At 40.2% G+C, this 72,089-nt stretch overlaps 2 protein-coding genes across 2 annotated transcripts; one reads left to right on the top strand and one right to left on the bottom strand.

Annotated features, from left to right (window-relative positions):
• Positions 1–18,846: 18,846 nt before the first annotated feature.
• Positions 18,847–38,037, bottom strand: LOC127527001 (uncharacterized). The gene is made up of 3 exons (XM_051924311.1): positions 37,997–38,037; positions 30,424–30,460; positions 18,847–19,804 (listed from the first exon to the last, which is right to left on the bottom strand). The coding sequence occupies exons 1-3, from the start codon at positions 38,035–38,037 to the stop codon at positions 18,854–18,856; spliced, it is 1,029 nt and encodes a 342-aa protein (XP_051780271.1). The 3' UTR covers positions 18,847–18,853.
• Positions 38,038–40,697: 2,660 nt separating this feature from the next.
• LOC114649619 (uncharacterized) lies at positions 40,698–49,885 on the top strand. The gene is made up of 3 exons (XM_028799089.2): positions 40,698–40,774; positions 44,780–44,808; positions 48,746–49,885. The coding sequence occupies exons 2-3, from the start codon at positions 44,806–44,808 to the stop codon at positions 49,691–49,693; spliced, it is 951 nt and encodes a 316-aa protein (XP_028654922.1). The 5' UTR covers positions 40,698–40,774; positions 44,780–44,805; the 3' UTR covers positions 49,694–49,885.
• Positions 49,886–72,089: the final 22,204 nt, after the last annotated feature.

The following is a 72,089-nucleotide window of genomic DNA, read 5'->3' as shown; positions in this document are numbered from 1 at the left end:
CACTCAATAACCTATAATGACAAACTGATAACACCTCAGAAAAGTCTGCAAATTTCTTAAAAATCAATCCTATTTATGTAATTACTAGCTGTACCCCATGGCTTCACCCACATAGTAATGAAACAGGACAAACTTTAAAAATCAATAGACGTTGGCACTGTATCTGATCGTGTTCAGCTCTGATGGGAAAGTGTTCCCCGTGTGGGGAGATAAGCAGATGGCCATGATATCTCTGACAATCAGCAGCTACCTTCTAAAACACATGGAGCTCTGATCTCTCTCTCAAAAACATCAAACGTTACTCCTTAACAATTTTTAGATGATAATGTCTGTTGAACAAACAGATATCGCTAGCTAAGCAGAGGCAAGGTGCACTCCAACACGTGGTGAGACGTAGACCAACTCGAACAGAGGCTGGCGAGTGAATGAGGAAGGTCCCGCCACCCTGCTGTCGGCCCACAGCCACTCTCTTGGTTTCGCATAAATACATCGGTACCACAAGCAAATTATAGTACTTAGCGCGATGAGAGAAGTCACAAAATCAACCGGAAAGTTCAAGCTAATTATAGAAAACAACCAGATCTAAATCCGTTAATTAATTCTCTCGTGAAAGCGGACAGACATACAGACAGAAGGCGCTTGGACCACAAAATTTTTAAACCATTTCATAGCGAGCACCTATGGGCCAAGGGTAGTCCTCATGGTTCGGGAGATTTCGGGATGAGTGAGTCAGTGGTATTTGAGTTTTATATATATAGATTCAGACCCTTTGCCACAAATTGTGGTCAGGTACATCCTGTTTGCTTTAATTCTCCTTGAGATGTGTCTAGAACTTGATTGGAGTTCACCTGTGGAAAACTGAACTGATTGGACATGATTTAGATAGACACACATGTACCTTGTTATAGAAGGCCACACAATTCGCAATGCATGTCAAGACAAAAAAAATGAAGCCTTGAAGTCCAAGGAAATTTCTGTGGATCATGTGGACGAAAAAGGCACACTGAAAGCAGGCAGATAATATATCTTCAGTTCTCTTTATTATTCATTTGGAGTCACAGTAAGTAGAGATTCAAAGAGCGTAACTTATTGCCGCAAAGCTCAATTTGAACCCTGATCAAAAGCCAGGAGGGGTTTTTTATACTTCAGCATCTCATGATTAATAAGACAGAAAAACATCCTTATCATCATATCATAAGGGTAGTCTGTCAGTTCTGCGATCCAAATTCAAAGAGTTAGGTGCTAAGCTGAGGAGCAGAACTGACAAGGTAGTCTTCTCCAAAGTTCTGCCTGTGCCACGTGCCAGTCCAGGTAAGATTGAGGAGATTAGAAGGCTTAACGCGTGGCTCAAATCTTGGTGCAGGGTAGAAGGGTATAGGTTTATGGGGCATTGCGACTCCTTTTGGAACAGATGGGACCTGTTCCGCCGTGACGGGTTACATCTGAACTGGAGGGGCACCAATGTATTGGGGAGGCGTATGTGTAGGCTAGTCGAGGATTGTTTAAACTAGGGAATGGGGGGGCAGGGAATTTAGGACAGGCCAGGTTTAGATCTATACATGGAAGAACAAACAATGGTGTAGAATCAAGAATGCATAGTAATGTAAATTCTAAGCAAACATTTAAATGTAGAAGGAGTAATACGTTAAAAATAGCTTGCCTTAATGCTAGAAGTATCAAAAATAAGGTAAGTGAGTTGGAGTTATATGTAGCAGAGCATAGTTATGATATTATAGCAATAACGGAAACCTGGCTAAATAACAAAGATGGGGATGAGTGTAACATAGAGGGATACGCATTTTTTAGGAAGGATAGACAGAACAGAAAAGGAGGTGGGGTTGCTGTTTATGCCAAGCAGGATTTAAATGTAAGTCTTCTTCAGTTGGATGATGAGCCCCATCTTAGTGAGGACATGTGGCTTCGCCTGGAAAATATTAGGGAAAGGGGTCTTATTTTAGGAGTGTGTTATAGACCACCCAATTCAGACAGTAATTTCAACACACATCTTTTTAGTAATATCAAAAAGGCAAGTTTACAGGGAGATATTATAGTCATGGGGGACTTTAATTATCCAAATATTAACTGGGATAACCTTACAGATGGCGGAGTACAAGAGCAGGAGTTTTTAGAAGTAATCAATGACTGTTTTTTAACACAGCATGTTAAAGCACCAACACGGGGTGAAGCCTGTCTGGATTTAGTATTTTGTAATAATCAGGATAGAATTGAGGGTGTAGAGGTAATTGAACCACTAGGGTCAAGTGACCATAATGTAATACAATTCTCAGTATTTTGTAAGAGTGCAGACGCAAAGACTAGAATTGTTAAGTTGAACTTTGGTAGGGCTAATTTTGAGCAGATGCGACAAAGTCTAAGTAGGATACACGGGATAAGCTTTTAAGTGTGGAGACAGTTGAGGAGCAGTGGAACAGGTTTAAAAATGTTTTACATGTAATGCAGGACAGATACATCCCTAAATTTGGAATTAATAGGAAACGAAAAAAAACTCCACGGTGGATTAATAAAGATTTAAAAAAGAAGTTGCAAAGGAAAAAACTGCTTTATAAGGCATATAAGACTAATGACTGCAAAGTGAATTGTAGAGCGTATGAGAACATGAGGGCAACCATGAAGAAGGATATCAGGAAGGCTAAAAGACAGTTGGAGAGGAATATAGCAGATAAGGTGAAAGAAGACCCTAAGAGATTCTTTCAGTATTTTAGTAGTAAAAGAACAGTCAAGGAGGAGGTCAAGTACATCAGGAATAGTAAAGGGGAATTAAAAGATACAGACAGTGAAATAGCGGATGCCTTAAACTTACATTTTTCTGAGGTGTTCACAAGTGAGCAAGTGGATAACCTCCCAGAGGTAACAGGGACTACTAAGGAGGTACTGAGGGATTTGGAAATTGTAGAGGGAGAAGTGCTGCTCAGATTAAATAAGCTGAAATCGAACAAATCACCAGGACCAGATAATATTTATCCTCATGTTCTTAAGGAGGCTAGTGAGTACATATATAAACCCTTGACGCATATTTTTAGGAAGTCACTGCGCACTGGAGAGATTCCAAAGGACTGGAAAATGGCAAATATCATCCCATTATATAAAAAGGGTGACAGGGCAGATCCAAGCAACTATAGGCCAGTAAGCTTAACATGAATCACAGGAAAATTAATGGAAGGAATTATTAAGGATAAGATCGAGCAACACCTGGCAAGGACAGGAGTTATTCTAAGCCGTCAGCATGGGTTCAGAAAAGGGAGGTCGTGTTTTACTAACATGCTGGAATTCTATGAGGAGGCAACAAAAGGATACGATCAAAGTGGAGCTTATGATATTATTTATCTGGACTTTCTGAAAGCATTTGATAAGGTGCCACATGAGAGGTTGGGCATCAAATTAAAAGAGGTGGGAGTTCAGGGTGATGTTTGTAGATGGGTGCAGAATTGGCTCACACACAGGAAGCAGAGGGTGATGGTGCGAGGAACCTCATCAGAACTGGCTGATGTTAAGAGTGGTGTTCCACAGGGGTCAGTGCTAGGGCCGCTGCTATTTTTAATATATATAAATGATTTAGATAGTAATATAAGTAACAAGCTGGTTAAGTTTGCAGATGATACCAAGATAGGTGGATTAGCAGATAATTTGGAATCCGTTATATCATTACAGAAGGTCCTGGATAGCATACAGGCTTGGGCAGATTTGTGGCAGATGAAATTTAATGTCAGTAAATGTGAAGTATTGCACATTGGATGTAAAAATGTTAGGTTTGAATACACAATGGGCGGTCTGAAAATCGAGAGTACACCTTATGAGAAGGATTTAGGAGTCACAGTGGACTCTAAGCTATCGACTTCCCGACAGTGTTCAGAAGCCATTAAGAAGGCTAACAGAATGCTAGGATATATAGCGCAATGTGTGGAGTACAAGTCACAGGAGGTTATGCTCAACCTTTATAATGCACTGGTGAGGCCTCATCTTGAGTACTGTGTGCAGTTTTGGTCTCCAGGCTACAAAAAGGACATAGCAGCGCTAGAAAAGGTCCAGAGAAGAGCGAATAGGCTGATTCCAGGGATACAGGGGTTGAATTATAAGGAAAGATTAAAAGAGCTGAGCCTTTACAGTTTAAGCAAAAGAAGATTAAGAGGTGACATGATTGAAGTGTTTAAAATTATGAAGGGAATTAGTGCAGTGGATCGAGACTGTTATTTTAAAATGAGTTCATCAAGAACACGGGGACACAGTTGGAAACTTGTTAAGGGTAAATTTCGCACAAACATTAGGAAGTTTTTCTTTACACAAAGAACGATAGAAACTTGAAATAAGCTACCAAGTAGTGTGGTAGACAGTAAGACGTTGATGTTTTCTTGGAAGAAATAAGTGGATAGTACTGGTGAGCTTTGTTGGGCTGAATGGCCTGTTCTCGTCTAGAGTGTTCGAATCTAAGTAGAGTTAAACAATATGTCTGTTGAGCTAAGCATTATCTGTGTTCTCAAAGCTAAGCACAGGAGAGACGCCTTTGCATAAACTACATGTACTTTTCTGCAGCCTTGTGACCTTGTCCCTGAAACATTCACTCTGAGAAAGGGAAAACAAGAAACAGCTTAGATTTTATTCATGTGGACACTATTTCTCCTGAACCCTGGAATAACATATTTTTGTTAGTTCATAAGCCAAAGCGTCTCTCACTGGCAAGTTATAAATTAGTTGTTATAAAATTCTAATTAACTATACATGGTGCTGAGGAGAACATTCTTCTTCTACAATCACAAATGTGGTGAGGCATAGATCAGGGCAAAGGGATACAACTATTTCTAAAGCTTTGAGTGCTTTTTAGGAGGACAGTCATCTGGAATCATTTGGTACAACCGGGGCTCTTCCTAGAGTTGGCCGTCTAACCAAACTAAGTAACCAAGCAAGACAAGCCTTAGTCAGGGAGTTGACCGAGAACCCAAAAGCTCTGAAGCAAACAGAGCTTCAGAAGTCCTCTGCTGAGATGGGAGAACCTGTCAGAAAGAAAACCATCTCAGCAGCACTGCAATCGTTTATGGTAAAGTGGCTAGACAAGAGCTACTCTTAAATGAAGGGAATTTAAAGGACCCTGAAACCATGAGGAGAAAAGATTCTTTGGTCTGATGATAAAAATTGAACTCTAATGCTTAATACCATCCTACAACAAAGCCTGGTAGTGGTAGCATCATGATGTGGGGGTGCTTCTGAACAGCAGTGAGAGGGCAATTGGTCAAAATTGAGGGACGGATAAATGCATTCAGATGCATACAGAGATGACCTTAAAGAAAACCTGCTCCAGACCACATGTGTCATAGCAGCAGCTCACCTTTCATCACAACAATGACCTGAAGCATACAGCCAAGACAACACTGGAGTGGCTTCAAGCACAAAGCACTGAGTTAAGGACTTAAATGTTTCTATGAATAAAAGATTTCAATTTTTGAGTTTTAATAAATGTGGAAACTTTTCTGAAAACATGTATTCATTTTGCAATTATGGGTTATTGAGTGTAAATTGATTGGCGAAAATGGCATATTTAAAAATGAAGTCTACTACATCTTGAAGTGTGCAGAAAGTGGAAGGGTTTGAATGTTTTCTAAATCCACTGTAAGGTGTTTATTCCTAGATGTCAGACAGAGAGATCTATAGGCGATCACTGATCACATATACTGTACACATGTAGATTATTAAATGATAATGAATTTTTGATTTTGAACTCTAGTCTTGAGGGTAATGTTATTTGGATTGTAGAAGACTGATATTTGTGTATTGTTAACAATTTATTTGCAGGATTGTTTTCTTTTTTTGTAACAGCCATGTAATTCAGTAGTCTTAATGGCTTTGTAATATGTTTTTAAGAAGTTGTTTTTAATTCTCTTATTTATGTTAATGTTATTTTTGTTGAATATCTGCATTATTTTTTTCTTTCTGATTATATATGTAAGCTGCCTCTGTTATGTTCCATGTATTTTGTGGGTGGTCCCCCAAGAGGTGGGGCCACCTGACAATCACCGCCTGGAACTGCCCACCACCTTATACATCTGGAGGGTCTCCCACAGTTCTTGGCAGTTCATTTTGAACGTGCCTGGGAGTGGTGAGTTTACTTGTGATCTGCTGTGATTTACAGATTATTTGACCTTCTGCTCTGTTCCTTTTGGTTACACCTTTGGATTCTTTTTTGGTCACCTTCTTTTTGGCTTTAATGCTCTCTGGAGCTTGCTGTTTGTTATAGAGGATTTTGTAAAATTAATATTTTTTTTATTTGTAAAGATTCTGTTCTTGCCCTTATTTTAGCCCGGGTTTGGTGGTGTACCCCTATCTAGTGAGCATTATTGGAATTTCTTCTGAAACTTTTCATTGACTGGGACTCCTAGTCCATGACAGACATTAAACGCTAATTCTATTTTTTCTTCTTTAAATATGCAGTGAATTATCAAAAGTTGTTACTACTTATGAAGGAAATTGGTAAGTATTTTATCATTTAAATTCTGTAAAATCTTTTTTACTGAAATATTACATACAGTAAACATTCTAACTGCAGGCTTTTAAAAACAATACTTGATCATCCTTTTTCTGACGCTGAATTAAAATTTCTTCCAATGCCAGTGACTGTGATCAAACCTCACCATTTCTTCAAAAGCTGATTTAATGCTGGCCGTTTATTGACCAAATTCTGACACCGCTTTTTAGGTGCCCTGGACATCAGGTTTGTTCACCTCCAAACCCATTTTATATTGCTTGAACTTCTTAACCTGTAGTACCACGTTAAGGTTTACACAGATGACATTTAGGATGTTTTATGGGTTGTAAACAAGCAGAGCTGCCAAATCTCTATATGTAAAAGTCAATGTGTGTATTGTAACCGTTGAGGCCTTTATCGACCTCTCGAACCCTCAGGTACCACGTCAAACACCAGGTAAAAGTCCAAGAATTATTTATTTGGACACTAATAAAGTGCACAAAGCACCTACACCCCACAATACTCATATAAACAATAAACAACACAGTGATCAATCCTCCACACTCACAGACACTTCGCCACCCTTCCTCCCAGCTCAGCTCAGCGTACTAGTTTCCCAGAGTTCTTTTTATAGTCCCTGACCCGGAAGCATTTCTCTTTCCTGTCCATGTGATCATGAACACTTCCGGGTCGGATAAAAAGCTCCGGAAGCACGTTGTTTCTTCCTGTCATATGATCATGACACACTTCCGGGTTATAGGGCAAGTAAGAGTCCGGCAGCCTCTCTACAGCGACTCCTGGTGGTCCCCATGGTATCCAGCAGGGCTGTGCATATAAACTACAAAGTCCATGAGGCCCTACTGGAATTCGGGGAACGTCCATGCTGTCGGGAGAGCTCCACCTGGCGGCTTGGGGGTGAGGGCCGGAATATTTAGCCGGCCACCCACCACAGTATGTATGTATGTATGTTCCAGTATCACTTCCGAACGGCTGAAGCGATTTTCATGAAACTTGGTACACATGGTTCTCATTGGTCAACTAAAAATACTGTAGGGTGAAATCAACCCTAACCCACCCCCTTCTGGGGGTCTTGTATGCATGTTATCATCCAGTTGACATTCGGAACGATCATCAGTGGGCGAACTGGTGGTGACTGCCAGCATTCTTTATGTTTGAGCGACACCGCGGCCCTGTTGCTTTTGAAATTAAATAGATTTGGCCGGTTCCAGCACATTAGTGAGTCTTCATTGTTTGTTAATTTATTTTTATTTTTAAAGTTGTGTTTTTTTTTATTACGGTATGTAGTCGCGGATAAGTTCTCCCACGGTTAAGTCGGGACTGGATTTTACCGTATAATTTCTGGTATTTTATAATGTTGGTCGTATAAGTCGAATGCGGAAAAGTCACGCTATTGGTCCAAGAGATTATGATATGCTAATGTCCACCTGAGAGAGTAACCACGGAACACACGCCCTTTTTTGTCTATTTGGGTGCGGCAATGCGCCGTATCAGCGTGTGCTCCTAACCTCTCTCTCTATTGTGCCTAAGTGAGCACACGGTAATGAACTATTTCAGAGCAACGTTTGCACTGATTTGTGTTTTTTTTATCTCACACCCTCATACATCTTTTATCGTAAGAGCATTCCTTATCTACGATAGAGTGTTCGTTCAGAAGAAAATATGAAGTTTTAAATTAAATGTCGTTGAAATAGCAAAAGAAATTGATAACTGCGCTGCTGCAACAAAATTCAATGTATCTGAGAAACTGGTGCGAGATTGGAGGAGGCAAGAACATGTGAAAAAAAAAAATTAAGTGCCGCATTTTTGAATGGGCATATAAATCGGGGTCTGATTTTATGATCGATTTTTCAAGTTTCAAGACCCGACTTATATGTGAGTATATACGGTATAATTTTCTCAAAAAAAAAAAAAAACACCTTATTTTCCTCCCAGGCAATGCTGGGTATTTCATGGTAGTGGAGAATAAAATCCACTTAAGTGCAGTATATGGTGGGTCAAAATTGGCTTGACAAACATGGAAGAGTCCAAAATAATGTAGCAAATCTACAAAACTGTGATACTGGAAAATGTTTTGCTCTTTGAAAATTGAGTACACTTTACTAAAAGTCTTAACATTTCTGAACTGAAAGGTGACGTTTAGGATGTTTTATGGGTTGTGAGCAAATACAGGTGGAATTCAGTTGTAACAAAATTCATGGGACCATTAAAAATATTTTGTTATAACAGATATTTCATTATAATGGATATGAGGAAAATATACAGTGCATCCGGAAAGTATTCACAGCGCATCACTTTTTCCACATTTTGTTATGTTACAGCCTTATTCCAAAATGGATTAAATTCATTTTTTTCCTCAGAATTCTACACACAACACCCCATAATGACAACGTGAAAAAAGTTTACTTGAGGTTTTTTGCAAATTTATTAAAAATAAAAAAAATTGGAAAGCCAGAGTACCTGGAGGGAAACTCGTGCAAACTACAAGCAGACAACAAATCTAGTATAAGGAACTGAGCCCAGGACACTGGATCCATGAAGCAGAAGCACTAACCACTTGTTCACAATGCTGCTCATTTGAGGAAATGCTTCATAATAAACCAATTAAAGTAGTTTGGCTTTTTTATAAGCCAAAAAAAAAAAACTGTTACAGAACTTTCCTCGCAAAGTAACTGGATAAGAGAATTTCACAGCATTTGAACCTTAAAAGAGCAGTAGTGCCATAGTCCCTCATTATTCTCTCTGTGTTATTTTTTGCAGATTCTATGAGGACCATCACTCAATCAGGTAGGTGTAAAATCTGAAACGTATAACTTTCATAAACATTTCATAAATAATTAAGTCTATGAAAAATATAAAGATTGGCTCACCTAAATAAGCTTAAAGTAAATGTGTATGTTAAAAAGCAAAACCAAAATTAGACAGTTTACTAAATTTTACTTTAGCAACACTTTGTATTTTATCTGGTAAGACTTCTCTAACAAGATAACCAATTATCTACATCTATAAGGGCCCATTTTAGCACCAGACCAGAACACTTCGAAATCGCTTGAAATTGCTTTATACAATGAAAATTTAAAAACCAGACACCATCTTGAAGATAGGGAGGAATGTCTAAATCTGTGTCATTATTGCTTAACTGGTCTAAGAATATCATGTTGGTGGGTGGTGGGTGTCAACTTAGGTGTCTCATTGAAGAGTTAAGCAGGGTTAAATACAGGTCTGTGAGACAGTGGCCGACAATAAGTAACCAAACCTGTTAAAGTCTCAACAGCAGGTGCTAAGAGCAGAGATCTGGAATTGCAGAGTGACTCATAAGGGCCTTAAGGTCACCATTGCTTCAATAGCTCTCACCCCTTAGCTTGGGAAAGAGAAACGGATAACCTGGGTGTCCCTCCAGGCCCCAATCCAGACATTAGAGAACTTCAAGGATCTTCTGTAACACTAATATTGAAATCTATACATCACATAGCAAATAATTATTTTTATTTCTATTTTCTAGAAATGAATTCAATGAAAAGTTTAACAGGTAAGTTTCAATTTATCTGCCCGATGTTACTTTGAGCTTTATTATCTGTAATGATGCCTTAGGCATATAGTGTGGTAGACTAAATGGGCAATAACACTACCTAACTGTAGAACTGTAGAACATCATTTCTGAACCACTGGGTTGAGTTAAATTTGGTGGGTCACAACTTACTGTTATGATTCCCACCCCAGTCTGCTGAAGCAATCGGCAGTGATGTGTGACCATTTCTAACCCTGTCTTTTAATCATGTTCATTTTACCAAGCAACACCAACACTCTCAAATGGCAGTTTCTAGGTTGTCAGTGAACTTACAAAAGTTGATGTATGTTTGTAAAGCCATAAAGGTTGAGGAACACTGTCCTAGAAGACTTATAAAGTGGTCATTGTTGTTCTGAGGATGATAAAACAAAACTACTTTAGATATATCAAAAGTCTTCCACTGGTTTGTTCTTGAGAGTCTGCTCATCACTACTTTTTAACAAAAGTAATATTACATTAGGACATTAAGTGCTACATGATCACTGTGCGGTTTTAGAACGACCAACACTTATTTTTAATAAAACTTCTGCACTATGTTGACACCAATAAAAGACTAACCTTAACTACAACCAGTTCATGCTGTCATATAAGTACATGTATCTAGTTAGTTGCGGTAATAAGAGCATAGAAAGCACAATGTGTCGAGCGTGTGGTCATCCAGACGAGAGCGCACCTTCGCGCAGAGTACGCCAGCCGCTGAGAAAGCACGCTCTGCCTCCACTGAAGTAGGCGGCACAGTCATCAGATACTGATACAATGTTATGCAATATTTTGACACACTTCTGCTGAGTAACTTGTTGGCTAAAAGTCCTCAATGTTGGGGTGTCAGAGGGAAGATGTGCAGCATTGTTCATAATGGCACTCATTTTTTTTTTTTTTTAATTCTCTCTTTGCTTCGACCTTCAGGACGACCATAGTGCATTCCATAACTAAACTTACCCTTTTAATTAGCTTGTGGATTTGGTGGGCCCTTCCTGAAGTGATGTTACCAGCCCACCACACCCAACACACCACAGTGTAGAAAATCAGACATACAAGATGTGAAGGATATCACTACCCACACTAAAGGAATGCTAGAGCCTGCTCTGAACTTCCTTTGTTTTGCAGGTGCTAAGTTGCAGAGAGTACTTTCTGCACCAAGAAACAAAGTTCTCCACCTGACTCCTTGAATCTGCCTTATCCCCCTTATCGATACACCCCATAAGTGCAGAATCGTCTGAGAATTTCTGCAACTCACATGACCTGGTGTTATATTAATAGTCAGAGGTGTACAGAGTGAAGAGAAAAGCTGACCAGACTGTTTGTGCTCCAGTGTTGCTTACATCAGTATCAGAAACTCAGTCCTCGAGTCTCACAAAGTGTGGTGTGCCCAACAAATAGTCCATTACCCAGGATGCCATAGGTTCATCCACCTGTATATCTCTTAGTTTACCCCTTAACTGGGATGGCTGGATGGTACTGAAGGCACTTGAGAAATCAAATAACATCATCCTCACAGTGTTGACAGCTTTGTTCAGGTGAGAATAAGCCTTCTGGAGCAGACAGACAATTAGATAGATAGATAGATAGATAGATAGATAGATAGATAGATAGATAGATAGATAGATAGATAGATAGATAGATAGATAGATAGATAGATAGATAGATAGATAGATAGATAGATAGATAGATAGATAGATAGATAGATAGATAGATAGATAGATAGATAGATAGATAGATAGATAGATAGATAGATACTTTATTGCATCCTCCACTCCAATCTTTGTCCAATAGGTCCAGGTGGTCTACCACAAGAGGTCTCATATAGTCCAGGACCAGTCTCACAAAGGTCTTCATGATGTGAGATGGAAGTGTCACTGGTCTGTCGTCATTAGGTGAAGAGGTGCCTGCCTTCTTTGGAACATTAACTATGCAGGATATATTCCACAGTAATGGCATTTTCTAGAGTTTTAGGAACATACTGAACAGGTGACAGAGGACACCACAAAGTCTGTCTGCACAAACCTCAGGGACAGACTCCATCTAGTCCTGTAACTGTTCCTGTGTGTAGCTTCCTGAGTTGTCTCCTTACTTTGTCTTTAGTTATGGACAGTCCACGCTGATGGGCAGAGGTGGACTTGTCACTGGCTATTCCAGTTGAGGTGGTAGGAGTTTTTGATGGTATGGTTTAATATACAATGGAAGGTCTCCATACATCTGCTTATTTAGGAGCCTACTGTAAAAAGTTTTTTAAAGGAGTAAAGAAAAAATTTGGAATGGGTTAATTATAGTAATGTGGAATTGGTGGTCAGTATCAGCACTAAAAGAACTGACAAGGGCATTCTTAAATATTACTAGAAAACTAGACAGGGCTTATGATTATAGCAGGGTATCATGTGCACAATATGATAGCCTCTTCCATGTTTTACTTGAAAAACTTCCAAAATAGTGTGGAAACAGAAACAAGATACAAAGGGGAATGAAGACTTAAAGTGAAGTGTGCAACATGTTTATAAATTAAAAAAATATATATTGTGGTCCTAAAATTAAAGCATTTTTTTTCTTCCTAGCTACTCTGACATTAGATACTGACACTGCTCATCCTGAACTGAAGATTTCAACTGATGGAAAAGGATTGAAAGAATATAACAGACAGGAGGATATCCTTGACAATCCAGAGAGATTCGATTATTGGGCTTGTGTTGTGGCGAAAGAGTGTTTTGGGTCAGGGAGGCACTACTGGGAAATTGATGTTGCTAAAAACATTTATTGGGTTATAGGCGTGTGCCGTGACTCTGCACGAAGAAAAGGGGACTTTGTGTTATCCTCCCAATATGGCTATTGGACTCTGTCTTGGCAAAGTCAGGAGTTTTGTGCTCTTACTTGTCATGCCAGTCCCATGCAGTTACAAAAAGAACTGAAGCCGCAGAAACTTGGAGTGTATCTTGATCATGACAAAAAGCAGCTCTCCTTTTATAATGTGGATACTCAGTCTCATATTTACACTTATTCTGACATGAGGTACCACAAAAATGAAAAAGTTTTTCCATTTTTTCGAACACGGGATCGACTTACAGATCTGATTATTTTGGAAGAAAAACGAGACTAATCCGTCATATCAACTGTCTCGAAAAATGGCATTTTACTATGTAATAAAAGAGATATTACCTTCCAAAAGTATTATTCACTTTTATAAAAAGAATAGCCAAAGTAAGAAACTAACACCAGAGTTACTAACTACAGGTTGGGAGTATGCACTGGTACAGTGTGTTGTCGCACCCACCACACGACAAAACAGCTTGGGATCCCGGTTGGCAATCCTCCAGGCAGACACGCAGTCCAGTCCCACCCTCCTGAAATGACCCTCTATCTGCTGCAGCCAGGTGTTACGTGGGTGTCCCCTTGGCCTGGTCCAGCCACTCAGGTCGTCAGCAATGAGGATCCTGTGAGCTGGATCACCCTTGGGGAATCGCTCCACATGGTAGGAGTGTCATAACTGACACTCCTTCACAATGCAGGTATTGTGCTTCACTCGGGACTCCATGAGCAACACAAAGTCAAACCAATGGTACCCAAGGATTCTCCAAAGAGACACAGTTCCAAAGGAGTCCAGTCTTCGTCTCAGGTCATGTCTCACAAACATATAGCAAGACAGGAAGCACCAGGACTCTAAAGACTTGGACCTTCATCCTTTTGCATAGATATTGGGAGGACATGAATGTCCTGCCAAGGTAAGTAAACCTCTTGAAAAGGTGGACACACTGCTGATGGATGTGCCCAAGAGGTCATTAAAGGCCTGGATGTTGGTTTTTATCCAGGACACTTGCAAGCCCAGACACTCAGACTCCTCACTCAGTCTCTTGAGCACCATGATCAGAGCCTTCTTTGACTCCTCGAAGATCACAGCATCATTAGCAAAGTCAAGATCCATGAATCTTTCTTCACCAACAAATGCCTCACAGCCGCTAGACCCCACGACCTTGCCCAACACTCAGTCCATACAAGCATTGCTCCAGTTGTTGGTAGTGTGGAATGGAATTTAAAATCTATTGCTAGCTTCTGTATGAAAATCTGCATGTTCTCTGTGTGGCTAGGTATTTTTATAACAGATAAAATAAGTGTGCTTATTTAGAGTAAAGGCTGCTAGTGTGGAATGCAGTTCTTGGCTGCTTCCCGGCTTGTCTCAAGCAGTGTCTGGTTATCGTCCAATTAAGATGCCAAACATATGACAAGTTTTCTGATAAGCTTAATTAAAAATATAGAAAAGATTAGAATTTCTGCTGTCTGTTGAAATCAACAAATTGTGTAAGAGTGTTCTTATTTTTTTTTACTGTTTCTTTTGAAGATCTCTATTATAAAAATACCGCTCACCCCCCTTTTTTGGGTCTTTGCAAGCTGACAGGCTTTGTAACAGACCTTTGCTCTCCAAGAAGAAAAAGAAATAAAAAGAATTCTGCTTATTTGAAAAGAGTTTGCCTGCTGTTGTCTCGACCTTTCGTCCACAGTAGGTGAGCAAGTAATCACGGATCCTATTGAGGATGACCCTAGCAAGGACCTTACCCGGCACCTAAAGCAGTGATTACAGATTGCCTGCAATGCCAGGAGGACAACCTTACCACCAGCCTGGAGACGTTCACCCCGGATACCACAGATCCCTGCAGCCTTCCCTCCCCTCAGCTGGTTCACTACCTGTGAAATCTCTGTGAGATTGGGGAGTTCACAGCTAATTGGAGGATCAGCCTCAAGAACCGTGGACCCAAAGATATCCAACGTCCTAGTCAGAGGAACAGCTTTAAACTGCTGCTCAAAGTAGCCAGCCCAGCGGGTCACAACAGCAGTGTCATCCGTAAGGACTGTTCCATCAGCTGACCTGATTACGACTCTCCGAGGAACAGATTCAGATGTGCCGTCTTATTAATTAGAAAGTAACTGTATGTTCATCAGCTCGAAAAGAGTAAAAGAAAATACAAGATTTGAAAAGAAGAATGTTCTCATTCTGGACTACATTTCAACTTACTACTTTAAAGAAACACTTTCCATCATGTTAGAACAGAGAGAATAATCTAGAAGAGAACAGGCCATTCATCCGAACAAAACTCGTCAGTCCTATCCACTTGTTTTTTCCTAAATAACATCAAGTTGAGTCCTACTGGCCACCAAACTACTTGGCCACTTATTCCATGTGTCTGTGATTCTCTGTGTAAAGAAATACTTCCTAATATTTGTACAAAATTTACCTTTAACAAGTAAAAAGACCTCAGAAAAATGCAAGTTTAGAACATAATTTTACCAGCAATTGAGTGTTTATGCAGTTTTACAATTTGTAAGCGTGTGCCATTACATAGACTTTGTCAACTGCTAACACACAAATGAACTTCTACTATTCTTAGTGAAGCAGATGTATATGAAGGATTTTTTTTGATTGAATTATGCACGTTAAATTGGTCGTATTGACATGAGAGTATCAGAGTCGTGGAGTACTACGTGGGCTGCCTGTGCATGTCAGGGACAGATGAAGCCAGCAGCCTGTCCGGTTCTGCAGCAGCGGGTAAATGGAGAGTGTTAGTGTGTCGGTAAGGAGAAAGCCATAGAAAGAGTCCCAGAAAATATAGTTAGATATACTCACCAGAGAGAGAGAGAGTGTGTGTGTGTGCACGTGTCCATGTGTGTGTGTTGAAGTTCATCTAGTGTGTATACAAGTGCGTGAGTGTGCAAGCATTTATGCATAGGGTTGAGTGCATGGCGTAGCCAATGTTACTGCACGCTCCCCAATTGGTGGGAATGAGTCAAGTGTTGCCTGGGATTGCTTGTACCAAACTCGAGGTCATATAAAAAGGGCGCTAGGAAGACTAGAAGTTGTCTTTTGCTGATCAGCCGTGAGAAGAGAGAAGGGAGTGCAGTGTACGGGGTGTGAAGTCCCACAGTTTATGGGTGGGTCTGAATATGGGTGAGCCAGCCGCTTGTTAGGTTTGTAAGTAGTGTTTGTTCTGAAGAATAAATTATCCCTGTATGAATGAATATCGATGTGTGCAGGAGTGTGCTTTATGTTCCAGCCATTGATTGTTTCTGGCCAGCATGTGAAAGCCTAAGGCCAGGTTTCTACTTCACACGACGTGACGAATGCTCCAGCAGACACTACTGCTATGCAAGCTTTGTACTGTTCATACTAGCACGAGAAGTTTACTTAAATCTGGAAGATTCTACCAGGTGGCAGTGCGAGATATCGTCACGGTGAGAAAATGGCTTCGCTGTGTTGTGAATTGCCTGAAATATTCATTAAATTCCAAGGACACCTTGCCACAATATCTCTGAAAAGGATTTTTAATGATTAAATCCATCAATCCAGGGATGCGCCCATTCCAGCAAGTATTGGGCGCGATGCAGAAACAAAATCTCTGAGCGGGGCATCAGCTCATCACAAGGTGCACATAGTCACACACATACACAAGTGTCATTTTAGCGTCACCAAATCCACAAATCTGCATATCTTTGGAAGGAAACCAGAGCACACTGTGGAAACCCAGCAGGAAAACATGCAAACTCTAGGCAGGAAACACCAGCGACGTGACTCCCTCCGAGACAGCAGTGCTACCGCTCCACCACCGTGTCACCCCCATGTGTGTAATTATTAACAGTATTCATTATTTAACGTTAATGATTTATCTGTAAAACGTAACATACATACTTTAATGCATTTCATCATGAAAATGATATCAAGTATAAATCTAAGGATTCTAAATGTGCAGAGAGTTGGAATTTCATACATTTAATGTGTTCTGTCTGGTGATCTATTGCTGATGTCAGGTCAGAAGCACGAAGCGATTAGCAACTGGGTCGGTTTTAAGATGACGTTTACAACGGTCTACTTTAACGATAAAGTAAACTACAAGAATAAAGTGGACATTTCGAGATTTAAGCCGAATATTCACTTTAATCAGAAAATACACCTTTTCACTGTGTCCTTAAGTTTTTTCTCTGTGGCTCAAATACACCGCTGTACATTCTGATGCTGTTGTGAAGGTGCAAATAAAAAGACGTCACAGGAGATGGTATTTGAGATTTTTAAAATTTATCATGTTATTACGATGGGGAATATGCAACACTTGAATAAAACAGTACCACAAATGCATTTGTATGTTGGCATTTTGCTTCACCGCATCGAACCATTCATCAAACATCAAAGCAGGCACATCGATCCCGTAGGATCCGCATAGCGGCTTTCTATCTCACATGAAAATAGTAAACAGAGACTCTGACGTCACATTCTGACTTTTATCACACTGCTCCCCCCAACTTTTTGCTGGTACTTTAACTCGTGCACGCATCGAGTTAATTTCTGAGGACCTGATGAACACTGGCAACGCGTGTCAGCCATGATGCGTGCGTGTACACGTTCTAAGCATCAAATATAAACGAGCCATTAGGATTATCTCGGTTCTTGGTGACCACCCATAAGAAAATTTTACTGCTCAAAGGTTAATTTGGTTAAAGGTTAATCCCCTTGGGATTAATAAAGTATCTATCTATCTATCTATCTATCTATCTATCTATCTATCTATCTATCTATCTATCTATCTATCTATCTATCTATCTATCTATCTATCTATCTATCTATCTAATCTTTGATGGCTCGTGAAACTTAGAAGAGATTCTCATTTATGTTTCATTTAGGAATTAACTTTGTCACAGACAAAAAGGAGACAACTGAGGTAAAAGGAGTCAAAATTAAGAATTTGTTTTGAAAACCCCGTTATATTTTGTGAGATCTCTTTATAATCTTGCTTTAATATCTTCCAAGACTTCATGTTTTTTACTTATTATTGGACTGATGCCTTTATCCAAGGTAAATTAAAACAAGGTACAATCTATTACATTTCTTTTGCTTTATCCAATAGGAGCACAGGCAGATGAAGTGACTTTCTTGTGATCATGTGGTGTCCGTAGTGGGATTTGAACACACTGCCTCATGGTTTGAAGTCCAAAGGCCTTAACCACGTCTGAGCGGAGTGGTGGCTCTGAGGTTATGGATCTGCACTGGCAATCGGAAGGTTGCCAGTTCGAATGCCAAAAGGGACTCTGCTCTGTTGGGCCCTTGAGCAAGGCACTTAACCTGCAATTGCTGAGCGCTTTGAGTAGTGAGAAAAGCGCTATATAAATGCAAAGAAAGAATTATTATCTGCCACACTGCCTGCCTTTTCTTCCAGAATAAGTCTCATATAATTGGAGCATAGCAATATAAATGAAAGCAGCAAATAGTACAATTCAGAAGCAAGCACATAGAGTTTTGTAATCGTAGTAAAGTGTTTTATTATCATAAACAACTGTCCATACATTTCACCATACAAGGCAAATAACTTTCAAATTGCATACAAACATCAAGGCACTACTTGGAAAATTTGAGCCCATTGTGTGACTTTGCTGAGATCTCTGCAGAAACTCGATAGAAGACACTTGTGAGAACACTGGGGTGTTCCTTAGGGAAACAAATGTGAGAACATGAAATAAAAGAAAACATCTTATTTTATTTCTTTCTAATCTCATTGTTGTCCCAGAGAAACCAAAACGATATTAAGGAGATATCTTTTTTTGATTTTTCATTCCTATGGGCACTACAATCCACTAAGCATATTTACAAATTGGATGGAGGAAAAGACTTAAAAAAAAAAAAAAATTAAACATGAGCATCAGAAAGAAATCTTTTTTCCCCCTTTTTATATAACTTTTAATTTTGCTTTTAATGATTAAAAAATGAAGATTGACTTCTAAATACACAATTTATCAAACATATGAAAGTAAGCCAATCAGTGTGATTCTGCTTATATTGGTTCTTCTGATGCATTAATATTCACTTTATTGTAAAATATTCCATTCCAAGTTCCATCTTCAGTCAAGATTGTTTCAACTCCATTGCCATCAATTTTCTTAATTTTAGCTGTAAATGGAACAACAGCATTATCATCTTTGTAAACAATTAATTTAGCAACCACCTTTGATTTCGGGGGGACATTGATTGTGGTCTCATCAGCCACTGTTACCGTCTTCTCCAAAGTTGAGGATTTCTCATATGATCCATTGTAAGAAACTGTGGCGCTGAAGTTTACAATTTTGAAATCACAAGATAACGATGAACTGAAACCCCAAGCTTGGTTCCAGGTGGTCGTTTCACTGGTTTTTTGCTCCCAAGACAGTTTGAAAGTGTGGCTTTGAGCAATGCTGGTATTATTAGTGTAGCTTTGCTCTGCAACAGCAGTGGGAGTTTCGATTTGGTCTGGGTTAAAATCTTTGACTTCAACGCTGAGAATTTTAAAAGATGGCTCAACAACATCGCCGAGGCTCAGTGCAAATCTACAGCACTCATCGGGCCCTTCTTTTGCTGCCTCGATGTTCTGGTGCTTTCTGTATATTCTACTGACATACATTCCACTGTCAGCCCTAAGGAGGATCTTATTGTTATCGGTAAAGACACTAAATTTACAGTACTCATCTGGGGCAGACTTTACTGGTCTAATATAATTAATGCCACTTTCATGGTATCTACTCAGATACATTCCTCTTCGATCTTTCAAAAGGGCTTTCCCATCTGAAGTTTTGGTTACATGAAACTTACACCAGTCATCTTTGTTTGCTTTTGCAGCTTCAATGTACATCTTGTGACCTTCTGAATCGTATGAAATGCAACTCCAGTATTTTCCATTATCAGCCTGCAGGGCAACTCCCTCCTCCTTATCAATGTACATCTCTAGAGGACCAAAGGAGTTTATTATGGGCTGTAAGAAAGCAAAAGAGAACTGTTAAGTGAGTTAAATGCTACTTTTATTTTCATTAAAAATGATTGCTTAATGAGTTGGCACCCTGCCCAGGTTTGGTTCCCTGCCTTGTGCCCTGTGTTGGCTGGGATTGGCTCCAGCAGACCCCCGTGACCCTGTGTTCGGATTCAGCGGGTTGGAAAATGGATGGATGGATGGATGATTGCTTAATGATTTAAAAAAGTAGCTGAAATAAATATTTGACATCTAAGTTCTAATATTATATCCTTTTAAGAAAATGTAACTAGCAATTTAGATGCTTTGTGTGGTCCTGAGGCATACAAATCTGATCACGTCTGATATTATTATGGAGTGGCATTATTAAGAGTTAGCTTCATTTATTTTTCCTTATCAGTAATAAGATGTTAAAAGTACTAAGATTATAAATTTGTATTAAGAAAAGGTCATACCAATGTAAGCTCTCTTTGCTAACATATTTTCAGACTAGCTGTGCTACCTGCCAACGACGGGTTGAAATCGAAGCAATCATTGTAGACCTCAGTGTATTCATTCTCAACATTTGCAGTGCACCATCTCTTATAATGTGTTTTTATAATGCATTGTGGCCTGCAGAGGGCGCTCCTGCCACCCATACCTGACACAGACAGATGCAGGACACGAGTTCAGCACACACGTTTTAATTGTTTTTCTTTTTCTTGTGGGAAACGCCTTCCCCTGTTTCCCACCTGCACAGCACAGACATGCACAGTTCACAGAAGCACAATTCTCTTCTTTCTCTTTCCGTCTCTCTGTTCACCTCCACTCCTCCTCCAGCAAGCTTCGTCCACTTCCTCTTGACTCAGGCTCCTGGAGTAGTGGTGGCTGTCAACTTTTATAGGGCACCTGGAAGTGCTCCAGGTATCCGGTGATCTTCTTCTGGCAGAATTTCCGGGTGTGACAGAAGCCCAATGTAGTAGAGCTATGCAGGCTCTGCAGCACTCAAGGAACCCGACAGGTCTGTAGCAAACTCCAAGTCCCAGCCCGCCCTCTGGGAATCCGTGGCACTGGAGTAACCCAGGGCTGCCCTGTATCCTCCTGGGGGAGATAAAGCCCTGAAAGCTCTCGCCCGCCTGGCCCATCCATTATACAGGTGCCCCTTCCACAGCATGTAATAATAAAATGCTTTGCATATTTCTTTCCAACACATCAAAAACATTACCACTGCTTTTACGAATTCCACACCAAATAGAATATAACAGACATAACAACTGGACAGACACACAGATACACAGACACACACACAGACCATTGTCCTTTTATTAAGTAGAATTTTGTAAAGTGTAATTGACTACTTGTATCTTTTGACATGTTTGTTAAGATAAGATCTCATCTGAAACCACTGATTAAGCAGAACTACTTGCTCAACACAGACACACCCTAGTTGCCCAAGCACCAAATATCTAAATCAGATGGCAATCACTGCAGGACTAACCTCAGAAGTATGGTGTGGACCCTAATGGCCTGCAATGTGCTGATTTGCAGGAGACAGTAAAACAAAAATGAAAAACAACAGAGAGAAGTGTAATCAGTACAGATGCAATAATTCAAAATATGGAATCGTCATGGCCAAGTAAAAAACCAGAGTAGAGATTCAGTATCTGAGAACATGAAAAATTAATATTTTTTATAATAAAAAAATTTGGGGTTTTCTATCAAAGTCAGATATCCTGGCACTACTAAGAACGGCCTTTCCTCAGTTGCTCTGATGACATCACACAATCATGCTGCAATGTATTCTGGGAAACATTGCCAAGTAAATACAAAAGGCTCTAAAATAGCAATAAAATATAGAACAAAATGATATTGAGAACAGATGTAAACAAAATATATGCTTCTAAAATAAGCCAAATACACCATTTCTGACCAAACATTCAAATTCCGTCCTTATGAAAAGCAGTATTCCTTACATGGGTTACCTAGAGCAGGCATGTCAAACTCACTACCATTGGTGGGCCGCTTCGACTGCCATATGTGCGTCAGCGGGCCGCACTGTAACAAATACTATTATACTATTATACAAAGTTACTGTAGATTTCTTTCCAATACTGAAAACTTTAAAAAATGTAACACTTAAAGTTTAAAGAAAAGCAATTTATTTCCATACAGTCTCCATACAACAGTGTAGAATTAGAGTTTTAGCCTCTTAGCTAGGTCCTTATTATATTATATTCATTATATTATATTCATTGCTTATATAGGAGCCTTACAGTGTGAGATTTATTTCTTTTGTCCCGACACTTGGCATCTCTTGTTAGTAACCAGTTTGTCAATATCAGGCTTGAAATCTTGTGCATCTGCAATTTTTATGAGGGATGAAAGGTGCTCGACGGTAAGTCTTGAGCGATGTGGGGGTTTGGTAGCTTTCATTAATGAAAACAATTGCTCACAAAGGTAAGTGCTTCAGAACATAGACAGTACTCTCGATGCCAACTTACGGATCTGCACATACGAGGGTGGCAGGTAAGCATACAAGCCTGGCACACCAACTTCGTTGTATTTTGCCTTCAGAATAGAATCTGACTGCACTTCGATCAATTCCATTTGGATATTCTCAGGCGCATTCTCAACGTTGTAAGAGAACAGCGCAATGCCCTGTTTGTGTGAACTGAAATCACGAAAACGCTCACTGAATTCTTTGCTCAGTAATTCAAGTTGGAAAACAAATCCTCCAAAAATCAAATTTTACTTTACTAAGTTTACTTCAAAGTTTATATTGTAAAATAAGCCGATATGCAAAAAGCCACCTGACCTACAATAATTTTACAAACTCAAAATCACAAAAATATGTTAATAAACAACTGACCAACTTCTCGCGTCCACTTCAGATCTTCAGCTGTAGTCTGCACTAACTGTCATTACAATACTAGCACAAAATTACATGAAACTAGAGCAAAAAAACATGAAAATATGCGGGCTATTACTACTCGTGATGGTCAGTTCTGCCCAGTGGCCAGTCTCAGCAGCCCAGCCAGTAGTGTAGCCTTAGCAGGGGCGGCTCTAGGCTCGTGGCGGCCCTGGGCAGAGAAAGAATCGGTGGCCCCTTCGCCTGGCAATGTCAATACGGTATCTTATGCACGGCAGATGGCCACATACGTTGCGGACACTGCATAGCCACCTCGTACTCATGACACGCTTCTATATGCGCCTGTCCGTAACTTGAAAACCAAGTGGTGGCCCATGATATTCTCATTACGGCAGAACGTTATAATACTACATATAGCGTACTGCTCCAACTCTAGTGAATTTGTAAATACAGCGTACTAATTAACAAGAAACACAATGTTTTTCGGCCACATTGCTGTCAGCTGTGTCGTTATTTTCTCTTTCTGTTTTATATTCAATATATATTGGCGTGGCGGCCCCTGGGATTTGGCGGCACTGTGCAGGTGCACAGTTTGCACATGCCTAAAGCCACCCCTGCAGCAACCTAGCACTTCAGTTGTGACGCTGCGGCTCATTAACTTTGGTCAAGGCTCGTGGCTATACTAGCAGATGACGTTTCCGGTACCGTAATGCCATGGGAAAACATGCTTTTGTCAGAAGGCAGAAGTAAGAAAAGTCAATAAGTAACGCTGAAGATGCAGAATGATTCAATCACAAATGATAGTAATCATTTTGTACAAGTTCAGTGCTAACTAGGATCTGTCATGCGGGCCGCACAGATTTCTGTTGTGGGCCGCATGCGGCCCGAGGGCCGCATGTTTGACATGCCTGACCTAGAGTATAATAAGAAAATACATAATAAATTTATGAAAAGTGGAGATCATAACACCATTCCCTAAAAGAGATGACCACTTCTTAGCCTAGTGTTCTGAGGTCAGGAGATGAGCCAATCAAAGCAGGAAGAACACAACTACTAAGAGATCTCATGCCATGTGTCAACTGAGCTACAGTAACTTAACCACAAGAACTGAAAACCATCCTGAACCTTGCTGTACTTTGGGTGCTTCAGTCAACCCCGTCTGTGGAAGCTGCTAAACATTCAGGTTGTATGCTGTGAACTGTCACACTCATCTGCTTTGCTTCCACATTTGACATAGTGAGCAATGTTAATAACTATAACTATGACCAAATAAAGTTTCTAAAACTACTGCCCTGTTGGCCTTGTTGCTCTGTTCTGCCTATTTGGAGAGAGCTGACAGAAGGGATGACGCCTATAAAGCAGAGTCACAGTAACAGTTCATTGTGAGTAAAGGGTGCAAGTGTATTGCAGTTGTGGGCTGTGTCTCCTGTTAAATGGATAAGTTCAGGAATAGTGTATAGACAGCTAGAAGAAGACATATAACTTGGTGTACAGAAAAGAGAGTCTGCACAGCAGTATAGGGATTTTGTATTTTGAGAAGTGGTCACTGGAAAATCTTTCCACAATAAGATGGAAGTACTCTGGAGCCAACCCAGTACCCAGTGTCACATGTGTGCACATAGGTGACAGGTGAAAGGCCCTAGTGACTGCAGTTCTTCCGCTGCTACTGGGGTTGGAGTTGTGTCCTAATATCTTTCTCTCTTCCACCCTCTACAGACCAATTGATTGACGGCTAGGACAGTTCTTTTGTCTGTCCATCTGGACCTGCCTCTTTCTGTCAGAAGGGCCCAAAACTGTAAGCTCCTCCATTTTGGGACAGTTCTGTCTTGAACTTGTGTGTGTAGAGATGAATCCGCAATATCTGTGTGATTATTTTGAATCTCACTGCCTCCAAACATATGGGATGGCCATATTGGCACCCAAACTCTTTATTGTTGTCCTCTCTTTTTTTTTTTTTTTGGATATTATTGATTGTACTGTAATCTCAAAATATTCCATACAAATAAGTCAAGTTTTACAAAACTAGGTTTGAAACAAATCAACCCCCACCCATGAGAAAGAGAGCTAGGCCAGCAGAGTAAATCATTAAGCTAGTAAAAATAAGTAAATAGATAAATTAATAAATGAGTAAAGATAAATAGAGTAAAAGAAAAAGGGGACAGAATCTGCTTCCTCAATTTAAATGCTTATTCTAAAATGTTATTGATTAGATCCTGCCAGGTTTTGAAAAACTTTTGTACAGATCCTGTAAGTGTGAATTTGATTTTTTACCCACTGACTTAGAATAGGTGAGTTAGGATTCCTCCAGTTGAGCAAGATAAATCTACATACCAATAGTGAAGTAAAGGCCATTACAGTTTGTTTGTCCTTCTCCACTTTAAGCCCACCTGGGAGTCCACCAAACACAGCTGTTAGTGGATTAGGGGGGATTGTGACACCAAGGCTCTCTGAGAGGCATTTAAAGATTTTGGTCCAGAATGATGTTAATTTGGTGCAGGCCCAAAACATATGACCCAGCGAGGCTGGAACTTGATTGCAACGTTTGCAGGTTTGATTTTGCCCTGGAAACATTTTGAACAATTTTAAGCGAGACAGATGTGTTCGATATATAATTTTGAGTTGAATAAATGTATGCTTTGTGCATATGGAGCTCAAGTGAATTCTGTGCATGGCTGCCTTCCACTCCTTTTCTGAGAGGTTGAGTGAGAGATACTTTTCCCACTGTAATCAGATCTTTGAAAGGGAGGGACTGTAAAATGGTTTCATACAGTGCATCCGGAAAGTATTCACAGCGCATCACTTTTTCCACATTTTGTTATGTTACAGCCTTATTCCAAAATGGATTAAATTCATTTTTTTCCTCAGAATTCTACACACAACACCCCATAATGACAACGTGAAAAAGTTTACTTGAGGTTTTGGCAAATTTATTAAAAATAAAAAAATTGAGAAATCCCATGTACATAAGTATTCACAGCCTTTGCCGTGAAGCTCGAAATTGAGCTCAGGTGCATCCTGTTTCCCCTGATCATCCTTGAGATGTTTCTGCAGCTTCATTGGAGTCCACCTGTGGTAAATTCAGTTGACTGGACATGATTTGGAAAGGCACACACCTGTCTATAGAAGGTCCCATAGTTGACAGTTCATGCCAGAGCACAAACCAAGCATGAAGTCAAAGGAATTGTCTGCAGACCTCCGAGACAGGATTGTCTCGAGGCACAAATCTGGGGAAGGTTACAGAAAAATTTCTGCTGCTTTGAAGGTCCCAATGAGCACAGTGGCCTCCATCATCCGTAAGTGGAAGAAGTTTGAAATCACCAGGACTCTTCCTAGAGATGGCCGATCGGGGGAGAAGGGCCTTAGTCAGGGAGTTGACCAAGAACCCGATGGTCACTCTGTCGAGTGAACTGAGCGATCGGGGGAAAAGGGCCTTAGTCAGGGAGTTGACCAAGAACCCGATGGTCACTCTGTTAGAGCTCCAGAGGTCCTCTGTGGAGAGAGAAGAACCTTCCAGAAGGATAACCATCTCTGCAGCAATCCACCAATCAGGCCTGTATGGTAGAGTGGCCAGACGGAAGCCACTCCTTAGTAAAAGGCACATGGCAGCCCGCCCGGAGTTTGCCAAAAGGCACCTGAAGGACTCTCAGACCATGAGAAAGAAAATTCTCTGGTTTGATGAGACAAACATTGAACTCTTTGGTGTGAATGCCAGGCGTCACATTTGGAGGAAACCTGGCACCATCCCTACAGTGAAGCATGGTGGTGGCAGCATCATGCTGTGGGGATGTTTTTCATCAGCAGAGACTGGGAGACTAGTCAGGATAAAGGGAAAGATGACTGCAGCAATGTACAGAGACATCCTGGATGAAAACCTGCTCCAGAGTGCTCTTGACCTCAGACTGGGGTGACGGTTCATCTTTCAGCAGGACAACGACCCTAAGCACACAGCCAAGATATCAAAGGAGTGGCTTCAGGACAACTCTGTGAATGTCCTTGAGTGGCCCAGCCAGAGCCCAGACTTGAATCCGATTGAACATCTCTTGAGAGATCTTAAAATGGCTGTGCACCGATGCTTCCCATCCAACCTGATGGAGCTTGAGAGGTGCTGCAAAGAGGAATGGGCAAACTGGCCAAGGATAGGTGTGCCAAGCTTGTGGCATCATATTCAACAAGATTTGAGGCTGTAATTGCTGCCAAAGGTGCATCAACAAAGTATTGAGCAAAGGCTGTGAATACTTATGTACATGGGATTTCTCAGTTTTTTTATTTTTAATAAATTTGCAAAAACCTCAAGTAAACTTTTTTCACGTTGTCATTATGGGGTGTTGTGTGTAGAATTCTGAGGAAAAAAAGAATTTAATCCATTTTGGAATAAGGCTGTAACATAACAAAATGTGGAAAAAGTGATGAAGCACTGTGAATACTTTCCGGATGCACTGTATATTACAGAAATGCCATCTGAGTCCTCAAGACTGGTCAATAGTGGTAGGTGGGAGGTGAGGAAAATTGGGCAGGTTCTGTTTAACAAAGTTTCTAATTTGAAGGTAGTGAAAGAAATGTGTTGCTGGAAAGTTATATTTGGAGTGTAATTGTTCGTAGGATGCAAAGATGTTGTCTATGTACTGATCTCTAAGTGATTTAATCTGAAATGTTTTCCAGATATTAAAAACTGCGTACGTTTGCGAGGGTGGAAAAATGTGGTTCTTGTGCAGAGGTGCCACAGATAAAAGCTTCTCTATCTTAAAATGCTTCCTACATTGGTTCCATATTCTGAGTGAGTGAAGCACAATTGTGTTGTTAGTATATTGGCAATGACTTGTATTTATTGGGGTACACAGCAAAGAATATAAAGAAATACTGCAGGATTTTATTTCTGTTGTGGACCACGCCTGGGTATGTTCGTCTATTTCTGTCAATGTCCAGGTTTTTATAGCTTCTATATTTGCTTTCCAGTAATAAAACTGAAAGTTGGGTAGAGCCATGCCACCTTCTGCCTTATGTCTTTGTAGGGTTGTCCTTTGGATACATGGATGTTTTGACTTCCAAATAAATGAGGTTATGGTTGAATCTAATTTCTTAAAAGATGATTTATTGATGTATATTGGAATGTTTTGAAATAAAAAAGAAGCTTAGGAAGGACATTCATCTTAGCAATGTTAATTCTTCCAGCTAAACAAGAATTAGCATTGTTAAGATGTTGTCCTGTCTTTCTACACAGAGAAAGGGCAAAATACTGTATAATGAAAGCAACAAAAGTGAGTTAAGTATTTAAATCTCTAGCAAAAGCAGAAACATTTATAAATGTCTTATAATTGTAAAAATCATGCCTCTGTGCTTTCTTAATGTAGAATATCCATCCATCTATCCATTATCCATCCATCCATCCATTATCCAACCCGCTATATCCTATTTGCAGGGTCACAGGGGTCTGCTGGAGCCAATCCCAGCCAACACAGGGCGCAAGGCAGGGAACAAACCCCAGGCAGGGAGCCAGCCCACCACAGGGCACACACACCAACACACCAAGCACACACTAGGGACAATTTAGAATCGCCAATGCACATAACCTGCATGTCTTTGGACTGTGGGAGGAAACCGGAGCGCCCAGAGGAAACCCACGCAGACACGGGGAGAACATGCAAACTCCATGCAGGGAGGACCCAGGAAGCGAACCCAGGTCTCCTAACTGCGAGGCAGCAGTGGTACCACTATATATATATATATAGTGGTCTTTATCCACCTCTTGAACCCTCAGGTACCACTCTGAACACCAGGTGAAAGTACAATAACTATTTATTTTACTATTGTACAGTGCACAAAGCACCCTCCACTCTACACTCATAATAACAATTCTCTTGCAATAATACAATACTCCTCCTCGCCCAGACACTGAGCCCTCCTACCTCTCAGCTCAGCTCAGTGTCTGAGCTTTCCCACAGTCTTTTTATACACCCTGACCCGGAGGTGTTCCTGTCCAACAGTCCACAGTTCCTTATTCCTTCCGGGTCAGGGTAAACAGTCCTTTTCCTCAACCCGGGAGCACGTCGTTTCTTCCTGTCACGTGATGATGACGTACCCCCAGGTTATAGGGCACGTAAGAGCCCATGAGCCCCCCTACAGCAACGCCTGGTGGCCCCCAAGGTATCCAGCAGGGCTGTGTGTAGAAACTACATAGTCCATGAGGCCCTGCTGGAATTCGGGGCACGTCTACGCTGTTGGGAGAGCTCCTCCTGGCGGCCTGGGGGTGAGGGCCGGAATGGGAAACCGGCAATCCACCACAATATATATATTTTATATATATATATATATATATATAAATATATATATATAATGATCTGCTTCTCGCAACTGAAGAGGGCCCCGTGGTGAATGTTTGCCGACTGGTAGACCAACCACATGCGTTACCTGGTAGGTAACTACCCATACAATCAGAACACGGATGCTATGAATGTAATTACTCCGATCTACAGGCTGTCAAATAAACAAACTACATGCTGTGGAGCAACGTAAAGGGACTTCGTCTCTGATGGTGACGTCCGAGGTTTGATCCCTGCAAGAAGAGCAGTAGAGTGTGTACGCCTGATGAGCCCAAATAAGGACGAAACACGTGTCGCGCATTCTTTGCATTATTTGACAGTAAATTATGTAACATTCTATGATCTGCTTCTCGCAACTGAAGAGGGCCCTGTGGCTGATGTTTGCCGACTTGCAGACAAACCACATGCGTTACCTGGTAGGTAACCACCGATACAATCAGATCGGGACTCAGAGCACGGATGCTATGAATATATATATATATATATATATATATATATATATATATATATATATATATATATATATATTGTCACACACGTGCACATGGGAGGCAGCTAAAGGGCTTGAGTGACGACAGTTCTGAAACAGGCCGGGAGGTGGCAGAGTGCACTGACTCTTTTTCTTTCTTCCCTGTAGACCATTCACGGGAGATCCCATCTGCCTCTCTTGACGTCACTTCCGGGACCGAACTAATGGAAGGAGACCTTACTGGCTCCGGCCCCTGTGATGTCACGTCTGGGCTCGAACCAATGTCTAACGAATATGGGCCCGATCCTTATGACCTCACTTCCTATCTTCCCCTTTAAAAGCCTTCCCATTTTCCCTGTTTGTCAGTCTTGTTTTGGACTCAGTTGTGTGCACATCAGTGCTATCAGTGAATAAGAAAACGACTTTGCAGCCAGGATACCAGAATATACGGGTGGCTACCCCAAACCTTTTTCTGTGTATGTCTCAGTTTCGTGACAATATATATACATATATATACCACAAATGAGCATTTACAGTAAGTGTGCTGGATACATGGGTGTATATTGGTTTATGAGGTACATATCACTAGACTATTAGTTAAAATAAAACTTATCTTTCTTTTTTGTAATTGCACCATAAATCAGGGATGAACTTTGCCCAGTCAGAGTGTCAAAAGGAATATTCACAGCACATTTGTGGACCCTGCAGCCATATGTGATAAACAAGTTACAGTTTTTTTTTTCTTCACCAAAGCCATATAAGTCTTTACGGCTATTGTTCTAAAGTTGTTGGTGTGACAGTTAAGGGGATATAGAAACAGTTCCCTTAGACAATGTACTTGATACATACATACATAAATATTCACATTGCATTGATGATGCCATCTTTTATATTTTTTTCTTCATCCTTACCAGAAATATATGAAACTGCAGTTGACAACAGAGTAAAATTCAGTGCAAAGTATATTTTAGTGTCTCATAAAAAAACTTACCATTTTTGATTTTTGGAGTTGAGGAGAAATCTCTAACCTACAAGAGAAAAATAAAAAAAAATGTTTAAAAAACTTGAAGTTCCTGTTTATTTTAATGAAGCTGGGATGCTCTGATCAGGTGTTTAAAGCTGATACTGATCACCAATTTCATGTTACTAGATTTGCTGATTCTGTTACAGATACAAATTTTTTTAATCTTTATCTCTTTTAAATATTTTTGCACTAGGTTTATGCATAACTATATACACAGAAGCTGTATGTTCAATATTAAAGTGTTAACTTTGGTGTTTTTATAATTTAAACTGTAGACCACAGGTGTTAACTGTTTTATTACCAAAATGAAATTGTGTAGGCATATTGTTCAGTGACCATAAAAATACTAAAATACATTTTCCCTACAATTCATACTTTAACTAATAAAATATTTACAAAAATATTTATACATAAGACATCTAGCATAAAAGAAAATAAAATGCTTAAAAATATGCTGCAAAAGAGCCTGGACATTTCCTCAAAGTATAACAATGATATTCATTGTATAGAACTGATTTCAAACATTTCTGCACACACACGCACACACGCGCACACACACACACGCACACACACATTAAGAAACTAATAAAGTCATGATGGTGCAACAGATTCTTCTGTGGTGGAATATTGTGGTGGTCAGATATTTACATGATGCTTTGCCAGGAAACCATCTCTTTCACAGAAACTGACAAAAAAAAAACTTATAACCTAAATTACATGTTTAATTTTGAAGTGTTGGTTTAATGTGAGTTTAGAGTATCCAACAGGGGGTGCATGCTCCCTGGGAAGAGGTTCATTAGAGATTGCAGCCTTTACTAGCCCATATAGGAGTGAGCTGAGTGGACCAAGTGGAGGTAATTACCTGCCAGGCCAGGGGGTGGCTGGGTGCACTAAACCTACCTCTGTTATCTCTTCAGGCCAAATATGGGAAAACCTGGCTGATTCAACGTCACTTTCAGTTCCGGCCCCCAGACTGACATCACTTCCGCCTTTCGGCTTATAAAGCTGCCATCTTTCCTCCACCAGTCAGTTTAGTTGAGAACTCAAAACACTGCTCATGAGAGCTGTATTAAAAACCCTTTTGCAGCCAGGGACAATATATGGGTGGCTGCCCCAAACCTTTTTGGTGTGTGTCAAGGCTATTCATTTCACAATATATGTCTGTGTGTCTACCCAGTTCCATGTCTCTGTCATTCCAAAAGATGACACATCAGAAACATATTTTGTATAAAATGCATTGCCTTTGTCATTCCAACAGATGGCAGGCACATCACAAACATAAACATAGCTTTTATGAACCCCATACGAAATGGCGTATAACAGACACATATGCATCGCATGGTGCACTGCTAACATTAACATTTTTGGTCTAAATTGATTACTTAGATTGCATCCCATCTTAGTCGGGTACCACAACTACTATAGTAGCATTATGTAACAGTAAACAGTCCAATTACCATTTTGCCATCTCTTCCCATTTGTGTGTGCATATCAGATCTGTGCATTTCTCATCTCCAAATACACAAGTGAATCTGTCTTCAACTGGAGCATTACACAAAATGGCAAAAATCGTAATCTTTCAATATCCCATATTCCACCTACAAACTGTTATCTGTTGTATCAATGGGTCACAAAGCTGTGCACCTCATCAGCTATAACAGAAGTTGGAAACGTTAATACGGATTAAGTTGGTAGCTCATGAATATTGGACAAAATCTGAGACCAGGCCAATCCTTTGGCATTTCATGTTAGATTTTCTAATTCACTCAGTAAAAGTGTTGGTAGCACACCCAGCAGTAGAGAGCAGCTAACACATAGAGCAAATCCTTAATCCTGTGCACTCAAGCAATGAACATTAGTCATGCAAATATGACAAAAAATTAAAACCAGACTGAAAAACTCACAAGCCTGTCACTTTAGGCTTAATGTATAACCTAAAACAAATTTAGTGCAGATTTTAATTAGTAGTTGGCAACATTGCATCTTTTGTTCAAATAAAACTTTTTGTCATAAATACTTAGAATTATATACTTAAAGTAATAATTAAGTACTCACTAAGAAAGAGTCCAGTAGCTTTCTTTGTGTGAGATTCTTCCCCTGTGCTCCGCTCCTTAAATATTCAGCCCAGTGTGTTTATTGGGCAATTTTACTTCCTTTTCCCTGACTTTGGCTTATCTTTTGCTGAGATTATCATTTCTTGCACTTTATTTTTCACTTTTAGTCAATAAATAAACTGGTATGAGGTAATATTATGACTTTTGACTGTTTCATTGGTCAATGCTTTTGAATATGGTTTAGGTATTAACATATTAGGTCAGTTAGGTTAGATTAGGTAGACTTTATTACCCTGGAGAGAAATTTATTTGCTGCAGGAAGTACAAAAACAGAAGACATTGTTACAGAGATCCAATAGAGAAACAAAGACACAACATTTGACAACCGATGTTATTGCATAAACACAAACTCAAGATCATTACAGAGAAGTATAATTACTTTCAACAGTACACACAATTATAAGGCAGAATTTGAGATTGAGCAGCATCCCTACAAGTAATAGAATTCAAAATGCTTATAGCTCTAGGAATAAAAGAGTTCTTAAACCTGTTGATCTTTACCTTTGGAAACCTAAATCTGCAGCCTGATGGCAACAGCTGGAATTTCAAAAAAAGAGGATGGCACCTGACAGAACTGAGTTGGTTTTCTTTCTGTCCCGTTTGCAATACATTTCAGTGATAGAGGTCTGCTGTGAACCTATAATTTTACTACTAATTTTTGTAATGTTGTTAAGATGATTTATATTCATATTGTTGAGGTTGCCAAACCAACAGAAAAAAGCAAATGAAACAATGGATTCAATAAAGGACTTATATAAAAGTGTCATTATGGTTTTGTTCACTTTAAACCAGATGAGTTTCCTAAGAAAGAAAAGTCGTAATTTCCATTTGTTACAGATTTCACTTATTTTATTTATTTATTTATTTATTTATTTATTTATTTATTTATTTATAAAGCACTTTAAAAACAACATCAAGGCAGATCAAAATGCTGTAAAATAAAATCCAACATATCAGACACACAATAACCAAAGGATAAAAGAACCACATAAACACATAAGAGCAAAAGAAATTCCTAATAAAAAGTACAGAGATAGTCAACATATCATACTGGGTTAAAGGCCAGTAAGTGTGTTTTTAAATAAGATTTAAAGACAGCAAGTGAAGGAGCAACAGCAAATCGTTCCAGAGTTTTGGAGCTGCAACTGAAAAGCCGATCACCTTGGAGTTTGCATCGTGTCTTAGGAACACGTAAAAGCATCTGGTCTGCTGATCTGAGAGAGCGTGACGGTACATAAGGGTGCAGCAGTTCCAACAAATAAAATGGGGCACAACCATTAAAGGATTTAAAAACAAATACAAGGATCTTAAAATGGATTTGAAAACGAACTGCAAGCCAGTGAAGGGAAGCCAAAATCGGGGTAATGTGCCCATGCTTGCTTGTACCAGTTACAAATTGAGCAGCAGCATTTTGCACCAGCTGTAGGCGAACAATGGAAGCTTGGCTAATTCCAAAAAGAAGCTGTTTTGTCTTGGTAGAGTAATATATTGCTCCACTTTCCCCTTTTGTATTATTAATATGTAGCCTTTGTCAGAATGCCTCAAATCTCCCAGACTTACCACTGTTTATAAGGAATTATAGTATATTAATTCCCCCCACCTTCCCATCTACATCTGTAACCTCAGGCAATTAGGTGTAGTAAAGACAAGCAGGAGTTAAGTTACAATTTAAACAATGCATTATTGATAATATTCATAAATAATAACAATATGCAAAGTACATTTGAATATTGGCAACCATACAACCTCATAAATGGTGATGTGTAGTTTCCGTCGACCCCCTAGTCATTTACTTTACTTACTAAAATTAATACATTTGTACAGTACTCGATATTAAATATTTCACTAGATATCAAACTTTTCATTTTAATCCCTTGTAATTAATGATTGAAAAAGATAAAAGGACTACAGAATATAGCATTATCTTGTGCAACATCCATCCATCCATCCATTTTCCAACCCGCTGAATCCAAACACAGGGTCACGGGGGTCTGCTGGAGCCAATCCCAGCCAACACAGGGCACAAGGCAGGGAACCAATCCTGGGCAGGGTGCCAACCCACCGCAGGACACACACAAACACACCCACACACCAAGCACACACTAGGGCCAATTTAGAATCACCAATCCACCTAACCTGCATGTCTTTGGACTGTGGGAGGAAACCGGAGCGCCCGGAGGAAACCCACGCAGACACGGGGAGAACATGCAAACTCCACGCAGGGAGGACCCGGGAAGCGAACCCGGGTCTCCTAACTGCGAGGCAGCAGCGCTACCACTGCGTCTTGTGCAACATTTAATATTAAAACCTGCACTAACGAAAATTAAATCAAAAAAATAAGAGCAGAGTTTTTTTACATTTTTGACATTTATTAAATAAATATCCATCCATCCATCCATTTTCCAACCCGCTGAATCCGAACACAGGGTCACGGGGGTCTGCTGGAGCCAATCCCAGCCAACACAGGGCACAAGGCAGGAAACAATCCCAGGCAGGGTGCCAACCCACCGCAGTTAAATAAATATGTAAATTCAAAATAAATACAAAAATTGAAATCACTTTATTAAACATAAAAATGAAGTGAAAAAATCAACATATTCAGACAGAATTAAACATCAACAAAATTACAACAAAAACATAAATCCTCTCCTTCCTAACATGCTAATACCCACTGAAAGCGAGCAGATTTAGCAATGGGGATATGTGGGATAGAACCACTCTAGAAGAAAAGCAGTTGTTGTGACAAAAGAGAGATACCGCTCCAGCCAATTCTGCTGGGATATAACAGTTCGTTATGCAAATAGTCTCTTTTTCTGACAGCAGCAGCTAAGAAGTCCAAGAGCCAGACTTCACCATAATACAGTCCAAAAATCATGCAATATAGTAAAAAGATTTTAAATACTCCTGCGGTGGGTTGGCACCCTGCCCAGGATTGGTTCCCTGCCTTGTGCCCTGTGTTGGCTGGGATTGGCTCCAGCAGACCCCCGTGACCCTGTGTTCGGATTCAGCGAGTTGGATAATGGATGGATGGACCTCACAGGTGGCGCAGTGGTAGTGCTGCTGCTTTGCAGTAAGAGAATGTGGAAGATTGTGGGTTCGCTTCCCGGTTCCTGTGTGGATAGCGCTTTGAGTACTAAGAAAAGCACTATATAAATGTAATTAATTATTATTATTATTATTATTTAAATACTGTAATCCAAGAGGAACCCAGGACAGCAGAGATTTTTGTTGTTTTGTGAAAAACATGAACAATCAAGGCAGCATAAGAGCATGCAGTGGTGGTGGTCAATGCAAGGGCGGTGTCTTGTTCTGATATGACCTTCACTCCCTTTTCCGTAACTGAGATGCAAAAGCACAAACGGGCCATCAAGTCTTGTCTATTAGTTCATTGGGCATTATAATTATATATTATATTTTGCATTTCTTTGTGCTTGTAACTCTCCACTGAACACTGAACTGGCCACTATCAACCCCCTGTATTCCCAGAGTTTCATTCCATTGCACTCTCACATCATTTCAGCCTGGACCTTCCTTCTAAGGACCTAAATCCATTCTGCAGCATTTGGCTTATTCATGTCATCTAACTGTTTCTCCGCCGTCATGAACTGGTCCAGCTATTCCTGCACCACCTCTTTTAATTCTTGCAGGTCCCAGTTTATTTGCACAATCAAGGTGGGACGGTTTTAATCTGAGTCAGGCTGTTGTACATTATATTGCGAAATGGGCACTTGTATTAATGGTGCTTAAAATTCCATTCTTTCATATTCATGTTTGACCCTGACGGGTCAGAATCAGGGCTTATTAGGCATCCCTTTCCCCTTCTTCATCCCTCTCTGGCTGAAACTGTTCATTTTAAAATCATCGGAACCATCTTCTTCCTCTCCCTCATTAATTCCTCCAGCTGCCCCAAGGGGTGGTGACAGACTATTGTCCTCAAAGGGAGGGGAAACGCATGCTGTCGCTAAATCAAGGTATAATCTGTTCTTTTTATTCATATTATTTTTATTTACTTATTCTTCCTTCTTTTGTCTGGACCTTTGGGATGGTTCTTGAATTATCAAGAACAACTTTTCTTTTTCTGCTATAAGTTTCATTTGGCTTTGCAGTCCCTCATTGCACTTCTGCATCGCTTTCAGGGCTCTGTCTTTAATGATCAATTCCCATCTATTAAACATTTCCATTTTCTCGACCACATCTCCCTCATGCATTTCTATATACAATCTTCCTAACTTCCTGCATTTCACTCATATCACCAGAGCATTCTACTGGCCAACTGCCCCGATCTGTTTACTCCACCGTTTACAGTTTTTGTTTTTTAATCTAAGCCTGTTTTCCGTTCTATGTAGTGTCTTGGAGAGCCGCTTTTTTTTTTCCTTGGTACGTTTTCCGAAAACAATTCTCCGCACAGAGGCTCCTCATTCGCACACTGTTTTTTCAATTTCTTTCTTTAGCGAATCCCCGAACGTGAGATACTTTCCCTTTTTACTAAACTTCCACCTCTCTCTTCTAATTCCGAGTCTACTTACGACTCCGTCTCATTCCAAGAGGCGCTCTTATCGTTACGTCCCAGTACCTCTCCTGAACGGTAAAGCAGTTGTGCTCACCGGTCACCGATCTTATTCCTGTCTGCAATTCGCACCTTCACTCGGGTTCTCCGACAGAAGGGGAACTGCTCGAGTGTCAAATAAAGTGTGGAAGTAACACCCAAGGAAGACAGGAATAGTTCAATTAGTCTTTATTCAGTTACAGATGAGTACGTGGATTCATGCTTTTGTTTTCCCAAAGCAGTTTTAACTGGTTACTATTAGTTTTCCCCATGGCCAGTGAGTTTTCCGCACTTTTTGCTAAGCCAGCCTCTCATTATCGCTTCACTCCCGGTCCCTCCTGTCCCCCGGTCCACCGGGATGATCAACCTGATTAGCGGACTGACAGTTTCACCTGAAGGCCGCTGGTTACCACTGTTTAGATGATCGATTCCCTGAGTGACCCGTTCAGTTCAGGGTATAACCAGACCATTAGAGCAAAGAGTCTCACCCTCCCGCAACACTGCCTTTTTCCCGATCACGAAATGTTCAGTTATTTATCTGTTCTTCCTACTCCCTTCCTTTATTTTACTTTTAAGCCTCTAAGAGACTTCTTCTTCGTTTCCTAGGGAGTGTACTAACTCACGTCCTTAACATTCATAATCTTTACACTGACCTTATCTATACACTCACTGCCTGGTTTCTTTTGTTTTCCCCGGTCGGACTCCCTCGGTCTACTCACCAAGAATTTTTTCTCCTGTCTGTAAGTTCCCAGTTCACTCGACTTTCAGGAAAAAATCAGAGGAGGTCAAAGACTCCCTACGTGGGAGTCGGCAGAGGCAGGCCAGTCCTAACTTTTTCCGGATCTGGTCCTCCCGACCCGGCCGGTGTCAGTCCTTTTACCGGTCCTCTGGACTATCCCGCTCAAGGAGTCGCTTGGCCATCTCTGTCCTCAAACGGGGCACCAAAACTGTGAGCACTGAAGTCGGAAAACGACGAGAAAAAACACCAATTTAAAATTAAAAGCAATTTCTTTATTCTTGGTGAGTTAGAGAGATTGTGAGACTGCCTGCCCATGCCTACCAAGAAGAGACTGGAGCAACCCCCCCATCCCAAAGCTAAGTGCCACTGGCTGGTCAGAACACACAGTCTTGCTTAAACGAAAATAATTCCTCTTTATATTACCTAGCGGTGGCACGGTGGCACAGGTAACGCATGTGGTTTGTCTGCAAGTCGGCAAACATCCACCACAGGGCCCTCTTCAGTTGCGAGAAGCAGATCATAGAATGTTACATAGTTTACTGTCAAATAATGCAAAGAATATGCGACATGAGTTTCATCCTTATTTGGGCTCATCAGGCGTACACACTCTACTGCTCCTCTTGCAGGGATCGAACCTCGGGCGTCAGCGTCAGAGATGAAGTCCCTTTATGCTGCTCCATGGCGTGTAGTTCGTTTATTTGACAGCCTGTAGATCAGAGTAATTACATTCATAACATTCGTGTACTGAGTCCCGATCTGGTTGTATGTGGTTGGTCTACCAGTCGGCAAACATCCACCATAGGGCCCTCTTCAATTGCGAGAAGCTAATCATTATATATATATATATATATATATATATATATATATATATATATATATATATATATATATATATATATTGTGGTAGCTCTGCTGCCTCACAGTTAGGAGACCTGGATTCGCTTCCCAGGTCCTCCCTGCGTGGAGTTTGCATGTTCTCCCCATGTCTGCGTGGGTTTCCTCCGGGCGCTCCGGTTTCCTCCCACTGTCCAAAGACATGCTGGTTAGGTGGATTGGCGATTCTAAATTGGCCCTAGTATGTGCTTGGTGTGTGGGTGGGTGTGTTTGTGTGTGTCCTGCGGTGGGTTGGCACCCTGTCCGGGATTGGTTCCTGCCTTGTGCCCTATTTTGGCTGGGATTGGCTCCAGCAGACCCCCGTGACCCTGTGTTCGGATTCAGCGGGTTGGAAAATGGATGGATGGATATTACCTAGCTTATTCATTAGCCAAAGAGAGAACAGAAAAAAACATAACATTTTGAGGTCATACATAAATTAGGGTTACATCTTTAATTTATGACATTTAGGAGTACAGAAAAACAAAGCAGTACCAGGCGCCATACATTATCTAAAGAATGTGCCCGTCTCAGTACAGACCCATTTTAAGCAGTTTTCTTTAAGTTCATTGCATTAGTTATAAAGAGATTACATTCTTATAACTTTAATATCTTCATTAGATCATATTTGTTTGATTAGATTAACAATCCTTATTTATTCATTCATAAATGACAATTTTTGTCTTATAATTTTAAGCAAGAGTGAAGAAAACAATCACATTGATTCATAATATCACAGGGTGTTCTGTTGATATCAAGAGGTTAGCACTTTCTTATAGAAGAATTAAATCAGTCTCATATTCTGTGCATAAACATAATTCCTATCCTACCTAAATGCAGATCAAATCATATAGAAGTATAAAATCATATAGTTCTCTGCAGCATGATTAATATAAAACACAGTCATTGGTATTTTGTGAGTTAAATACTTATACTCATCTGCGGTGGGTTAGCCCCTGCCTGGGGTCTGCTTCCTGCCTTGTGCCCTGTGTTGGCTGGGATTGGCTTCAGCAGACCCCCGCAACCCTGCAGTTAGGATATAGCAGGTTGGATAATGAAGAATGTTTTTTCTGCTTTCTCACATCCATATAATGAAATTGCAAGAGCAGAGGTGCAAAACTCTGGTCCCAGAGGTCCGCAGTGAATTAGGTTTTTGTTACTTAACCAGATTTTTATTAAAGTCATTTGTAACAATGCAGGGACCTTAATTGCCTATTCAAATTTTAAATTGCTGCATTTTGGTGTTAGTTTTTGCCTGTTTTCTTAACTAGCCATCATTTAATAATGAGGCACAAATGACAAAGAAACACTATCACTTCAGCCAATGTGCTTCCATTAAACCTGCCTATATTCATCATGACATATCTGTATTAATGAAATGCTTTGAAATAAATGAGAAAGAATAGAAGGACCACGAAGTACAAACCTGTTCTAGACAACAAAACATATGGATAATGTTCTCATAAAATGAAAAATCTACATTATGATAACATTTGTCTTGGAAGAATGAAAGCACTAATAAGCCTTATAATTAAATAACAAGTTTCATTATCTGCTAAGCCTGGTTTCTAATGATGAAACTGGTTGGAATGAAAACATGAACCCACTGCAGCCACGGACTGGAGTTGAGCCTCCTGTGCTAGAACATTAAAAATCACCCAGGGACATTGGCAATTAAACATGACAGGGATCTTCAAGCAATCCATTTTGAGAATTGCCACATATCTTTAATAAGACTACACTTTTTGTGACTTACTCTTATTTTTCTTTTTTGTTGCTTTTGCTATTTATCCCCCTCCCTTGCTTATGTGTGATTTATATTTTGTTCTTTGTTTTTAATTATTCCCAGATCCTTGACCTTTAATTATGTCTTTTGTTTTTTGGAATGGGGCTTAATTGTTGCAAATTACTTTCAGTTGCTGTGGTAATGGGGGCCATGCACACTTAAAGAGACTATTTAAGAAGACCCCTCAGATGCTGCTGGTTATTCTGGCTGGAGTTTGCTCTTTTGTTTGGTCTTCCTTTGATTGGCACCATTTCTTTTAGGTAACAAAGTTTGGTATTTGGATGTTATTTAAATGTGTGTATGAGTAGAGTTATGTGAAGGTTTTGTAGGGTGTTTTGGGTTCTGTAGTATTTTGGGTCAGGTTTTTTCTTCTATTTTAGTGAATTTTTTTTGTAGCTTTGTTTTAAATTCTCAGGTCTAATGTTGCCTGATTAAGTTTGAGTCTTTTTGGTTGTCAAATAACCCTGAATATTTCTTTATTTTTCAAATATGGTAAATGGGTCTTGGGTTTAAAGTAGTGGTTTTATGGGGTAGGGTTTTTTTAATATTCCTATAGGTGCTGTCTCTAAAACAGTAATTTTAGCTTTGTTCTCCTGTATCAAATTTCTATAATAAAATGGAAAACCTGCAGGAAGGCATAATTAAAAACTTACATTTTAAAATATGGTCTAATTTTATATTTAGAATTTTTTTCCAGATAACTGTCTGCATTTAATTGTTTCAAGGTAATTTTTATTCTGATCTTAAGTTAGCTGTGCTTATGCTCTATGATGGCACAAGTGTGCAAAGCCAAATGATGCTAATGGTGGATAACATTCCTGGATTTGAGTGTTGGCTTCTGACAGAAATAAGATCATTTTTATTAAACCATTCAGTGGGTAGTATGAGCAAGCTGTTTGTTTTCTATCATCTAATACCATGATCTACTATTAGGCATTCCTTTCATTAAGCAGGGACTTATTTCAGAAACTTGATGTTTTAAAGCTCCAATGCCAGTGAAACCTTAAAGTTGGTGTTCATGTCTAATCAGTACTGTGTGGCAGAAATGATCAGCCAGGAAATGAATTCTCATGAAGAAAAGTTTGTTAAAGTTCCCCAGTCTGATGTAATCTGCTTTAAATTTTTGTATGCTTCAATTAAACTTGATTTTAGCAAGGGAGAGTAATGGAAAAGTGATTTGTTCTGTAGTTTGTACTTTGTGGATGGATGTCTGATTTGATTGCCCTTAAGAATTCTATGTGGGATGGTTGGGCTTAATTGGCCTTTTCTGGCACATTCTTGCTTGTTGCACTCTTTTTCTCTGTCATCCATCCACCTCCTAATATTTTGTTGTGGATGTGTTTGAAAGAATGAGTGATGCAGTGGCCAGTGTTCAGGTCTCTAATCCTTCATGGGGTCAGGTTGAGGATGTAAAAATGGGACAAATTTATGTCCTTTGCCTCTAACTTGGCTATGTAGTGGTGTGCTAAGCTGGTAACCTTTCAAGGTAGTTCTACTAAATCAACAGGCCCATTAAAAGGGTAGACTGTCATAGGACACATTGTTTGTAGTTCTCCTTCGCTATGACCTGGAGTTCCATTCTAAACAATATTGCACATCCTCTCAGTGACTCTAACACTGATTATCAAATGAGTGTCAAATGCTACTTTATACCAACAGCAATACACCTGCATAGTGCCTCACTGGAGCAGAAAGTCAGAACACTAGAATTATAAAATAAACACTTGTATATTTAAGGAGCTTCTGTAAAAAGCCAAATTGGTCCTCCCTGTGGACCATGTTCGATCTACTTCACTACACTTGGACTAAATCTTAAAATCTAACTGAGGGTTTATGCTTATTTTGGATTTGCATTGGCTGTGGTTTTTTTTTTTTTTGTTTTTTTTTTTTTTTTTTTTGTAGTTTAATGCCTTTTGCCAAAGAAGAACTCTAAGATAATGCATGTTGTTGGAATAAATGGGTTCCTTGCCTTATTTTAGTTGGGTGCACATGTAAATGAACACTCAGTTCTTTCTCAGTACAAACATTGGAGTAAAGATACTTGAAGTGCTATTCCACAAATGGCTGTACATTGCCTACACTGTGAGCTCTAACTCCTGTGACTATAGTTAGTTACAGACTGGTGGATACAACCTACTGGTCATAATATTCAGAATATTTGAAATACCCAATTGGATAACTAAATGTTGCTGGACTATCCAACTTTCCTGATAACCTCCATGCATGACCAGGGTTCCAATATAGCACTCTATTTTTGGTGTAGGATAAATGGCAAAAGCTACTTGTCCATCTGAGATTCATGTTAATACATCACATAGCAATTTGCAGAAATGGCTGTTATAAATGCTTTTTTCTTTTAGATCTTGCAATCTAATATCTAAACTACCAAGATGTGTAATCTTCTAAAGTATAACTTGGAAGATGTTTCATGTGCATAAATAGCAATTGGTGTGTAAACTTCAGTGAATTACCGGATTCCAATGTTAGAACAGTAACTTTTTATGAAGTTGTATTTGTACTGTATCCCACTTTTGCATGGGAAGCCAAACTTTCATTTTTACAAATGCCTGCTCTTTAGTAGATCCAGCTGTTCAGATCGTGCAATACCACAAATCTCATTACAGGGAATGCTACTTTATGTAGTGTGTATATTGAACACCATCCCAAGATGCTTTACAAGTACTCTTGAACTTTCACCTTTTACTCCTGTCTGTTCCTGGAACTAATGTTGTCATTCTAACCTTGGATGTCCCAGTGGGATGTGTAGGGGGAAACCATCAAACCATCTGAAGAGAATGCCCTTTCTTTGTATACGCATGGAAAATGTATCCAAAACAACCAACTTAGAAGCTGGTATGCTAAAATATAAGCCTTGGTAAGATCATATGGGGGGGGGTCTACAGCCTAATGTGATGTCTAAGGGAATGACTGAATGTAAATGTTAGCACACAACATTGTAGCTTTTCCCCAGAACATCAATCTAGTCCTTTTGTCAAAGCAAACTGTCATCTCAACCATATACAAGTATACAGATTGATGAAATTGCAAAGTTCAGGGTACAGTGTAACAAGATGAAGTGCAAATTTAGATTAAAGATAAAATTAAAACAAACCCAACAAAGTAGCAGTAATACCAATGTGTAGTAAGCAATATGACTTTGTATCTAGATTGCATAATACCATACATTGCATCAATGTTCAATTATGTAATATAATTAGATATAGATAATACAGAAATTCAATGTATGATACATGCTTGACAAGTGTAAACAATGACCGATCAGAATGTTTTACAGCAGAAGGATATCAAGAATGTCAAAATACTTGGTCAGTATGAGATTTTCAGTTCTTCTAGATGTGCACTTGTCTTTGCAGGAAAGTGGGCTTTATATAAACCTTCAAGCCAAACAGAATTTTAAAGAGGTGGTTGAGGCCATGTGGAAGACCCCAGTGACTTCTACAGGTTAATACAACAATGGGATTTGAAACCATCATCCTAGTGAGTGAAATTGAGTGGGGCTTTAAAAAAAAAAAAAAAAAAAAACGTGTGAACCTAAGTAGATGGAGCAGTGAAAGCATTGTTCCATTGGCCTTGGTTCCAAATTTAGAAGCATGGATTTTATAGTGTGGGCTACTTTCAGTACTCTGCAGACATGGATCTGTTCTGGTCTTGCACTACTATCTTGTTGCACTACATATTTTGAAGCCTGTCTGACTTGTTTTGCTTGGAAGCTATTGCTAGTCCATTTCTGGCTAGTTATTCTGTTTAATTTCAATTTCATGTTTGAAGGCTCAAGTCCTCCTTTCACTCCATCTCTTCTCCTTTTCTAGTGCTACAGTAGCTTCCCCTTTCTAGAAAGCTAAACCTTTTTAACGGGGAGCTGGAATTCTATTTTATCAAACTAGTTAGTCTGCTCTAAATGAACCTAAACCCATTGTTTTTACCAGGAGTGCTACTGACTGGAGTTTTCCCCTCCTCAGTAGTTAACTGGCCATTGTTCAGCTATCAAACAGGATTTCTGGGCTCTTTCCAAGTAGTCTCGTCTGTTTAAACAAGTGTGTACTCGGCGTAATTTAGCATACGCTTTTGTCTACCTGTGAACTTAACACTGCCTGCACTCAAGAACCCTTGACAAGAATACCACTATACTAACCTAAATTCATTTTTTTTTTTTTTTTTTCTCTCCCCCTAATGTTAACTTTTAGCAACACTTTGTTTTCCCAAGGAATTTTTGTCCCTTTTTAAGTAATTTTCTTCTCTTTCAGGTTAGAAGCTCTCCAACATTCTAAAAATGGTAAGTTGCATGAACAAGTTTTAATTTGCATTGCAGTTAAAAACAGATTTTTGTGGGTATGGTTTCAGTTGTATTAAAGATGTCTCCATGCTTGTCTGAAATACCTAAGGTGACATTGCCTTATGTGACTTCTAGTTGGAGGCGATGTTTAACTTGACTTCAGGTGGTGGTCTTAATCAAGTGGTTGATTACACAGGTATAAATTGCAGGGAGTCACAAATTGATAACAAATGTGAAACTACTGGAATGTAAACTTTTCACTCCCCTTTTTTGACTATTAACATGCTGTCCAACTGGCACTGCCCAAATTTACATCTGTTGCAAGCTTGCTTTTTTGGCCTTCTTTCAAGGTCTTGCAGATGAACTTTCTCTTGCAAATACCCAAACATCAGCACACACTAATCTAATAATCCACATATTGACTGTAGATTATTCCCAGAAGGAGTATGTAGTTAGTCTTCTTGGTAAACTCCACCTTGGGTTATTGGCCATAATTGTCTGAGCACAAACCCATGTCCTAGAACTTTTTCAGTTGATTTAACAGGTGGTGGTTGTGTACATGCTGACACTTTAGGCTGAAATGCTGATTACTCAGTTGGAATCTGTACTAGGTTAACTTGCACATATTATTAAATGGTGGGTTAGGAAACATCCAAAGAATTCATGGTCCAGATTCTCTAGAACTATGGATCTTGATTATGGTGCATACATTTGCCTTGCTTTTCACTAACATTCTGGGAATGTAGCAGTGTAATGGTGTGGTAGCAAGACATGGGCCTTGTGTTCTTGATTCAGCAGCACCAGTGGAATTCAATGTTTACATCCAACCATGTCTGAGAAGGAACCTTTGATATGTGACCGAATGGGTAATTAGAATACTTGTTGAATGGCATTGTAGGCCACTTTAGGATTTTTTTTTTGGTTCTGGGAATACTTGAGCTCATTTGCTCAACATTCACCTTTTCTTTTTTTTTTTTTTTTTTTTCCTGATCACATTTCAGAGATTAGAAAAAAGCGCATGGAATGTTGCTTCAATTGGGTTTTTGTACTTTTATATAAACATTGAATCCTTAAACTGGGTGGATTAAATTAAATACCTTCATTTTAAATTGGTTATTCAAAGTCCTATGGGACAATAGCTTATCCTGGCACTAGTAAAATGAGCTCAACTTGATTCCTGGAGGCATAGATTAACCCCACACAGCCTTGGGTGGGTTAACTTTATAGCCCAAATGATAAAACCAATCCTCTTTATGTACACTGGGCCATTTAATTAAAATGGAAGTAAATCGGCTTAGTTTCAGATAGGGGACCTAAAAGCTCTGATGGACATGTAAACTCTAGACAACTGCAATTGACATTTCAATCCAGCAGCATGGCCTGATGTGCTTCCCAGTTTCCTTAATGCCTGTTGCCAACTCAATTTCTGGGTTTGTAGTAATTGTGTATTAAGGGTGGTCGTTTAGCTTTTTACAGGAGCTCGATTCCTTTTGGTTGGTCTAATATCCCTCCTGTTCAGATCCTTAAATAGACTCCTATAGAATATCGTAAGACACTCCATTGTTTAAGAACTTGGTGTCATTGTGACGCAATTAATAACTTTAGTTATGCCACTTCCAACCAAATATACCTAGCGTTTACTGCAGTTATCTTTCAAGGAGTGATCTTAACCTTGATACTCTATGGGTAATGTGGTGGCTTCCCACCCAAGGGGGTCTTAATTTTCATTTTGTTTAAATCGCTCTACATATAGACACAAATATTAGAAATTGAAAAACAAACCTGGTATTAAATGAATACCAAATAGAATAAGTGGTGGTAAAGTCTGGATATGTAGTCTTTAGGAAAAGCTTATGTAAAATCGGCAATGTCAAGGAGTATGCCCTGGGTTGCTTTTCTTTTTAGTGATCCATAAGAGGCTTTCACGGATTTAAACAGTCAGGAGTGAGCCAGACACGTATCGGTTTCTTCTGCCATCCTTTCCTGGAGAAAGGACATATTAAAATTTCCCCATAGGATTCTGGAACATGTGATGTTACACATTTGATTGGCTGGCTGCCAATATGATGGATGTCCTTGTTCAACTTTGATTGGTTTAAGTAGATCTGTTTCCCTTTACCAATATGGCAATTTTAGTTCCAGGTTATAAAGTAATCCTTGCAGCCTGAGGTATCATCCTGGTCTGTTTGCAGATGTTTTAAAGGGAGGTACAATTTGGGAAGTGAGTGCTTGGTTTTTCCTCCTGAACTATAAAGTCATCCAGTCCATCTCGGCAAAATGTTTTAAGGTGATAACATTTTTTAGTTGGCATTTGTAAGAAGTTAGGATTTTTGTGGGCAAAATTGTATAATCTATGACGCAACAAGCATGACCAGGAATTGAATGCTAGTTTTCTGGTTGTAGTTGAACTCAAGCGTCCACAGTTCCATCTGGTGTGGGTTTTTAAAGCTTGTGTAGTCTGCACAGCATGACATGCAGAACTCCTTGAATTGAGAGAATGCATCAATTTCCTAAAATGTCAGTGTGTAATTCTGAAATGTGTAGTTTTCCTTTTGAGTGCAAATGAAAGGTTACCAACACAAGGTGTCAGTCTGCCCAATTGAAATGAGCAAGTGTGCTGTAATTTGAAAGAGTTGGTGCTGATCAATATTCACCTAAGCATTTATCCAAGTAAATGCTTGGTTTGCAGGTGGTTTGTCTAATTCCCACTGAACCTTCATTGGGACTGGTTTAGATGGTCTCTTCTCTGGTGTGGTCCCTAGCTTAGCAAAGTGTAAGGAGCTGTGGCAGACATGTTGAATGGAGATGTCCTTACCCAATCTGCACTACCTGTCCAACTTGCATCACCTCCATACTACAACCAACCTCATTTTATGGCATTGGAGAATAGCCTCTAGTATACAGATGGTCTCTGATTTGCACATCAGCTACATTTTCACCCTAAACTTTCACATTTTCATTTAAGGGGTACATTAGTTGACTATTAAAATCCTTGTTTTTTTGATTTGTGTCAAAATGCATATTACAGCAGTGAGATGTGACCCAGATTAGGCAATGACTGGGTCAGGCAAGCTCCTTCATCACTGATGCAGTGGGTGTTGGTGGTAGTGATAGCTCAGAAGATGCAAAGAGGGAACACCGTATAAATTCTGAGGCACTGCTGCCTCACCACTTGGGTCCCCTAAAGCAGATTCCCTAGCCCTTGGCCACTTAAATTGCCATTGCACTAGATACTTTATTAATCAACTTGTTCAGTTTCTCCTTCCCCACTGACTTCAAGCCTTTTTGGCAATTTGCAAAGATTTCTGCATTCCTCCTGAACTTTGGGGAAAAGAGTTCAGTTTGTTCCTCACTAGTTGGGTGACTGGATTTGTCATATGCAAAGAGAATGATGTATTCAGTATGGCAGGGGGTGCTGAATGATAATATTCAGATGTACCCTTTAAAATCTGTACATGATTCATGGAATAGTAAGCAACCACAGGCAACTTTCCTTTGTTCCATGTATTGCTTCTGGAGTTTTCAAGACAGATTTTTTGCATGTAGTTTGAATATCTAATGGTATGAAGACATTATTTCAGAAATTGGTATAGTTGAACCAGAGTGATGGTGAGACAAATTATCAAACTTACTGCTCATGACAGATTTTTTTTTTTTTTAAATCTGTCATACCTTTTGTATAAATCGGTAAAACCAGTGTTATGAAAGTTCATGGGCAATTGTAGTTTCCCTTACAGAACCACTTTAATGTGATTCACAAAGCCCTGCAGGTAACTTGGCTGGCAAACTCCTTTAAGATCCTGTCTGTGTGATCCAGTTTCATGTTCTTGAAAGTAGGCTTAAAGGTTAGGGGTTTTAATTGTGTTTTGGCTGCTTTTTTTAGTACTCTTAATGGCCTTTATACTAAATTGAATTGCTCTGGCTTTCATTCCTACAGCCTATAATCCAATCTTTTGGCCCACTGGAGATGTACATTGACAAGGAGGAAGGTGTTGCCCTGCAAGCTGATAATGGAAACTACTGGAGCTGCATTTCTTATGACTCAGAAAATAAAAACATGTACATTGAAGCTGCAAAAGAGCACAAAGACAGCTGGTGCAAATTTCATGTGAGCAAAACTTCAGATGAGAAGATCCTTATGCAAGACAAGAGAGGAATGTATCTGAGTAGATACGATGAAGGTGACATGCAGTATATTCGACCACTGAAGTCCTCCCCTGATGATAACTGCAAGTTCAGTGTTTTTACAGATGATGCAAAGATCCTCCTCAGAGCTGACAATAGAAAGTATTTGAGTAGAATAGCTAGAGACCATGACTATATAGAGGCTGCAAAAGAAGGGCCTGATGAGACTTGCAAATTTGCAGTAAGCATTGGGGATATAGTTACACCCACTTTTCAGATCCTCAATGTGGAAGTGAGAGACTCCTCGGATCTTCCAAAGGTGCCCACTGCTGTGGCAGTACAAAGCTACTCCAACAACACTAGTGTTGCTCAGAGCCACACATTCAAACTGTCTTGGGAGGTCAAGAACACGGAGACTACCACCTGGACCCATGCTTGGGGTTTCTCTTCATCATTGTCCTTTCAATTCCTACTTTTAGGTACAGAGGTCACAATTTCTTATAATGGGTCAGTTGGGACAACGTCCACTACAGAGAAGACCTCCACAGTTGCTCAAGAGACCACAGTAACCATCCCTCCAGGCAAAAAGGTGGATTGTAAATTAATGGTGATTAAAGATGATAATGCCATCGTTCACTTTAAAGCTACAATTAAGAAAACCAGTCCCAACAGAGTAGATACCATCTTCACTGAAGAAGGGACCTGGAATGGGGTGTGTTATACAAATGTCCATATTTTTGCATCGGAAGAAGAAATTTAGGAAGACCACTTTATAGGTTTACATTCACATGTTTGGAAATCGGATATTCATACAGTCTAAGATTGAGTCTTTGTCTTGACAAATTCCTCGCTCTTCACTGTTGTCAATGCTATTAATGACCACTTTTTCAATCCTTCTGTGAAATGTAAATTGTCCTTGAATAATTATTAAATTTGAGCATTTGGAAAAGTTTGCACTCCATGTCGTGTGGTTTCCCCCCCGCCCCCCCAACCGGGCATGTTAATGCCTAGACTCCGCAGGCCCATAAAGCTAGATAAAACCAGACCTGGGGAGTTTTATCACCTTTTTAAATGGTAAACTTTGACTTCATCTGGTTTTAATGTCCCGTTGAAGTGGGCCTTGAACAGAATTGTACTAAAGCATGTTTGGGAGATGATGGGTTCTGTGCAGGCTATATACAGGTACATGGTCTGGTTTTATATATATATATATATATATATAATATATATATATATTTTTTTTTTTTTATATATATATATAAACACCTTGACTTTTACTGGTTCCCTGGACTCCTTCAATGACCCTTTTGGGTCTTTCCCCTTAGATTTCTAAAACTACCTAGATCATGTTCAGTTTTAATTTCTTGATGGCTTCCCTGTTCCAGCTCAGCTTGCCCAAGAAGGTAGTAACTGAGTATTTGATACTTCATGTCAGTTTGTGTTGCCTAATCTAATTGTACTGAAATGAATTCTGTAAACCTGCAGAATTTAGGAAAGCATTATCCCATTCGGAGTTGCAAAACCATGATTTTGTAACTGTTTTATGGGATTCCAGTCCATAAATAGGCAACCTAACTGCCAGCTTAAATGAGCACTCGGATGAAAGTAGTGTAGTAAAATGGCCAAAATGGGTTTGGCAAAGTCTTCACTTCAAACTTATCTGGTAAACACTTTGCCTATTACTCCTGGTGCCCTCAAACTGTCTACTTTCAAAAAGCCTTGTACCACTTAGATTTTCTTTGAAACTAGACCTCTACCATTAGAGGTAACTTGTAAAACTTGACTTGGGTTTTTCATCAGAAGGTAGAGTACAGATAACTAGAAAATGTCTTGCATGGAGCAAGGTCTTTTAGATGAGTCACTGAGAGGGCCTTTACTTATACCACTGCATTTTCCCAGTTTAATGACATTGATTCTTGTACAGTTTTTAGATCCTCCTAAAATTGGAGTACAGATAGAGGAGGCTACAAAAAATTCAATGAACCAGGGCAACTCGCTCGGATACCATACCAAGTTTTGATTACTCTAGAAATGCAAGAGTACACTGCAAAAAATCTTAAGCCAGACAATCTTGAAAAGAAATAATAGATTTTTTTTTTATTTTAAGAATAACTGACTTGAGTAGATTTGTATGTGTAAGATAAACATTTTTAGAAAATTTAACAAGTTAACATATCTTACACATATAAATCTACTCAAGTCAGTTATTCTTAAAAAAAAAAAAAAAATAAAAAATAAAAAAATCTTCAAGATTGGCTTGTTAAGATTTCATTTTTTGCAGTGTAGCGCATACACACATTGGATTTTTAAGACTGTCTTAAATTCTATTAATCTCAAATCAATTAACAAATAACCATGAAGGACTTGAACAACCTTCAATATTCCTGACCAAGTCAACATATACATTCGGCCATGTTCCTGAGTGACTTTCAAACTATGGCAGAACAAATTCAATTTCTGTGAATGTGAACTTGATTGCTGACATTAGGTTGGCTTTAAGGAGTAACCAGGGACTCCTGCCTGATTGCAGGTGCACCATCTGCTTAAAATAAGCCACTATTAAAGTATAATTTGAGAAACACCCTATAGTTAACGTAAATATTGTGGCATTGACGCCAATCACTGCAATGGATGGATTCTCTGCTCTTTTACTTGAGCTGACTCACTAGCCTGCGAAGAACTGCTTGCCTTTTGCTGTAGCATTTGGAAAAAGATGCGACTGTGTGGAGTTGGCTTTTTTTTTTTTTTGTGATCCTGCTATTGCTGTAATGATGGCTCATTCTTTTGGTGACTCCTCCCTGTCTGATGTAACTTGTCCAGCAACATTGCAATCCATGAATAAGGCACATGGTGACACATTGGTAGTGACGGTGTCCTGGGTGTACGCTGTGTGGAGTGAGTTTGTGCTAAAGTTTCCTCCCTCGGTCCAAAGCCATGCAGGTTAGATGTATTGGTGGTAAGATGTCCCTGTGTGTGAGATCACAGAGGGTCCAGGAGGGGTTGTTCCTGTCTTCATCTGTTGATTTGCTGGGATCTGGAACTCAAACTGATTTTTCACCTTTTACTACTCCACTAGTGTGTATCAGTTATCAACTTCCCCCCCATATGTAAGCACTTTTCCAATGAATAACACCTCACAATATACAGTATATCTGCACTTATGTGGTGCAGGGATTAGCTGTTCATCTTGCATGTTTAACACTAGAATTACCAAAGCCTATGAAAAAAACTAAAATCTGGCCCACCTTGCATCCCTTCACTCCTCTCCATCAGCATCTCTTGTCTTGTAAATGTGCCAATCAAGATAAGCAGCAAGCAGCCTACTATTCCATCCCCATCGCTGCAGAACGTGCACAAAGTTCTCCCAGCTCATGCCTTGATTATCTGGGAGTGAAGCACTGGAGTTTTAGTGGAAATAGTTTATTTGGAACCCATGCATTTCATGTGTGTTCTGTTTCTATAATTTATGTGAACACATTGTTAAAACATTTTTCATATTTTAGTAATGACAAAATGTAGGCATAAACTATATAACGTGTGAAGCCTGAAGTCCAAAGATCAAAAACGCTTTCAGAAAAGGTTCAAGGATGATGCAACAGTTTCCATGGCGCAGGGGTAAGAATTACTGAGTTGTAATCAAGAGTCTCCCGATTCAATCCTGACTGCCTTGTATATTTACCGTTTTGTGTAGTGAGCTGCTCTTATTAACATTATACAATAAACACATACATTTGGTTGGCATCTAACGGCCAGTGTACATTTATAGCACTTGTAAAAGTTAGCTTTTTTTTCCCACTTTTCTTCTCTGTCACGATACATACTACCACCTCTCCAGGGATCGGATGCTGTTTTTATTTGAAACTGGGAATAACTGTAGATGTGAGTGGTGTTTTGAGACAATGGAAATGGACATCCTCTGATCTGGATGGATAAAAGCTGACACACAAACGCTGGTGAATCTGCCGCCTTCGTATCTCGCTATCACTAGATTTTTTTTTCAGTTTGAATGTTCCTGATCACATTGAATTAGTATGTACCTTATGGTCCATGATGTCAAAGCCGCACTGACAAAAAAAGCAGACATAGGTATATATGATATTTGGAATTATTCATTTTATGAAAATATCCGCTGAATATACCAGTTGAAAATATCTGAGCTTATAACAAAATCTAATTCTTCCACATGCCAATTAGCTCCAATACCTACAAGATTTGTAAAGTCTTGTCTGTCACATATTTCTCCCATGATAACTACTATAATTAACTCTTCCCTTACTACAGGCACGGTCCTCCTCTCACTAAAAACCATCTCAATTACCCCAATTCTGAAAAAACCTGGTTTAGACTCAAATATTAACAATTGTCGCCCTATTTCAAATGTTCCATTTATATCTAAAGTTCTCAAAGATAGTTGCCTCCCGACTCCAGTCCCATCTTTCAAAAAATAACCTTTTTGAACAGTTGCAATCTGGGTTTCGCCCTAAACACAGCACAGAAACTGCCCCGGTTAAAATCACAAATGATCTTCTTTGGGCAGCTGACATGGGATTTTTATCAGTTCTTGTGCTTCTTGACCTCAGCTCTGTATTTGACACCATATCCCATCAGATACTTTTGAAACGCCTAGCTAGTTTTGGAGTCTGTGGCCTTGTCCTCCAGTGGTTTTCTTCCTACCTCACTGATAGGAAGCAATTTATTCAAATAAAGGGCTTTAAATCTGAAAATGCAGTAGTAGTAGTTATACAGACAGCTGTTATCACACGGATGATTGATGACTTTAAGCACCCCCCCCAAATATGATGGCTGACTTTAAGCCCCGCCCCCAAAATACACAAACATGATTTATGAAAATATGAAACTATAAAAATACGAAAAATATATTTTACGTTAATATGATTCAAAACTAATATTAAGAAATAAACACTTATCTTGCCTTCATAGCCGGTCCCTTTCTAAAAAACGATATAAAATATTCAATCCCCGCTCTAAGTAATAAGCTCACGGCACGTGGTTTCATTTTATAAACACTAGAATCAAAACTAGAATCAAAGCTAATAGTAAGAAAATAAATATACAATTATCTAGCCGGCATAGCCATCCCTTTCTAAAAAACGATATAAGCTATTGACTCCCCCGCTCTAAGTTATAACTCACGACACGCCGCTTCATTTTATAAACACTAGAATCAAAACTAATAGTAAGAAAATAAATATACAATTATCTTGCCGGTAATACATAACCACGTCTAAAAATATTCACTCCTCATGCCTGCGTGCCTCTTTTTAAATTTCACCGATTCAAAACAATTAAGCTAAAACATTCACAGACTTGGCTTCAATTATCTCCCCATAGGAAGACGCCAAATCTGCTTTAACAATATGATCAATCAGACCATGTCTTGTTACACTTTAATTTAATTACCATGCCGTAACAAGGTGGCACCTTTCTGATTTCATGATAATAATCTAAAATGCTTACCTGCTGTTTTATGCCTCCGCAATAAGACTCACAGACGTTGCAGCAATTATAACCCCACAGGGAGTCGCCGCCTTTCTGTTTTCATGTTATCAACCTAAACAATTAAGAAAAGTCTTAATCTAATTTAAACATGTTCTATTTTTTATATCATAAAGTTTTAACGTAAAATACTTATTCTCACCCCGAATCAAAGCAATTAAGAAAATATACACTCCTTCTGATTTTTACTAAAATTCTTAACACGCTTTTCAGCACTGGCTCTGCGAACTTAATCACAAAACTGTTTTTAAAAAAGCGATAAAGGTCTAAAAAAAGACTTTTTACATTCCTGTGGTCTAAGAACAAAGTTATTAAATGAAATATTTTCCACTAATGACTCTCTCTCTTATATACACAATGATCTTTAAAAGCTCGCAATTTTATTTCTGTTTTTTTATTTTTATTTTCTATTAAAAAGGGTCTCGCTGTCTATGGTACTTGATAAAAGTTGTTTATATTCCGAGTACAAATGCGGTTCTTTCCGATACAGTACTTTAGCCTCGTTAATCGGGTAAATGTCAAATTGACCTCGTTTCACATTTACAGTATATCAACTTTAAAATACACGTGGCAATCTAAGAAACGGGTCTTTCCGATACTGTATTTTAGCCTTGTTTCACATTTACAGTATATCAACTTTAAAATACACGTGGCGTTTAGCACAACGATCTCTCGGTAAAACATAATGGGGGCTATTACCTATTGCTTAGATGTGACCCTTATAGTGGTGAGCGTTTGAATGAGGCTTATTTCCCGCTACAATGGTCCCCCCACTCCTTAGAGGAGGAACATCAACAACTCGCCACCTATGAGCTTTCTCCCAAACGTCCCAGGTGTTTCGCTCCACCCTTCTAAGGCGGTACGGAGCCCGACGTGCCGCATAAAGTGTTCTGCTTCGCTGTCTATCACCACATTAACTTTTTCAGCATTTCAAGTACCTCGGAGAGGTTTCCATAAGGTATGCGTTTTTGTTTTTTCTTCCACAATGGCTGACATGGGAAAAAATACTTTTGTGATTGATGGTAAGTGTAGATTATCGAAATATGTGCCATTAACGATCGTCTCTCTCTTCAAACTGCTGAAATGATATTCTTTTATAAATTCGCTTTCAAATCAGATAGTTCCAGCGACGAAGAGCAATCTTCAAGCCGCCTCTCACCCAGAGGTAGGTTTTCTGCTTTTTAAATGAAAAAAACTGTACCTAGTCGTAACACTCAGAGTTTAAAAATGAATTATTTTTCTTATTTCAGAAGGCTGTAGTTCTGGCCGGTTGGTTGCTCAAAAAGTGAGTCAATTCTTCTTTCGGCCTTACTTTTAAATCGAAATGTTGTTTATAAGGTCGTATAGATTTAATACTTTTAATGTCTTTAAGTATGTACAAACATTACTTTTTTAATGGTAATGTATGTTTCATGCTGATTACTTTTAATAGTAATGTACAAACTTATAAGAACGTTCAGGCCGATTACTTTTTAATGGAAATGTCTTTAAGTAAGTACAAATTTCGTCTTTTATATTTTAATTTTAGAATAATCGGAGGCCGAACTGTATGCTTCTTTAAATCTAACTAGTACGCAATTGGAGGATTTAATAGCTGCCACAGATTGTCTTTTTGAGACTAAAAATCCTGCCTCAGACAAAGAGTCCCCAGAAACCCGTAAGTACTACTTTCAACTGAGGGTTCGGGTGTGTGGAAGAAAATAAGGCGTTGGGGGTTAAATATGTACTTTTTAACAGAATACTCGACGCCTCCAAAGAGTGGTTATTCTTCCCGAAAGTTCCAGTCAGCCTCTAGAATCTGCGCAAAGGCCCTTGGACAGTCTATTATTGAACATCTCTTTCACGCAGCCCAGTAAGTTGAACGAATTGTGCGAGTGCGCCGCAAATGTTTATTTTCAAAGAAAACTTAGTCTTGCTTGTTTATTTCAGAACCAGGATTACTGACTCCGATACTCGGTGATTCACCGCTGTTTGTATCATCACCCGAACTTCTCACTCAAATAGTCGGCGAACCTGAAAGATTTGATCCCACTGCTAAGGCTGCTGAGTTGAAGGCTGAAATCGAACGAGTGCTGTTGATTTTTCAAAACTCTTAATCCCTTTCTCCAGATATATGTGAAAAGGTTATTTTATTGTATGCTATTTTAGAAAACTTGTTCCCCAAATAATGTCAGGCAATGGTCAAAGCATGAAAAGGCGTGCAAGTGAGGACTTGGACGCTGGGAGCGGTTCTCAAAATGTTGGTTTATTAAATGATATGGTGAATGAACTTAGTTAGGGGGCGCTCGCAAGGTATCATCTCTACTCAATCATGAAATAGTTAGAAAGAAAATGAGGCATTTAATTATTTCTTATAATTACGGGAATCAGCTCTGTTTTGCCTTTTGTCTGCTTAGCCTAATGGAAGACAGATAAATGCAAAACCCGCAGTTATGCATGCGTGAAGCGACTAACCTCCAGAGCAGGGCTGGATTATCTGAACATGAAAAAGTGTCCTTTGCGGACGTTCATAAATTTGAAAACTTGCTGGATATTAAAATTGTTGTCTGGTACAGGTGCCTGAGAAATGAGAAATTTTTAAAATTTGAAAGTTCCTGAGGTAGAAACCCCAAAACCTATTTTATGTTTTTACACGATAACCATTACTACTGCATTTTGAATTTAAAGGGGTTTCTGGGGGTGAAATACGTGTGCGACTACTGTTACACAAGCTACCACTCAATCCTTAGCCATCGTTGTGAAGGCCACTGCAACGTCCGTTTCTCCCCAGATTGCAGGCCAATCCCTGAAGAACTTGTCAAGTGTGGTGATTGCAACCGTTACTGCCGGTCCCAATTTTGTTTTATTCAGTATACGATTCCTAAATTTAATGACAAGACCAACGATATGGAAGTGGCCTGCGACACTGCAAAAATGTGTCCCCTGTGCTACAAAACGTACACAGTGAATGCCGCCTCAAAACCCCATAAATAAATTTTTTACCTGGTATGATAGTGTCAAGCATGGCGTTTTTAATTTTAAAGAGGAGATGGCTTTTTATTGTAAAAATAACGTAGAAATTCTTAGAACAGCATGCATTAAATTCAGAGACGACGTCATCAAAATTGGCAATATTGACCCGTTTCAATGCATGACCCTGGCATCTCTATGTATGGCCATGTACAGGCAAAACTATATGCCTCCAAAGTCTATCGGTATAATTCCTTCTGACCATTACAATAGTAGTCAGAAAAACTATTCGAACGCATCTATTCAATGGTTATTGTATCTCTGTGAAACAGAAAAATTGAACATTTGGCACGCTCTAAACCTTGGGGAAGTAAAGAAGGGTTCCTTTTATCTTGACAGCTATGCCATAGTTAAAGGTATTCTGACTGCCTTTGAATTTGCTGGTTGTTTTTATCACGGCTGTCCAGAATGTTATGATTTAAACAGTACCCATCCTTTAACCGGCATGACTTGTGCGTTTATGTACCAAAAGTTTATGCGAAAATTGGAAATACTTAGGGCAAAATTTAATCTAGATGTGCGCGTGCTCTGGGAGCATTCTTGGGAGACAATGAAAAAACAAGACCTCAGGCTACAAACTTTCTTAAAACACTGCGATTTCCCTCAACGTATACAACCGAGGGACTCGTTGTTCGGCGGCCGTACCAACGCCATAAAATTGTACCACAAATCAGTGGGCACCGAACAGATTCACTATTATGATTTTACTAGCTTGTACCCATTTGTGAATAAAACAAAAATGTACCCGGTCGGTCACTCCACTATCATTTTTCAGCAGTTTGGCGATCTTGGCAGTATTTTGGATTGATTAAAGCCACCATCCAGCCTCCATGTGGTCTCAGTTTTCCAGTCCTGCCTCTTAGGTTTTGCGGGAAATTGATGTTCACCCTCTGTCGCACCTGTGTGGAGACAGAAGCTCAGACTGTGGACTGTCATCACACAGATGATGAGAGAGCTTTAACCAGTACTTGGTGCAGTGTGGAAATAGCAAAGGGCATTGACAAAGGTTATAAAGTTTCAAAAATATACGAGATTTGGCATTACCCCGAACATACTTCTGAGTTATTCTGAGACTATATCAAGCTTCATCTAATAGGCAAGCAGGAGACATCGGGTTATCCTGCCTGGTGTACGGATGAGGCTTCTCGAGACCGTTAGATTTTAGATTTTTATCAGAAGGAAGGTGTACAATTGGACCACAATAACATCGCCGTAAATCCAGCTAAGAGACAAATTTCAAAGTTGTTTTTAAATTGGGGTAAATTTGGGCAAAAACCATCTCCATCTCACTACTAGCTTAGTTAAGGACAGTGAGGAATTCTCGCAATATATTTTCTCCAAACAGTATAATGTTTCTTATTTTAAATTTATCGGCAATGAGATTGCTCAAATACAATGGAAGTACGTCGATGAAAAGTATACCCTACCTGGTAGCGTTAATGTTGTCATTACTGCTTTCACCACGGCCTATGCCTGGTTAGAGTTGTACGATTTACTGGACAGTCTGGGGGAAAGGGTGTTGTACCACGAAACCGACTTGGTCATTTTTACTTTTTCAGCCTGGTCAGTACAATCCTCCTCTGGGTGACTATTTAGGAGAGCTCACCAGTGAGTTAAATCCTGGTGATTATATTACTGAATTTGCATCAGGCGGTCCAAAGACGTACGGGTATAAAACGGCACAAGGCAAAACATGTATGAAGGTAAAAGGCATCACCATCAATCACGAAACCGGTAAAATTGTAAACCTCAAGTCACTAACCAATCTAGTTCAGAATTTTGTGACGTCTAATGAAGCCCCTCCTCAAGAGTTACTGGTTCACGGTAAGCAGATTCAACGAAATAAAAAATGTTTTACTTTAGAAAACAGACCACTCAGGAAGAAATTCAGAGTGGTGTATAACAACATTTAGGGTTCTTCTAAAAGATTACAACACAAGACCTTATGGCTACTAAAAGAGATTTTGACGCACGCCTTCAACACCCCTTCGCTAAAATTATCTCGGGGCCCTCTTGTTCCAGTAAATCCTATTATGTGAAAAAATTATTGGAACATTCGAACCACGTTGTGTCTCAACCTTTTCAAAATATAATTTGGTTTTATAGTTGCTGGCAGAAAATGTACGAGGAGTTATCAGCTAAATTTCAGCAATTAAAATTTATTGAGGGGCTCCCAAAGTCTTTATGCGACAATGAACTTCTCCCTCCTGAGAAAATAAATTTGGTCATTATAGATGATCTGATGGAATCGGCTAGTGAAAGCCAGGAAATAGAAAAAACTTTCACAAAATATACTCATCATCGGAATCTGTCTGTCATTTACTTGGTTCAAAATTTATTCTTTCAAGGAAAGAAAAGCCGAACGATTAATCTTAACGCCAATTATATTACCTTTTTTAAAAACCCCAGGGACAAATTGCAGATTACTACCTTGGCCCGCCAAATGTATCCGAGGCATGTTAAGTTCTTTTTGGAAGCTTTCGAAGATGCTACAAAATTACCATACGGCTATCTCTTAGTGGATTTAAAAGGCACAGACCCCCGACGAACTGCCATTAAGAACAGGTCTGTTTCCGCCCGATTGGCTGGTCGTGTACACCGTGAAAAGATAAAAGAAGCTGTTCTGAGTCCAAGTTACATATTCTGTCAGCATGTCGGCCAGAATAAGCAGAAACCTACAGCCTCTCGAGGCCTTACTCCGTTGCTCTTGTCGCCGCTGTAAAATTCTTATAAATGCCTCTTCTGACGATTTAATTAATGCTTTGTCTGAAATAGCCTGTAATACTTTAAAAGGTAATATACCTCTTTTGCCCAAACAGTTTAAGCAACTCAAGAAGCATAAAACATCCGTCAGAAAAATAAGTGACAGAAAACTAACCTTCAAAAAGAAGAAAGCTATTTTGAACCAGAAAGGAGGCTTTTTGGGAGCTCTTTTAAGTGTCGCCGTGCCATTCATATCCAGTTTATTAGCTTCTAGAGCATAAACATGGAATATGCTCAAAAATGTATTTTGGTACTTCAGCAACAAATGTCTCTTCTTCAGCAAAAGAGGGCCAACCCAAATGATCTCTTGAGCACCACGGAAACTGAACTCGACAAGGAAATGAGAAACATCCTGCAACGCTGTGATGTAGGGGCTGACGAGAAGGTGAAGCTTTACACTTCTATCTTGCAGAGATATCAGACGCTAGTTAAAAAAGCCGATAAAGAAACTAGCAGTCTGACGCTCGTATTACCAAAAGAAGAAAATGTCGAGGGGGACGTTAGAACAGTCAAGGTGTCTGAGGACAAGGTTTGGCAAGAGGTTTTGAGAAGCGCGCCTGTAAAAGCAAAGAAAAATGTTGAATTTGTTTTACATAAAATGTCCGTTAATCCCAATCACGCATTTTGGAATAATTGTGGAGAGCTGTTGTTAGAAGGTAAACCTTTGGTCGGCTCCAACATGGTGGATTTGGTACGTAATCTGACCGCTTCTCATACAATACCTGAGCATAGGAGACCGCGTGGGTGGAAGGAATTTGTAAATGCCATGGCCGGTTTGAACATTCCATTTTCTGTCGTACCTAATGATGAAACGAGAGAACTCCTTGAAAGTTTTAAGCCACCCGCCGCCCCCCTCCCTGTTCATCAAACATAAGTTAGCCCCTACCGACGGAAACCGAGAAAATAAAGACTGGAATGGTTCGCTTTTTATTAAATACAATTTTATCTCATTACAGAGTGTCGTCATCCCTTAACCGTCTATTGAAATATTTATAGGTTTCTGATCTTTGCACGCAAGGGTACTGATAAAAACAGAGTCCCGGTGAAGGAAGCCAGGAACGAACAAATTTAGAGACCATAGTGTCATTATTGTTCACGTCTTCAGAATACTTTTTTATTACAGAGGTGTACAGGAGACCTTTTCCTCTCTGATGCAGATAGAAGAGGCAGTGTTGACCGCATTTGTCCAAGAACCAACTTTGAAGCTGCTGGTTATTGTAAATGATTTGTCTACAGTTTTTGCTTAAGAAACAATAAATGTCATTTGGGAAGTAGATAAAGTCCGGAGGATTTCCATAGGAATCAAAAAACTCCCCATTTCCGTCTTCTGTGAGGTAAATCCTCAGCCAGTGTTCTCCGGGTTGGGTTTGACGGTGAGTATTCACTACAAACATGGCCGGCACGCTGTTATTTTTTTCCAGTAGTTGGTCACACGCCAGCACACCGCAGAAATATCTTTCGGTGTAGGGATCTTGGGACAGTAATTCTGTTAATTGTTTTGTATTCATGGTGATTATTAGTAGTCATACAGAACATTACGTCTCTGGCTGATTTCGATGATGTTGTCAAAGACCGCATATACTATTAGATTGACGGTCCGAGGGAGAGGGACGTGGAAGCGTAATTCAAATCTCATGTTTCCAGTTTTAACTAATGAAAAATGATCACCGCATTCTTGATCGGGGGTTAGATCAAAAGTGAAAAGAGTATATCCTTGTGAGAACTCTGAACGGCTGATAGACAGAGCTTGATCCTTCAAATGCTTACCAGTGGCCAATACCAGGTTATAATATTCTCTGGCACTATTGCCACTTGCAAAGTCTGGTTGAAAAGGTTTGGCCGGAATCTGTTCATCGTCCATGTACAGAGCCAGGAACTCTACATCATTGTGTTTGAAATTGAACAGGTTCCGTGTATAAGACCCAGAAAAGGCCTCATTATCCACCATGACAATCACCACATACTTTGGTAGTTGACCCAGAAACAGGTTTTCTTGATTGCATACTAGGATTCCCGCAGACATACTGGATACTTTCATATTCACCCTTTCCACAGGGTATTTAGCATTGGCTGATGTAAGGGCATGAGCGTGCCCTAATTTCACAGCTGGTGAAACTTTTACTTTTTTTTACAAACATGGAGGCTGATGTTATGATTACTTTGTAACATTCGGCATCACCGGACATTAAGCAGAATTCATCTTTGTTCCGAACCATTTTAATCTTCACGTCTATGCTGTTCAATAATAGTTTTTCCTGGAAAAAGAGATCTGTATGTATGTGCCCCAGAAGTTCAACAGTCCTGCTACCGGCCGTATAGGTGCTTCTGTTATTTAAAACCGATGTTTTCTCCATCGGAATCTGTCTCTTCCAATTTGTTAACTGTATCTTTTTAAAAAAGTCCTGTAGCAAACTGTGAATGAAGAGTCTCTTGGCTGTAATTTAGCAGGCCTTCTAAGACAGCTCTGTAAGGATAGCAATTTGAACTCTGCGATATTAGGTGGTCCCCCAGGGTGACATCAACTTGGGAAAACAAACTGGCTATAGGGTAGTTGACAAATCCGACCTTTGCACCGGCAGGTATGTTAGTCCCATCAGCGTTCACTATCTTTCCCCTTAGGTGTAGAAGAGTGTTATTCAAGTCAAGGTAATCTTTCCCATTTCTGACTATGAGAAATTCCTGCGGAGCTACATCAGAGAGGGCTGAGAGAGGTGGGACTTCAACGTATATACTTTTATCTACACTCGTTTGAGTGAAAGGCACAGTAAACAGGTCCAGTTCAGATTTGACACACTCTTCGGGCATTCTGTGTACGAAAGCCATCTTCTCTTAAAAAATGTCTCTCTTCTTCTTTTTGCTTGCTTTAGTCTTGTTCCTCTTCTGACGACGTTTAAAAAAATGCTGTAAAAATAGTGCGCCTGGCCTTTTTAGCTGGCGGGGCATGACACGACCCCGGTGGTCTCTTGCGTTTTGTCTTTCTCATTACCATCAAGCCCGCTCCCTCCTGCTTTTCTAGGACTCCACCTGCCGCACTGGATATAGCCCCTGTGATCATATCTTTTACAATATTTTTAGCCGCGGATTTGATATGTGGTTTTGCGATGTCAAAGCCTTTTTTCAGGAGAGGTAAAGCTCTTCTAAACAATCCTCGAAATATACCTCCATTCCCCCCACCATACATTACAGGGGATCCAGAGAATCCCGGTAAGCCGTTACCCGCTTGGGTCTGATAATATTGGATGTATGGTGTCGGGTCCTGGTAAGACCTCATTGTTTCAGTCGTGCATACAATGCCTGATGGGTCTGAAATGCAACTTCAGAGCCGGCCCTAGACAATTTCGGGCCAGAAGCAAACTGGTACCGAGGGCCCCGTAAGGGGTCCGACCCCTGCAGCTAGGGGGTCCGGGGCAGAGCCCCAGCCGGCAAGCGATTTCCTGCATTCTGAACTGCAGAAATGCGTTTTCCCGGCATCTACAACCATGATTTCCATTTGACGATTTCCGTTTGACACTGACAACCGTAACCGTAACACACTAACAGGAGCCAAATTCGCAGACTGTCAGCGCAGACTGTCGTACAAGGCCCTGAGTGATGGAGGTCGGAGCGGGCCCACATAAATGTCTTTAGTTATGGTACATTAACAGATAAAGCTACATTTTAGCCAGCTTTTGCCGTTTCCACCAGGCAGCATGTGGAGGTAAATAGCTAGGCCAAGCACTTTTTTTTTTTGCTTTTTATATTTTTTATATATTTTTTTTATTTTATGAAGATGAGATCCACATTATTTTGTTTTTACATTTTTATTCGGTTTTAAAGCTTGTTTTCATACTTTCGAGATATTCAGATTTCCGTATAAAATAACTTACCAGCAGACATTGAAATCTATTTCACACAAAGACACTTTTTGAACCTTGGCACTGGCAAACTCATGAATAAGTTCAGAATAATCAAGAGATTCGACTATCTCTTGCTCAATTGAAATCAATGCCAGACTATTCAGACGTTCGTAGTTCATGGAGCTTTGCAAGTAATTTTTGATAAGCTTGAGTTTTGAAAAACTCCTCTTCGCCGAAGATACCGTTATAGGCACAGTCAATGCTATTCTGAGAGCCACAGCAACATTAGGCATGGCAGTTGCTAACTCCTTCTCATACAGATATTCCAGTGCTTGCATGGCCGTTGAGTTGCTAGGAACTAAACTGGCAAACATGCGAATTTCACTGCGTAGTCCGTGTGGATCAATGTCTGATTCCTTATTCTTCGAGTCAGTTAATGCAATTAGGGCCCTTTTTATGCTCTGTCGAGAATGCAGTGTGGCGGAGCAGCCCTGACTGAAGCGTAAGTGGCCGCCTACTGAGGACAGAGGCACAGATGAGCCGTGGAGGCAGCAACAGGCGCGCGGGCCTGAGTGAAGCGTAATGAAGATTGGAGTGCCGAGTGGAGATGTCCACGTGGAGTAATTAGGTGATGGAATATGTTGCCTGTGAATCTATATATATAAAATCCCTATGTGCATCCAGGTGTCCGTGTGTGGGTGTCTTCTGATGAAGTGCGCATGCGCGGGGCACGGTGCGGTGCGGTGCGCGATATTACTGTCAGAGAAAGTTAGAGACGTTTTACGGAAATACAAACCAGTATTACTGCGAGAGGAAACACAATACAGTGATGCATATTACAGCCACATACAAGCCAGTATTACTGTCAGAGGAGATTAAAGGCATATTACCGACGCGCACACCTGTATTACCGCCAGAGAAAATTAAAGGTATATTACGGACGTACAAGCCAGCGGACGTACAAGACGGTATCCTTCAATAAGGGCGCGCACAGGCATCCTTCAATAAGGGCGCGTACAAAAAGGCGAGCCTCAAAAGGGCGACCTCAATTGGGCGCAGCGAATAAAGGCGCGCGTAAATAAAGATCTGCACCTTTGTTGCTCTTCACATATTCTAGAGTCATTTGAACTAAATTATCTACGAACGCCTTTATTCGCCGCGCTCAATTGAGGTCGCCCTTTTGAAGCTCGCCTTTTTGTGCGTGCCCTTATTGAATAGACCCGTACAAGACAGTATTACTGTCACAGAAAATTAAAGACACACAATACACGGAGGCAGCCCACGAAGAACAGTCAGCTCAGCAAGTAAACATCAACAAAAGAAAGGCTGAAAGAAAGAAAAATACGACCAACAAAAAGAATGAGGTCAAAGTCCCTTGCCATTTAATATAGACTGTTCCTACTAATGTTTAAGCACTACTGTTCTAGCGCCCGTTACTGTAACGGGCTAAATGACTAGTTATATATATAAAAAAATTAGTAATAGATGTTGGAGTGAAGGAGTCTGTTGCTCCATTGGGCCCTCTGCAGTAGCGTCGCATCACAGGAAAAAAAAAACCTTGGGTGCAGTGGGCCCCCTCCAGCTGTGGGCCCGAAGTGGTCGCTTCGTTCGCTTCGCCCTAAGGCCGGCTCTGATCAGGAGCGCATCCAAGTTCTTCAGATTGTCTTTGAAATAAAGAAGACTAGTCCAACCCGAGGCATAGCATATGCCGTAGAATCACGCCACTTTTTTAATGATTTTTAAGCACAGGGGAAAAAAATAAACAATTGAAAAATCCGTAATTTAATAAACCACCAAGAAAAGTAAAATTGCAACAATGCATGCTACGAACCAACATACAATCATCGTTCAGTATGCACTGCCTGCTCATGTGCCTGCCCCCATCTCCTCACCTGAGTCGCTTTCGTCTGTGTACAGTCCCCATCCACCTGTGAGTCACGTTGACTGTTCATTTTCCAAACACTGCCTCAGCCGCTTTTGTCTCTGCTACAGTCCACATGCACCTCTGAGCCATGTTGTCTTTTCATTGTTCTTTACGGTTCCGGCTACTTTTCTATATATAATCCACCAAGTCACCCGACCATGGTAGTAGCGAGGGGGGAGTGTGTACAGAGGGCAAGGACGTAATCAGTGCAAGCGTATGACCCGCACTTACTGGGAATTCCTCGTTCGTGGGGAACAATTGCAAGCCCCGGTCTCCAGCACGAATGGGGTGCAACGGCTTACCCATGTCTCTCGGCGCCAGGTAGACACACGTTGATCTCTTCAGTGTAGCATGCGTGCAGTACCGGACATCCAAGGGCATCACAGACCTGTTAATGCTCAATCTCACGTGGCTGAAAACTACTTGTCCCTCTAAGAAGTTGGACGCCGACCGCTCAGGGGTCATGTAACTATTTAGCAGGCGGGAGTCTCGTTCGTTTTCTAAATTAACCAGACAAATTGCTCCACCAACTAAGAACGGCCATGCACCACCACCCACAGAATCGAGAAAGAGCTATCAATCTGTCAATCCTCTTTCCGTGTCCGGGCCGGGTGAGGTTTCCCGTGTTGAGTCAGATTAAGCGAAAGGCTCCACACCTGGTGGTGCCCTTCCGTCAATTCCTTTAAGTTTCAGCTTTGCAACCATACTCCCCCCTGGAACCCAAAGACTTTGGTTACCCGGTTGGCCACCCAGCGGGTCATGGGAATGACACCGCCGGATCGCCTGTCGGCATCGTTTATGGTCGGAACTATGACAGTATGTGACTGTCTTTGAACCTCCGACTTTCGTTCTTGATTAATGAAAACATTCTTGGCAAATGCTTTCGCTCTTGCTCGAATTGTTGTCGGGCGTGTGTCATGGTCGGCTGTTTAGTGAATTGTTGGTGGGCGGGGCTCTGTGTTGTCGGCCGGCGTGGCTCTGTGAGTTGTCATCGTATCCCATGGTTTTAGCATTGGTGGGCGGGTCTCTGTGAGTTGGCGGGCGTGGCTATGCCGTGTGTATCCTATGGTTGTCTTGCTTGTTCTGTCGGCTTAGTGAATTATATATATATAGATATGTAATGGACAAATGGTCACGCAAAACTTTTAACACTGGGAGAGCAAATACTGCAAATCAAAGCACAAGTTATTCAACAGACTCTTCAAACAATTAAGACTGTTTAATTGTAATATAAAGACATTGTATAAAGTCACAAACCTAACTGGTTTGAATACACAATGGGAGGTCTGAAAATCGAGAGAACGCCTTTATGAAAAGGATTTAGGAGTCACAGTGAACTCGACACTATCATCTTCTAGACAGTGTTCAGAAGCCATTAAGAAGGCTAAAAGAATGTCAGGTTATATAGTGTTCTGATGTGTGGAGTTCAAATCTAAGGACGGTATGCTGAAGCTTTATAACACACTGGTAAGACCTAACCTGAAGTACCATTATTTTTTGTCTACACAAAGGCCACATCCACAATGGAAAAAGTCAGTTGAAAGGCAACTTGGCTGATTCCGGGGCTACAGGGGATGAATTATGAAGTAAGATTAAAAGAGCTGAGCCTTTTCAGTTTAAGTAAAACAAGATGAAGAGGAGACCTGATTGAAGTGTTTAAAATGATGAAGGGAATTAGTCCAGTGGATCAAGACTGTGACTTTAAAATGAGTTCATCAAGAACACAGTTGGAAACTTAAAGGTAAATTTAACAAAAACATTAGGAATTTTTTTCTTACACAGAGAACCATAGACACTTGGAATAAGCTAACAAGTAGTGTAGTAAACAGTAGTACCTTACGGAGCTTCAAAACTCGACAATGTGTTTTGGAGGGATTAAGTGGTGTCACAAACTCTACTCTGAGTCATAGCAAGATTTGGGGCAGCCACCCGTATATTTGGTATACAGGCTGCAAAGTTGCGAAAAAATAAACAGCACTGATGTGCACAAAACCGAGTCCAAAACAGAACTGAGGGAATAAGGAAAAGGTGGAGGCTTTTAAAGGGGAAGACAGGAAGCGAGGTCAAAGGGGTCCGGCTCCTAAGGGTGTTCAACCATAGGCTTGACCCCAGACGTGACATCACAAGGGCCGGAGCCGGCAAGGTCTTCTTCCATAGGTTCGGACCCGGAAGTGATGTCAAGAGAGCCAGGTGGAATCTCCCGTCTGCAGGAAAGGGAGAAAGAGTCAGTGCACTCTGCCACATCCCGGTCTGATTCGGAATTGCCCTCACTCAAGCCCTTTAGCTGCCTCCCTTGTGCACGTGTAGGACATTGGTTAAAAACTCTATTGCCATCTCTCCTAAATACCTCCATGCTTTCACAGGTATGTAATCTGGACCAACGGCCTTTCCATTCTTCATCATCATCTTTATAGCTGTCCTTACTTCCTCCTTGCTAATCCACTTCACTTCCTGATTTACTATCTCCACATCGTCCAACCTTCTCTCTCTCTCTCTCTCTCTCTCATCAACCTCTCAAACTACTCTTTCCATCTGATCAACACACTCTCCTCACTTGAGAGTATGCTTCCATCTTTATCACCCTAACCTGCTGCACATCTTTCCCAGCTCGGTCCCTCTGTCTAGCCCATCAGTACAGGTCCTTTACTTACTCCTTAATGTCCAACCCATTACACAACTCAAACAACTTTTCTTTAGCCTTTGCCACCTCTCTCTTCACCTTATGTCAGCGTTTCTCAACCTTTAAGTATTTGCAACCCAAGTTTTCATATGTTTTAATCGTGCCCCCCTAACGTTTTTTTGAAACCCTAATAAAATTTATTCCTATATTTTTTGCTGCAGATACACTGCTAAAAGTTTAAAATTTTCCTACGAATTGTGAAATTACGCCACATATGGCAACATTCGTGCCCCCTTTTTTGTTATCCACAGTTTGAGAACCGCTGCCTTGCGCCTTATTTCCTTGTACTCCTGTCTGCATTTCTGTCTTTCCCACTTCTATGCCAACCTCTTTCCGTGTACTGTCATGTGCTTCCCCATTCCACCACCAGGTTTCCTTTTCCTCCTTCCTCTGTCCAGATGTCACTCCAAGCACTCTTCTATGCTGTCACCCTTAATACTTCTACTGCAATTGCCCAGCTCTTAGTCACTGGGTGGCAGTAAAGAGTTGCCAGTCGTACCTCCTCCATAAACTCAACCTTGCACTGTTCCTTTTTCAGCTTTCACCATTAGATGTTTGGCTCTGCCCTCACTCTCCTCCTCTTTTTGATCTCGATCGTCATCCTACAGACCACCATCCTATGACGCCTAACTACACTTTCCCCTGCTACCAGTTTGCATTCTTCAATCTCCTTCAGATTGACTCTTCTGCATAGGCTATAATCTGCCTCTGTGCATTTTCCTCCCTCTTCTTAGAATACGTATTCACCACAGCCATGTCCATCATTTTGGCAAAATCCACTATCTGAGGTTCTCCTCTCCTTGACACCACACCTACCCATCACCTCCTCATCTTCTCTGTTCCCTTCACCAACCCCTTGGGGACAACCTCCACCACTTCATCCAACTCAATCCTGAAATCTACTTTCTCATCCATCACACACCCAACTTGCGGGGCATATGCACTAACAACATTCATCATCACACCTCAAATTTCCAGCTTCATAATCATTACTCTGTCTGACACTATCTTCACCTCCAAAACACCCTTGACATACTGTTCCTTCAGAATGACCCCTACCACATTTCTTCTTCCATCTACACCATGACAGAACAATTTCAATTCACCTGGCCTTACTCCCCTTCCATGTAGTCTCTTGCACGCACAATAAATCAACCTTCCTTCTCTCCATCATATCGGCTATCTCTCCATCTCTCCCCTTACCAGTCATACTGCCAACATTCAAAGTTCCTACCCTCAGTTCCACTCTCTTTGCCTTCCTCCTCTACTCCTGCCTCTGGACAGGTCTCCTCTCTCTTCTTCTCCAGCCAACAGTAACCCAATTTCCACCAACACCCTATTGGCTAACAGTACTGGTGGTAGCCATTGCTAACCCGGGCCTCAATTGATTCAGTATGGAAATTTGTATTGTCCGCATATAGATCCGGAAAGATTTTACACTGCATGTCCTTCCTGATGTTAAGCCTCCCCATTCATCCGGGCTTGGGACTGGCATTTGTACATCCCTGTTACACACTGGACTGACTATAAAGCAAAAAAAATCAAAAGAAAAAGTTGTGAATGGGTTGTCACAATGATGCATGCTATGGTCTAATTAGACAAAAACTGAACTTTAAGCACAACTCCAAGCACCTTGTATAGCAAAAAAACAGGCATTGCTCATCATATGTATAATACAGTCTCTACAATGAAGCATAATGATGACAGCATCATGATATTGGAGTACTTCTGAGCAGCAGAGGCAGGAAGATTGGTCATCATCAAGGGGAGGATGAATGGAGTGAAACACAGACGCCTTTAAAGATAGGTTTGCAAATTCTGAAGCAGGTTTTCTCAAAATGTGTTTTCACTTTGCTATTATGAGTTAGAGTGTAAACTGATTAGCAAAATTGTGCCAGTTTCTTCTCTCAGAATTAAATGTTCAAAACAATCAAACTACAGAAAATGAAGGGGTCTGAATATTTTGAATCCACGTTAATCATTAAATTCAATAAAATCAAAGTTTAATGATTATCTTTAAACATTTACCTACAATGCCTTTCTGGTATACTTGTAAAAACATGCAAAGAAGGAAATGTCAGATTCCAATCAATGTAAAACATTCAAAAATCTTTTTCCAGCAAGAAGGCATGGAGAACTTTTTCAGGTACAGGAACAAATGCATCACATACATTTTTAATGACTTTAAGATATAGTATACTGTAAATCCTTTTGAACAGTCCTTTCAGACAGCGAACAGGTCTAAGATTACATTTGAACCCAGTCTCCTTAACATCTAGAATTACCAAAGCCTACAAAAAAACTTGTAAATCCGGCCCACCTTAAATCCCTTCGCATCTCTCCGTCAGCATCTTTTGTCTTGTACGTGTGCCGATCAAGGCGGCACGGTGGCGCAGTGGTAGCGCTGCTGCCTTGCAGTTAGGAGACCCGGGTTCGCTTCCCGGGTCCTCCCTGCGTGGAGTTTGCATGTTCTCCCCATGTCTGCGTGGGTTTCCTCCGGGCACTCCGGTTTCCTCCCGCAGTCCAAAGACATGCAGGTTAGGTGGATTGGCGATTCTAAATTGGCCCTAGTGTGTGCTTGGTGTGTGTGTGTGTGTGTGTGTGTGAGTCCTGCGGTGGGTTGGCACCCTGCCCGGGATTGGTTCCTGCCTTGTGCCCTGTGTTGGCTGGGATTGGCTCCAGCAGACCCCCGTGACCCTTTGTTCGGATTCAGCGGGTTAGAAACTGGATGGATGGATGGGTGTGCCGATCAAGACAAGCAGCTTACTATTCCATCCCCCATCGCTGCAGAATGTGTACAAAATTTTCCCAGCTCATACCTTGATTATCTGGGAGTGAAGTGCTGGAGTTTGAGTGGAAATATGTTAAGAAACTGATTACAACTGCAAGCTGTTATGCGAATGAATATGAATAATGTTGCATGCGTGCCACAATTTTTCCGAAATGTACTATACAGGTCATAATAATAATAATACATTTTATTTAATAGGCACCTTTCTTAGCACTCAAGGTCACCTTACAATAAAATTAAACAATATTAGTAAAATAAAAAAAAAGAGAATGCTAATTATTGCTTTGTGATTTATCAGACAAACAAAGATAACAGGGAGTAACAGTGTAGAATTGACAATTGGTATGCCAGCTTGAAAAGTAAGTTTTCAGGGCAGTTTTAAAATGTGTTATTGAATCGAGCTGACGTATATGAGAGGGAAGAGAATTCCAGAGTTGAGGAGCACTATGAGAGACACTCGAGCTCCCATAGAACGGAGTTAGATGTGTGGCACAGAAAGTAGAGCTGCAGATGAGGATCTGAGTGAGCGAGCGGGAGTGTAAGTCTGGAGGAGATCAGTGAGGTAGGGGGGAGCAGGGTGGTGGAGAGCTTTAAATGTTAGGAGCGGTATTTTGTATTGTATTCTGTAGTTAACAG

This window comes from Erpetoichthys calabaricus, chromosome 3, assembly GCF_900747795.2.
Source record: "Erpetoichthys calabaricus chromosome 3, fErpCal1.3, whole genome shotgun sequence".
Lineage (NCBI taxonomy): Eukaryota > Metazoa > Chordata > Cladistia > Polypteriformes > Polypteridae > Erpetoichthys > Erpetoichthys calabaricus.
The sequence above is the reverse complement of the archived record's forward strand: the minus strand, read 5'-3'. Positions and strand labels throughout refer to the sequence as shown.

Coding starts and splice junctions, on each gene's coding strand:
- LOC127527001 (XM_051924311.1), bottom strand. CDS start 38,037: ATGGCCAAGCGACTCCTTGAGCGGGATAGTCCAGAGGACCG. Junction 30,461..37,996: donor CGGGATAGTCCAGAGGACCG/GTAAAAGGACTG, acceptor TTTCTCTTGTAG/GTTAGAGATTTCTCCTCAAC. Junction 19,805..30,423: donor AACTCCAAAAATCAAAAATG/GTAAGTTTTTTT, acceptor GCTTTCTTACAG/CCCATAATAAACTCCTTTGG.